Source organism: Zosterops lateralis, assembly GCF_965231275.1.
Source record: "Zosterops lateralis genome assembly, chromosome: 35".
Classification (NCBI taxonomy): Eukaryota; Metazoa; Chordata; class Aves; order Passeriformes; family Zosteropidae; genus Zosterops; species Zosterops lateralis.
Window position 1 is genome coordinate 126,845 of NC_139795.1, and position 69,198 is coordinate 196,042.

Consider the following 69,198-nt stretch of genomic DNA (forward strand, 5'->3'; position numbering starts at 1 on the left):
CCTGCCACCGTGTCCCCACTGTCACCACCGTGGTGTCCCAGCTGAATGTCACCACCCACCAGGGTGGGACAGGGAACTTGTTCAGCTGGTAGACAAGTGGCCCAGAAGTGAATGACAGCCACCACACTCAAGGAATCCAACTGCCTCTGGGGACAGGACAAGGGGCAGTGTCACCCGGGGAGTCACATAGCCTGGTGGTAGAGTCCCCCGACATATCCTGGTGGCTTCATGCACTAATATGTCATGGTGGCAGCGTCCCCACAGGTGTGGTGACATTGTCTCTGATGTGTGTCCTGATGGCATTGTGTCCCCTCCTCCTCATGTGTTCCCGTCCCCTCTGTGTCCATGACCCCTTCCCTGTGTCCCTGTCCCTCCCCCGTGTATCCCTGTCCCCCGCCCCCAGCGGGGCCAAAGTCCCCGAGGTCCTGGGGCTGTGTCCTGCAGGGTGTCCCCGTGTCCCTCAAGGTGTCGCCGTGTCCCGAAGGATGTTCGCGTGGCTGCTCCTGGCGGTGAGCGTCTGTGCCCGCCTCAGCACAGGTAGGGACATGCTACAACATCCCACAAAAGCCTGTGACACCCCACGGCATCCCATGACACCCCAGGACACCCTCTGTCCTCTGATTTTGGGTCTCCTTCTCCTCCCGTTTGGGTCTGTTCCCCCTAATTTTGGGTCTTTTCCCTCCTGGTTTGTATTCTTTCTCTCTATTTTGGGTCCTTTCTCCTTATTTTGGATCCCTTCCCCCTATTTTGGGTACCCTCCCTTTGCTTTTGGCATATTTTTGGGTGCCTCCCCCTCCTCCAACCCTCTCCCCAGCCCTTAACCTCCCTCATTTCACCCCACCCCCTGTCCCTCCAGGCGTGTCCCCAGCTGTGTCCCCAACTGTCCCCCCACGTCACATGGACTCGGTGCTTGACATCCTGGACACCCTCGAGTCTCCGTCCTGGGGCGGCTCCCCCGGCACCGCTGCGGCCTTGGGGAGGGGTCTAGGGATCTGCAGCACCCCAGGGTGCCGGGCGGTGCTGGGCGAGCCCCCTGGGACCCCCGAACGCCCCCCGGCTCTCACCCCGGGCCAGTGGCAGCTCCTGACCGAGCTCCTCCGCCACGACCCGGCGACACCAGAGCTGGGGGCGGTGCTGGCCCCCGACGGCTCCACGGTGGCTCTCGGTCCCCTCCTGGCCGGCATCGAGGCAGGGCTGAGATCCGGCGGGTTTGGGCGACCCCTCCCCACCCTTAACCCGCCCGCCGATCCCCTCTTGGCTGTCACCATCACCGAGGCTTTGGGGACATCCTTCCTGCTGGCGCAGGGGAGTGACAACAACGTCACTGCGCTGGGACCCGGCGGCTGCTGGGATGACGTGGAGAATCCCCAAAACTACACCTTGAGGGGTCCCCCGTCCCCTGTCCCCGACCCTGTGGCCATCGGGGCCATGGATGGGGTGGTCCTGGGGGCGCGGCTGGCCCGGAGACCCCTTCCGCTGGCCGAGCTGCTCCGAAACTACTACGGCACCGGAAATGGGTCGGAAGCGGGGAGACCCCCCAGCAGTTACCGGCGCCGGGATTTTGGGGCACTGGCTGGACAGGGGCGGCTGGAGAAAGAGGTGGCGGCGGTCTTGGGGGTGCTGAGGACGCTGTCGCCCCCCCCGGAGTTCCTGAGAGACGTGGGGACACAGGAGGTGGCGACCGTGGCTCATAGGGCGGCGCGGGAGTTCAGTGAGCGCTATGTGGGTACGGCCGGGGTGGCACCTCCTAAATGGGGGTGGCACCTCCCAAACTGGGGTTGCCACTTCCCAGACAGGGGTTGTCACCCCCTAAACAGGGACTGCCACCGCACAAATGGATATATGGATTATGGATTGTCACGGCTCAAATGGGTGTTGTCACCCCCAAACGGAGTTGTCACTCCCTAAATAGTGGTTGTCACCTCCCAGACAGAGATCGTCACCCCTTAAACAGGAGTGTCACCCCTCAAACAGGGATTGTCACCCCCTAAATGGATGTTGTCACTTCCTAGACAAGGATTATCACCCCTTATGTCTCCGCACGGCCTCTCTCATGTCCCCATCAAGCCCTTTGTCCCCAGATGGCCTCTGCCATATCCCCAAGGAGCACCTTGTCCCCACACAGCCTATGCCATGTCCCCAGTGGCTCAAGGGACACCTCCAGCTCCATGTCCCCATATGGCCTCTGCAATGTCCCCAAAGAGCCCCTTGTCTCCACATGGCCTCTGCCATGTCCCCAGTGGCTAAGAGGACATCTGCAGCCCCTTGTCCTCACATGGACATCACTTTAACCCCAAGGAGCCCCTTGTCCCCTGGTGGACTCTACTGTGTCCCCATCAAGCCCCATGTCCCCACATGGTCTCTGCCATGTCCCCAAAGACCTGTCAAGTCCCTTGTCCCCTGGTGCATTCTACCATGTCCCCAAGGAGCTCCTTGTCCCCAAATGGCCTCTGCTATGTTACCAGGGGCCAGTAGAGCCCCTTGTCCACCTGTGGAGTCTACCATGTCCCCATCAAGCCCCACATTCCCCCATGGCCTCTGCCATGTCCCCAAGATCTCAGGTGACACCTGCATCTCCCCATCCCCACAGAGTGCCCGGCCATCGTGCCCCGCTGTCTGTGGGATGCCCGTCCCTATAGAGGCACCCCGGCCCTGCTGAAGCCCCCGCTGGGCTCGGTGTTCCTGCACCACACCCTGGAGCCTGCACAGCCCTGCCGGACCTTCGGCGCCTGCGCCCGCGCCATGAGGGACATGCAGCACTTCCACCAGGACACCCGCGGCTGGGACGACATCGGCTACAGGTCACTGTCACCTCTCCAGGGCAATGGCACCTCCCACGAGCCCTGCCACCCCCTATGGAGGCAGTCATTGTACCTGTGAGGACTGTCACCTCCATTGGTTCCTGTCACCTCCCATGGGCCGTGTCATCCCCTGTGGTGTCTCCCTGTTACCCACCACAGTCCCTGTCATCCACCATGTTCTCTGTCACTCCTTGGGGAGCTGTCACCCCTCCAGTCCCTGTCACCCTCCCTGGTTCCTGTCATTGTACCCCAGTGGACACTGACACCTCCACTGGTTCCTGTCACCCAGAATGGGGATGGTCACTGTCTCCCTATGGTCCCTGTCAACCCCTATGGTCACTGTCATTCCCCTGTGGTTCCTATCACTGTCCTACCATGGTTCCTGTCACACTCCATGGTCCCCATCACTGTCTCCTTGCAGTACCTGTTATTGTTCCCTCACAGGCCCCACCACTGTCCCCTCATGGTCCCCATAACTGCCCCTCCATGGTCCTCACCACTGTCCTCTTACAGTCTCCATCATTCATTGTCCCCCTACAGTCCCCATCATTATCCCCCTGCCGTCCCCATCATTGTCCCCCTGCCGTCCCCACCACTGTCCCTTCATGGTTTCCATAACTGCCCCTCCATGGTCCTCACCACTGTCCTCTTACAGTCCCCATCACTGTCCCCTCACAGTCCCCATCATTGTCCCCCTGCAGTCCCCACCACTGTCCCTGCACCATCCCCATCACTGTCTCCATAACCCCCCACAGTCCCCATCCCTGTCCCTTTCCAGTCCCCACCATTGTGCCTGCATCATCCCCATCCCTGTCCCTTTGCTGTCCTCATCATTGTCCCCCACTGTCCACATCGTGTCCTCACAGCTTCGTGGTGGGCTCAGACGGATACCTGTACGAGGGCCGGGGATGGCACTGGGTGGGTGCCCACACCAAGGGCTACAACACCCAAGGGTTCGGCATTGGCATCATCGGGGACTTCACAGCCACCCTACCAGACCCTGACACGCTGGCCCTGGTGCGGGACGAGCTCCTGCCCTGCGCCGTCCGCTCCGGCCACATCCGGCCGGACTTCACCCTGCGCGGCCATCGCCAGCTCGGCCACACCGACTGCCCTGGCAATGCCCTCTTCCAGGAGATCCAGAGCTGGCCCAGCTTCAAGGGGACAGGAGCACTGAGGCTCAGGGTGGGTGGCCTGTTGGTGTTCGTGGGAGGGGATTTGTGGTCATCCTGGTACTGACCATGGGTCTTGTCCACGCTGCAGTGAGGAGTGGCCCCAGCTGGGGAACCTGGGATGGATGAGAGCAGGAGAAGCAGGACACTGGTTCAGATGGACGCCAGAGCCACAGGTCCCTCTTTGGATGGACACTGGTCCAGACAGACACCACCCCAGTCTGGATGGACACTGGTCCAGCAGATATTGGTCTGATGGATCCCAGCTGGACATTGGTCTGCAGCCCCCCAGTCTGGACAGCCCCCAGCCCAACTGACCACCAGCCCAGCCACAGCCTGGCCCATCCCACTGGCCCACCAACCCATCCCAGTAGCCCCAACCCCAAAATAAATCCAGTTCTAGGACATCAGCTCCGGGTGGTCCCTGCAGAGCAAGGGGGAAACTGAGGCACGGTCTGGGGTGACTCTGGGGTGATGGGAAGGGACTTCGGGAGCCACCCTGGAGACCCCAACGCCCCCTCCCCCCGCCAAACGAGCTCCCATCCCCCGAATTGGTACATCCGGGGCCCTCTAGTCATTTCGGAGGGACTCCAGGAGCCACCACAACCCCGCAATCCCTTCGAGGGGTTGACCCGCGGTGTCCCCCCGATGTCGCTAGCACGTCCCCGGCGGCATCATCTTCCGGGGCAGAGGAGGAAGAGAAGGAGGAGGTGAGGGTGTGTCAGGGTCCGCAAACATATGCAGGGAACCTGATGGCTCGTTTTGGAGATCTCAAAGCGCAAAAGACACAACAGGGGACAAACCAGTTTGCTTAAACAAAAAATGCACTTTTATTTAGTGCCCACTGTTCTCCGGCTGGAGAAGATCTAGCACCATGCTTTGTTAACAAAGCAAAAAGAATATCCTTATCTTTTGTACTAGAATCTTCACTCATTTTTTTGTGAAGGGACAAAAACCACTCTCAGGGAGGTATTCTTAAAGTTACACAAAAAATGGCACAGCTAATACTGTGTTTCCCTTCGCTTCCCTGGAATGGGAGAGGAGACCTAGCTGCTTGGGAGGCACTTCTTCACAAAAAAACCTGTTGTCTCCTCAACTACACCAAGCCGCTCAAAACATATAAAAACACACACAGAGTCCCATCTTTTGCACAGTGAGATCGTTTCTGAAAAATCCTGATGACAGGGAGTGCTTATTCGCCTGGATGTATACAGTTTGCGGGAATTTTCCCTCGCCCCCCTTGCTTTCTAACAGCGCTCACCGAAGTGGCGTGCTAGGTGCGGCTGAGACAAGGGTCCTTCCCCTTCTACAAACTATATAAAACCCGCAACTCCACAGTCTATCAAGATCCTGTCCGTGACGCCAATTTAATGTCAGGGTCCGCAAACATATGCGGGGAACCTGATGGTTCGTTTTGGAGATCTCAAAGCGCAAAAGACACAACAGGGGACAAACCAGTTTGCTTAAACAAAAAATGCACTTTTATTTAGTGCCCACAATGCGATAGTAGGGAAAGAAAATAGAGAATAGTGAGAAAGATAGAGAAAGAGGGGAAGGGGGATTATAGCTACCACGTGGAGAGTCGGAGGTCCTCAAGACGTAGAGATGCCCATAGACGCGATCTTCTCCAGTGGGTGATCACAAAGGGTGCACGGGATCTGCAGAGTCTTTATAGGTTGGTCGGGAAGAAGACCAAGGCGAGTGGAACCGAGCCAAAGAGGGCACTGGGCCAGTGCAGGCACCTGCGTCAAAGTTGGGTGCTCAGGAACAAGCGGCAAGCTGTACCCTTCTAGCACGGTCAGCACAGTCAGCTCAGTCCACTGTAACGAGCTCTATTGTTCTTGCTTTCCGTTCTCATGGAGATGCATATCAGTCCTCGGCAGGCGCCCCACCTCAGCCAGGCCAGGGGCTCTCCCCAGTCTCTTCGGGGGTCTTGGTCTTCAACCATCGGAGACAGTTGTGAGGCATAACACACCCTTGGATAGACTCTGACAGGGTGTGACTGAAACTCCTGCCCGGTCACATGGGGAAGCCGCGACCGGAACCGGGGCCGAGCGCGGGCGCAGCAGCGGAGGTACCGCGGGGACGAGGGGCGGGGACGCGGGGACTGTCTCCAAAGTCCCCAAGGTCCCCTCGAGGGACGCTGCCGCCGGGACACCGCGGGGGGCATGGGGTCGCGCAGCTTCCTCGGGGCAATGCGGGGAATGGAAGTGGCGGGGGAGACCCCAAAAAATGCTGTCACTCCCCCTTGTGGGATGTGGGCCACCCCCCGCTTTGGGGCGCTGGTTACGAATTGGCGGGTGGTGGTAACAAAAAGCTCAGGTGCCATCTCGGAGATGTCACAGAAAGGGAGTCCTGCGGTGCCACCGCACCCCCTGCACTGAGCGAGGGACAAAGGGGAGATCAGGGGGTCCCCAGGTTGCGGGGGAAGGGCAGGGGAAGCGGGGCCGGGGCGCGACGAGAAACGCCTCTGGTCCCGCCTGCGCCCAGGGCACGGGGATGGCGGGACACCTGGCACCGGCCGAAGTGGGGTTTCGAGGGGCTGGCGTGGGACCCTCTGGGTGGGAAGGAGCACGCAAAAATTGGGGATCCCTGAGTGGGCATGGATATTGCAGGGAAGTGAGACCTCACAAATTGGGGACCTCTCGCTGGGCAAGAGAACCCAAAAAATTAGGACACCTGGGTGGGCAGGGACACCTCGGAGATGTGGGACCCCACAAAATTGGGGCCCCTGGAGTGGACACCCAAATAATTGGGACCTTCGATGGGCAGGAGTACCCCCGGGATTTGGAACCCCAAGAATTGGAGACCCCTTAAGGTGGGGATGCCCCACTTAGGTTGGGGATGCTCACCCCACTACGCCCAAGTCCAGACCCTGGACACCCCAGAGTGACTCCCCTGGTCACTCTTCCAGAGGGTTTCTTCTGCCCCCTCCAAGGTGTCCAAGGGTACAGGGGACATGAGGGGACACGAGGCGATGAGGCCATCTGAGGCAGCAGTACCTGCACTGCATGGCAGGAGGAGGGGAAACGGCAACAGCAGCACCAGGGCGGAGCTGGGGGCGCAGGGTAGGGTAGGTGAGGGGGGTAGGGGGTGGGAGAGTGGGAGTGATGAGTGAGGGGTGATGGGGATGGTTTGGGTGTCATGGGAGGTGCTGGCCTGGCACAGCCCGCCAGGGTGCCCGGTTCCCCCATCCCCAGGAGTTGTTCTCACCCCACGTGTCCCCATCCCCACATGTCCCCATGCCAGGGCTGGCACTCATGGTGGCACTGGGCCAGGCCCTGTGGCACCGGTGCCAGGACCTGGCCAAACTGATGGCACTGCCCACGGGGTGGGCACAGAGCCACCCTGGCCTGGCCTCATACATGGCCTGTCACTGTCACACTGCCATGCCCACTGGCATTGCCACCCCATGGCCACCTGTCCCCTGGTGGCATCTCCATGAGCACCTGGCACACATGCCTTGGTGTCACCATACCCACAGTGGCACCTCCATGGCCACCTGTGCCCTGATGTCACCACACCCATGGTGCACCTCCATGGTCACTTGTCCATGTGTCCATGTGTCATCATGGCACCCCTGGTGGCATGGCCAGGCCACATGTCCACCATCACTGCCATACCCCTCATGAGTGACAGGGGCACGGAAGGCACTCACATCCAATTCTGTCCCCTCCCATGACTGGGGCAAGCCACGGCCCCTGCCGAGCTGCCCTGTAAATGGCCCCCCTTACAAGCAGCCATTAAGGAAGGGCATGGAATAGTTACAAGGACACTTAAATGCAGTTTATTTCTTTCTTTCATTCAAAAAAGTTATGGAATATTTTAGATGCTGTACTTAGGAGGAGTGGAATGTCTGTGTTCACCAGGCTGGAACGGGTTTATTCTTGAGCGAAAGCTAAGTGCTGGATGCTGAAGTAATTTCATAGAAGCACAGAATGTGCTGAGTTGGAAAGGACCCATCAGTCCAACTCCTGCCTTGCACAGAACACCACGACAATTCCACTGTGGGCCTGAGAGCATTGTCCAAATGCTTCTTGTCCTAAGACAGGCTTGGGACTGAGACCACTTCTCTGAGGACCCTGTTCCAGTGCTCCACCACCCTCTAGGCAAAAAACCTTTTCCTGATATCCAACCTAACCCTCTCCTGACTCAGCTCCAGCCATTTCCTCAAGTACTGTCCCTGCTCATGAGAATGAAGAGATTGGTACTGGCCCCTGCACTGCCTCTCGGGAAGAAGTTGTAGAGGTCAATGAATCTCCTCTTCTCCAGCTGAACAAACCAAATGTCCTCAGCTGTTCCTCACAGACTCCCTCTAGACCCTTCCCCATCTTTGTGACCTCCTTTGGACACTCTTCAATGGCTTTATGTCTTTTTTTATATTGTGATGTCACTCAAGGTGAGGCCACCCCCAGTGCAGAGCAGAGCAGAGCAGAGCATGACAATCCCCTCTCTGGCTTGGCTGCTGATGCTGGGCCCACTGCCCCCAGGACACAGTGGCACTTTGGACTTCCAGGGCACTGCTGACTCATGTTCAACTCGCCCTTGGCCAGAATCCCCAGTTCCCTCCCTGCAGCTACTCTCCAGCCTCTCCTTTCCCAGTCCATACACCAAGCCAGGGGTGCCCCATCCCAGGGGTAGAATCTGACACTTCCCTTGTTAAACTCCTCACAGTTGGTGATTGCCCATCTCTATTTGTGAGGTCTCTCTGCAGAGCCTCTCTGCCCTCCAGGCAAGTGAGAGCTTCTCCCAGTTTAGTATCATCAGTAAATTTACTGATTATCCCTTCAAGTCCTGTGTTCAGGTCATTAATGAAGATGTTGAGGAGCCGGGGCTGATAATGGAGCCCTGCAGAACCCACTGGTGGTGTCACTCCAGTCACTGCCATCCTTGGTGCCTGACAAGTGAGCCAATTGTTCACTCATTGCATAAATGTGTTTATCCAGCTGTGTGCTGGATACTTTGTCCAGAAGCATTCTGGGAAACACAGTATGAAAAGCTTTTCTGAAATCCAGAAAGATTCCATCTACTGGCTTTCCTGGATCAACCAAGTGGGTTACCCTATCGTAGAAGGAAATCAGATTTCACAAGCAGGACCTTCCCCTCATGAAGCCATGCTGACTCCGACTGATGCCTGTATTGTCCTCCAGGTGTTTTTTAATACTTCCCAGAATAAATTTTTCTCCGATTTTATCAGTTATCAAAGTGAGACTGACAGGCCTGTAGTATCTGGGGTCCTCCTTCTTGCCCTTCTTGAAAATTGGGACAACATTTCCCAGCTTCCAGCCAGCTGGGACCCCTTAAATCACAAGTCTGAACTCTCTGTTTGCTCTGATTTCTCCAGGGGAAGCAGTCTGCTCAGACCTGTATGTTTGAGCTTCTATTCTTCTCAGCCCAACCCACTTCAAGGGCAGTAATGGTTAAAAGAACAATTAAAAATACTTTCTGATTACAGGCACGAAGTCATTGCAAATAAAACAATCTCTTTGAAAGCTTTTTAAGGTGGGACTCACAGGGCACAAGGGAACTGCCATGAAAGTCAGATTTGAAAAAGAGTCTTAATCATGTGGATTTGTCATGGTTTACAGAAAGGAAACCATAGAAGCCTTGCTTAAATGAGAGCTTATCTATAGCATGGTTTAAGGCACTCTCCTTTTCCTTTGAAGGAAATTTCTTTGTGGGCATGGTAAGTGATACATTTAATGAAATTACTTAGTTGCATAGAATTAGCAATAAAAGTTGGCATGACAATTGATTGCATTTCCTTTCAATAATGCAGAAAGTCAGTAAATGTCAATTTGTTGCTACTCCCCACCCAATTTCCCTGTCATTCACAGGATAAGCACTCAATAGAAATATGATGAGGAGATGTTTGGTTTGGCAGATGGAAGTGCAGTGATCTGTAATCCCAGTGCAGCTGGGTTGGCCCATCCATGTCAGGTGAGGTTCTGCAGGGACCAGAGTTCCCTGTTACCAGCCGTGCTCCTTCAACCCTCATTTCACTTTACAGTGCATGGTGCAGCTCCTGTCCACACACCGAGACATTTTCTAACATCAGAGACAGCTTGTCAGGGCTCCCTAACCTGCCTGAATTAGTACAAATTCCCAGCTTCAGAGGAACTTGAGGAATGTATTATTCCAGAAGGAATTGTCTAAAGTGGACACAGTGTACTTGTTCTTTGCAAAGCAAAGATAAGGAGCCTGTCACATTCTGATGTTTAAATTAAATTGTCTGATTTCATTTCATGGATTTTAGTGGCTTGGAAACAGTTTAGTGATGTTTTGTGAGCATTTTCTTTCTTGTGCATTTCAGTTCTATGTTTGAGGAACTATCTTGTGTTTTTCTGTAGAAAGCAGGTGTTCTTTATTTGGCTGGATGTGTGGGGCTTAACTCCACCAAACTCACACACTGATTATAGAAAATGCTTCTGTTTCTATACTCTCTTTCATATACATATTCATTGATTTTCCTGAAATAAACATACATATGATAACCATTTTCTCCAAATTCATTAACGTATTTTCTCTTCCCTTTGCATTCTTCTGTCCTGGGGGTCTCTTTGGTGGTTGGCAACCCCAAAGTCATGCCTTTACTGGTACAAGTTGGCACAGCTGGGCTGGTTGCTTTCCAGTTTTTCTTCCTAGAGAATAAGCATCGTGCAGTTCCATAGGCCAATGGGTTTTTAAAAATCGGCATTATATCAACCAGATGCCTTTCTGGGACTACCTAAAAACAGAGGCCAGACAAAATTAAGAGAATAAAAAGCAGTTATATTTATTGAAGGGTCTTCAGGTACATTTCGGGCAGATGAAGCCACCCCAGGGACTACACCCAAAAATGGACGGTGGGTCACAGGCTTTCATACTTTTATAAGTTTGGTCCATTTGCATATTGGGGGTATATCTTTCAATTCCAACTTCGGGTAATGAAGTAATTTACCCAAAGTTTGCTCCTCCCACAACTCACTTTTGTTTACATTTCTCATGGCCTGAGATAATGAGGTGTCCTTGATTCGCGGGCCTAGAGAGGAACTGTTTTGTCTGACCAAAATGGGAAAGCAGTAGTCAACACTCTAAATGGAGTGTAGAGTTATACACTAAAGAATTGCCACAAATACATGAAAAATAGAAAAGCTAAAATCCTGAGGCATCAAACCCACCATAATGCCTTGGGAAGACTGACCTGGAACAAAGATTGGACGAAGCTAGAGAATAAAGTAGGTATTTATTAAAAGGCCTTAAAGGATACACCTTGAGCAGCAGAAGAGCCTGACCAGGGCTACACTCAAGGTGGACCCAATATGGTCACAAAATAGATGACCAGTCACAAGGTCTTACACTTTTTTAAGTTTTCATCTATTTACAAATTGGGATTTAATTGTCCAATTACAGCTTCAGATTATGAAGTCCCATCCTTCTTGTTTTCTCTCTTCAGCCCACTGTTGTTTATGCTTTTGGGCCTGAAAACTTGTAACAGTTGTCCTTCATCTTCAGCAGGACAAGGATTTGTTTTGTCTACCTACTCTGTGAAGAGAGCTTACTAGTACTTAATACAAGGCTCATAACTACACCCCTAGGCAGCACAGAATCTGAAAAACATGAAAGCGAAAGCTTAAGACATCAACCAGCTGGTAATGATTCTTCATCTGGCAACCATGCCATGACCTTCTGGGTGTTACTGGGAACACTGGTGTGAAGTCCAAGGGTTCTGATAAGAACTTTCTCCTCAGCCTGAACTTGCTGCTGCTTCGGCCCAAGAATGACCCCGGCTGCAATGTTTAACAGAGCAAGAGGTGCTGCCTTGGGGAGGCTGAGTGTCCCCTTGCCCCTGACAAAAATCATGGGCATGGATACTTGAGCCTTGCAGCAGGTGCTGGGACTTTGCCCTCTCTGACAGGGTGGGGAAAAGAGATTTTGTTGTGAATCCTGGGACAATACAGGCCTGTGGGTTAGCAGCTGAGTCTGTGGCCATCGTGACCCGCCACAAGCCACCACAGCACTGGGCTGTCCAGAATGGGAGCCTGGCAGTCTCACTGCCAGCTGAGCTGTGGTCACCTGCTGTGAGTACAGGGGCTCTGGGTGCTGTCCTAAAGCTCTGTTGACAACAGTGAGGGAATGACTGGGGACACATCTGGGAGCTTGTATTGAGTTCCTCTTGCAGGGATCTTTTGTGTCCTGAAATCAATGGGTTTGCTCCTTTTTGAAGGCTGTCATGGAGGCACAGGAAAGAACCATCCATCTGAATTGCTAAAGTTTTAAACATCCATCAGGCTGCTGCTTCTGCTCCTGAGGAAATGTGGCTCCTCAGGTATCTCAGGCTGCAGTCCCAGGGCTGCTCTTGGAACAGTGGAAGTCACCACTTCAGTACCACTGGCACAGCCTTGGCTGGGCACTTTGTCCCTTCCTTGGGACACATCTGGGGATTTAGGTGATTCTGGTGACCTGCTTCAGGGCTAAGCCAGCTGAAAATTAAAGCCGAAAACTTCCTGTTAGTTTTGAGCCTCATGAAATGGATTGCAGGCACTTCAGTCCATCAGGGTGGGACTGGCAGTGCTGAATGAGAACAGCCTAAACTGGGGTGGGACTGGGAGCTTCAGGCAGAGGGCAAGAATTGATCTGGGATTAGTGGAGCAGGGTGAATTTGGCCTCTTGGTGTGCTGTGGATATGAAGTTTTTTACATCTTCAGATGATAAATGCAATTCAGTGAATAAAAGAGTGTCTAAACATCCAGATATCAACAGCTTTTTAGACAAAGTATAGAACACACAGGCTGGAATATACTTGCTGTCTCCAGAACTCCAAACTTTTGCCGTGTTGAGCTTTCTAATTTAAAGCTGCAGCCATTGGAAACCAAGATTTTCTGACACTGGCTGATACTGAATAGTGTAGGACACTGGAGAAATGGTTAAATGGGCCAAAATTACTAAAGTGTGTTTTTGGGATGGGCAGAGCAAGTTCTTTGAAGGTGAGAGGATCTCTGCTACACACCTGAGCCTCTGCTCCACCCCAAAGTGGCTGCAGAACCCCCGGCACAGACACCAAAATCCCCCCTATGGGGATGGACCAGAGCAGGTAAAAGGTGGCATCTTTTTCCTATTTGAAAGAAGTGGGGGTCATTTGTAACATATCTGGATGAATTCATAAGTCACACAGGGATGGGAGAAAGGTGGGTTATTAATTGTCCTGGAGAAACCTTTCCTGGAAACAAAGGAAAACTAGGAAAAGCCCAGTCAATAAACACTGGTCAAGAAAATTCAGAGAGAGCCATGTGGGGGCTTGAACTCAGGGAGATCCCAGCAGGGTTGAGGAGCCACTGCAGACACCTTTTCAAACACCTTCAGGCCTGGGTGGTCTTGGTGTCCATACCTCCCACCTCCCCCTAGGGAGTATGAGGGTCTTGGGGTGTCCTCATGCCCCATCTCTGTACTCCAGGTGATTTCAGGGTGTTTTCCAGGTTGGGAATGGCCAAAGCAGCCACAGAATTTGTGGCTTGGGCTCTGCAGGAAGTTGTGTGTCTCTGCTTTGGTGCCATGTCCAGGATTTTTGGTCCTTCCACGCATAATTTCTAGAGTCGGTGGTGGGAAAAGCTGGGTTTAGGTGGGAAAAGCCAGGTTTAGGTGAGAAAAGCTGGGTTTAGGTGTTGCCTTGGGATAGTGGGTGAAACATTGGGAATTTCAGGGCTGATAGGGGTTCTGCAGCTTCCATAGAAAAATTGCCCTTTGCTCTGGCCTCGATGAATCCAAAAGAGCTAGAGTCAGTTTGGTGTGAGCCAGAGACACAAGAGAAATTGAAAAGATATGGAGGGAGACAGGGGGTGACCCTGGGAGCACTGGGAGTGAACTGGGAGAACTGAGGAGAGTCTGGGAGTGACACTGGAAGCACTGGGGTGAGACAAGGAGTGAGACTGCGATGGCACTATAGGGAGCAACACTGAGTCCACCAGGATTGAACTGAGAGTCAGCTGGTTGGAACTCCCTGGTTCCCCTCCCTGTGGAGGGGAACCAGGGAGTCCTACTGGAAGCTCTGAAGAGAACTGGGAGCACTGAGGTGAGGCACTGGGAGCATTGAACACCCCATCACGTGTCCCAGTTGCTTGAGTCCAGCTCCCCCCTGTGTAGTGTAAAGGCTGCAAAAAGCTCGTGGCTGCTACTTTGTTGCCTGCCCAAATTCATGTTAGCAGTCTTAAGCAAGAAGCATAAGGACAGCTCTTCTTGCTGGTACCAGTTTTTCTTCCAGCCCTCTGTGGAAGCAACTGCTTTCATCTAGGCTCTGAGATCCAGACAACACAATGGTAGTTGCGGCAGAGAAGGGAAGGATGCAGTGTACCGGTGAGTTTAATGTGACTTACACGTGGCAAGCGGATGGTGCTGCCCTACACTTGTTTTTACTTCTAGAGCTTTCTTCCATGAGATCAGTTGTTGAAAGTTGGCAACAAAGCTGCAGGATTGGAAAATATCTATCTGAGAAGAAAAGTACAGAGACTCAGTGTGTCGTGTGCCATTTCAGGATTACTTGGAGAATGGGTATGTAAAGAATGCCTTCTGTTTTGACATATGCTTCTGATCTATGGATTCAATTATCATGGACTCTGTAACACTGAGAGTGTAAAAAAAAGCTAAACTCCACATTTTGTGATAAAGTCTAATGGCTTTGCATTACATTTCAAGCAGCAAGAGCATTTTCAGCTTACTCTGATTGAGAATGAGCTTTTGCTGGACATTTGCAATTCGGTACACTGTGCATACAAGCCCGGTGCTCTGCCGCTTCATTCTTTACCTTATATGATCCAGACAGAACTGAAGCCCAGCCATGACATTCAAGCTTTGCTGCTTTTCCCTGTGTGTACTGTACACATCCAGTGTGCTGCACACTGTTTCTCCTCATCTTAAGGTACACTCATATCCTTCCTGTTTTGCTGAGTCCAAACTGTCTGTGAAGCTCTCGCTCAGCAAAATGTGCCAGGAGAGAAGCACTTGTGGGATTAGTCATTCTATATCCAAGATATTTGATGCAGCACCACAATCTGGGAGGGGAGAAGGTGGCATGAGGAACATGGTTTTGTCCCGGCACATTTTTCCATGTGAGATGTCTCTCCAGAGCTTTAGTCCTTGTGAGGCTGTAATGTGCATGATGGTACTTCAAGCTGAGAAGGCCTGTGCAGAGAGCATGGCAATGTGGCGGCACTTTGCAGGTTGTAAAAGAAAGAGGACTGCACCTTGATTGTGGTGCAAATAAAAGTTTCAGGGGCAAGCCCTGGGGAAGATTGTTGTCCTGGCACAGTTCTCTGTGGGAGACGTAGCCGAGAAGCTTTCTCTTTAGATTCAGATGTCAAGGGAGGCTGAATGTGGTGGTACATAGCACTTAGAAGGAAATTGCATGGCCCAGGCATGTTTGGGAAGAAGCAATGCTTAGGAGTGCTTCGCTGTTGGCAGAGTGTTCTGTGCATGAAGTAGCTGATGATTCACCTCCGGGAGAATGAAAGCGCGACAGGTTAAGAAGGCAAAGAATGAAGCCACAGAGCACTGGGCTGGTGTGCACAGCACACAGGCTGCTAGAAGAGTGTGGCTGCCAAATTCACATTGACAGTCATCAAGCGGGAAGTTAAGCAAAATCAACTTGTGCTGCTACCTCTTCCTCTTCCAGCCCTATCAGACAACTACTGCCTTTAGGTTGAGGCCCTGAGATCTAGAGAAAATGATGGTAGATGCAGCGGAGAACAGATACACAGAGTGCACTGGTGAGTTTGATGTGGCTTATGTGAGGTAAGGGGAAGGTGCAGCCCAGCAGTGGTTTTGTCTTCTATAGTCTATTTGACGAGGGCGGATGCTCAAATTTGGCAACAGAACTGCAAGAGTGAAAAATGTGGCAGTCCATATATGTTAAAAGGAGATACATAGTCCCAAGTGCGTTATGCATAATTTAAATGCTGCTAGGAGAAACAGCTACTTTAGTCTGCCCTGATGATAGTATAGGGTTAAAATGATTTCTGAGGTAGCAGGACTTGAGAACAGGATGTTGGCTTCACTGCCAACAGGATGTTATTTTCAGGCTGTTGTTTTAACCAAATCAAGTATAACTTTGCCTAGGTAATGGGGGGGGGGGGGGGGGGCAGGAGGGGGAATGATTGTGATTCTTAGTAAAAACATGTAGGCCCTGGGAATAAAGTTAGATAGGTCAGGTGGATCTGTACCTGTATAATCATCAATATGATAAATAACATTATTGTTAATTGTAACATTAGTTTGATAACTGAATATGATCATGATCTTAAACAAGAATCTTAACCAAGAATCATGAGAACCAATTGTTGCAATTTATACTTGGGTAGAATCAATGGAACAATGGGGTTTAATGATTAACATGTATCCTTATGTAACAAGAAAAGTATAAAACTGTGTCTATTTTGAACCTCTGATTGAGTCGGATTTGTGTACATCCAGGACCCCTGATTCTCAGAGCTCTCAATAAAGCACCACATACAATCATTCTGTTATTGTGTGTTTTTCCTACGCTAATACTGACCCTTCCTTCCTTCTCTGTGAGTTCTGGGTGACTGAACTCAGCAACACTGAAGGTGCGTGAAAGTGATTGTGCTATGTATATGAGGTTATCCAGAGAAGACGGAAGTGCAGCAAATGCTTTCTGTCCAGGAACATTTCCCAGTCTAAACTGCAGCAGTAAACATTTTACTGACAATGGACTCTGCCACTTTGAGAGAATGTGCTGATGCTATATATTATATTTTTGAGAAGGAAAGTGTGAATCACTAGTATTTCACCTAGTTTACAGACTGCAAAGGGAAGATGAAGACCAGTAATGGCTTTTTGTTGTAGCACTTTTTCTTTGGACATTTTGAAGGGGTTTGAGATCTGCGCAAGTGAGAGAATAGGATGGTACGTGGGGCTTGAGAGAAAGTGCGTATCTCCAGGGAGTACAATGCAGTTCAATGGGTGTGAGTTGCATGTTGAGTAGCTGATTGCACAGAAAAAGTCCCAAAAGAAAGAGGGTGTGCTGCAACTGACTTTTATTTTTCAGCCTATAAATTGCAGTGCTCACAAAAGTGCCTGTTGAAAAAGCTCTCGCTGCCTACAACTTCAACTGCACCCATCAAACTACCAGCACACATCCTGCTATGGACACCTTCTTTCTCAGCTCTAAGTAACATCCTAAGCCCTCAGTCTCACAGAGTCAGGATCCAAATGAAATGGCACCAGTGACTGCTCACATACTAAAGCTATGAGGACAAAAAGCTCAACAGCTTGGTGTCTGTATTCCAACTGACAGTTCAACAGCCCTAACCCAGAGAACTGCCTTTTGGGAAAAGCCTTTAAACTCACCAAGACAACCCAAAGTGTGCATCCAAACTTGTCTTCTTTGCCAAAGAGAGGAACTAGAAGCCCATCTCAAAAGAAATGGCAACCCTTCCTCCAAAATACAAAGTGTTCAGGGACTGTTCCCATACAAAGGTGCCAGAACATTGTTCTTGAGCATTTCCTGTCCAGGGCACTAGATCTGCACACCAAGACTCAGCATAGCTTCTTACCTTCTCCAAAATATGTGTGCTTCCAGAATTTCAAGAAGGCCACCTCTGAGAATGGAAAGCACCTGCCAAATTGAATCTTTCAGGAGACCACCTTCCTAAGATGTGTACCGACTCCATAATTGTACATATTGAGGCAGTGCTTCCAAACCAAATGTTATGCCACAACAGAAAGTTGCTGCTGCCCTTGACCTCCACAAAGGCAGCTTCTTATCTGCACCTCCAACACTGAGGCTACATGCTTTCCTTTCTTTTGCTAGGCATTGCCATTCTTCAGGATCTTACCAAGTGAAAGGATTGAATACATCCAATACTTGCTCCTATGCAGAAGGGTCCAGAACAGAAACATCTTGCTGGACTTTACCTCCCCACAGTACCTTAACATCTGCTCCACCAACATTGGCACGATGTCTTTTGATTCATGAGGAAAGGCACTCCAAGTCACTTGCCTTGCCTTGCCTTCAGTACCTTGCCTAGTTTTTCCTAGCCTACCCTTGCTTTGCTTGCCTTTTCCTATGTCTGCCTTGCCTGGCCATACCTAAAACTTCTTGTTTTGCATTGCCTTGCCTACCACTCTTTGCCTTGCCCTCCATGCAGGCAAGGCAACGCAAACCAAGGCACTTCAAGGGAAAGGTAGTTGGGGCCAGAGCAGTGACAGGAAAGCAAATGGAGTGTTAGGCGAAAGAACACCTAGAAGTTCTAGGCAAGGCTGGGCATAGGAAGGTAAGCCCAGTGATGGGTAGGCCAGGCGGAAACAGGAAGGGCTAGGCAAGACAAGGCCTTGAAGGAAAGCAGTAGGCAGGTCAAGACTGGGGTATGGGCATGACAGGGAATGCAAAGCTAAGGGAAGGTTGGCAGGGCAAGGCACAGAAACTGTTGGGTTGCCAAGGCAAGGCAAGTGACAGGTACATTCAAGGACTGCTGGTACACAGAAGTGGCTAGGTGTCACTAGACGGACAGAAAAGGAAGGACACGCACGCAGTCAGTCATCAGGGCAAAGGAGCTTATTTTTTCGACCTCGATTTATATAGATTTTGGACAATGACCACAGATTGGACAAAGAAGGTTGACACTTCTCCAAGCACACTGGTCAAAGTAAAAGTCTATCAATTGTCCCTCCTCCAGAGAGGAATGTAAACAGGAAGAACAGTTTACAAAACATTATTTTTATTTACATAAAATCTGTGAGAAACTCCATTACAAAAATGCAAACATCAGAAGGCTGAAAAAGATCAGGGCAACAGCTAGGACAGCCTGCTCTATCCAGCCTTGATCTCGCATGGGCCATCTCTAATCTGCACCTAAAACACTTGGGCTGCCTGCTTTCCTTCATATGCAAAAGACCTGTCATTCTGGTCCCAGAACCCAAGGGTGAAAAGTGAATTTTGTGTCCAAAATTCAAGACATGCAAGGATAGGTGCTAGAACAAAACTGCCAGGACAGATGGGTGTGCTTGCACGTGACCTCCTCTGGACTTTCTCTCATGCTCCTGAAACACTAGAGGTATGTGAAGGCCTGGAGAATCATAGGGGAATCAGGCAGGGCAGGGCAAGTTGAAGAAATTCCACGAAAAGAGAGGTGTTGAAACCAGGTGGGGGAGGGGTGAGCAAGATAATGCAAGGCAAGGGAGAGGTTCAAGAGCAAGACAAGAGAAGCAGTGGCTTTGCAAGACAATACAAAGGAGAAGCAGGCAAAGGAATGAGAGTCCTAGAAGGAGAAGGAGAATAAAGGTTGGACCTGGACAAATGGGAAGAGAATGGAGGATGGGTGAGCAAGTCCGTGCAAGGCACTGGATTGGTAGGAAGGGCAAGGGAAGGACATGGATGGGTCAGAAAGTAAGAAGAAACTAATGATCAGCAATGACAAGTTAATGCAAGGTTGGGTAGGAAATGCAAGGCATTCAAATAGAGGGGTAGGCAACACAATGGATGTCTTAAGTGGAAAAGTCCCTGCATGGCAAGGCCAAGAGAAAAACGGTAGAGAAGTCAAGGTGGGGGACGGGTGAGTGCAGCTGAGAAAGAAGGAAAGTGCATGGCTCCAGTGTGTGTGTGTGTGTGTGCGCGCGTGCGCGTGTGTGTGTGTGTGCATGTGTGTGAAGTTTGCAGGATGTAAAGCAAAGAAAGCTGTCACTTAATTGTGGAGTGAACAGACTTTTTTGAACATATGCGGCAAGGTCCAAGCAACCTTTTCCTTCTGGCACATCTGTGTGTCTCAGATGTAGCCAAAACTTCTCCGTTTAGATTCAGACTGCAAGCAGGACACAGAACATGGTGGTGTGAATAGCTGAGCAGGAAAGTGTGTAACATTGGCATGTTTCAACAGAAGCAGTTTGTCTGTGTAAGACCAAGATAGATGTATAGGACTCCAGCAATATGACACTACACTCAGCTGAGAAGCAAAGTGCACAGCTTCAGTGTGTGCTCTGAAAATGAAAAGATGGAAGAAAAAGGCAAGGGGGCAGGTCAGCGAAAGCTTTTTGTGCTGGCACATTGAGCTGCTTGAAGCAGAACTGCTGCTTAGCAGAACTTGCTAAGGACTCTGCGACACTGAGAGGATGTGCTCTTCCATGCAGCTAAGAAGGAAAGTGAGAATCACCTGTATGTCTGTCAGAGTTTGTAGGCTGCAAGGGAAAGGTGAAGGCCAAGCCTGGCTTTTAGCTGAGGGATTTGTTACAAGGAAGCAGCTGCTGGATGTTCTAAGCTTTTCAGGATCTGTAAGAGTGAAAGACTACACTGGTATCTAGAGCTTGAGGGGAGGCACACATTTCCAGCATGTGTGACACAGTCCACTAGGTGTGAACTAGACTCTGAGCAAGGAAGATCATTCTTTACTGACACCACTGGTCCTAGAATAGACTGGTGCTATACACTTAACTTCCCAGCTCTAGGTACTGTGGCCGTCAGGCACTCCTGCAGTCTGAATCTAAACTGGAATGCTCCCAGCCACTGCTCTGTAGTGAACAAGTAAAAAGTGAAAAATCTTTCCCCATTGTCTGTTCAAAGATGAAGATATGAAAATTAGAGTTTTAAATTGCCTCTAAAAAAACTTTTTAAAGTGCTTTATTTTACAAAATGAGGCACCCTGTTGAAAGTTATTAGTAGAGCTTGTAGTTGACACACTAAGTTTGCTAATATCAGACTGTAGATGGAGCAGGCAGGAGAGCAGTAAACAGTTAATACATCAAGCAAGGTAGCAGCAGACTCTTGATACATGATGCTGGCTAAAGCTTTTTCTGGAATTTGTTGAACACCCCAGGTCCAGCTGATGCTTAAATATTTAACTTCTTGAGGTGGACCCTGAATTTTCTTAGAATTGACTACCCATCCATAGTGCCACGGTAATTCAGTAATGGCATCCAGTTCTTGTTGCACCTGTTCATATACAGTACCTATATGAGAACATCATTAATGTGTTGTACAGTCTGTACTTCAGCTGGTGCAGTATGTTGTGCTAAAGTGCGGTGTATTGCTTGGTGATAAAAATAGGAGTATTTTTATAGCCCTGGGGAAAGACATGTAAAGGTGTATCTGTTTCCTCCCCAAGTAAATGCAAACTGATCTTGAGCGATACAGGGAACAGGAATCGTGAAAAACACATTAGCTACATCAAGTACAGCATACCATGTTCCTGGATGTGCCTGAATTCGGTGTATTAGTGTAACATTCAGGAACAGCAGCAGTTATGGGGGGTGTTTTTTTGTTCACTGCCCTGTAACCTACAGACATTTGCCAGTTGCCATCTGGCTTTTTTATAAGTCAGACAGGACTATTAAAAGAAGAATGTATGTAACAAAAAACACCTGCTTGTAGCAAATCATTAACAACTGCTTGAATTTCTGCATCTGGTCATGAAAATTATAGTGCTTCATATTTACAGTTTCTGTGGCTCTGGGGATTTCTGCTTCTTGTTGTAGTGATAACCCTGGCATGTAGGCCCTGTGTGGTGACAAAAGCCCTATATGTACCATTAATTTCTAATGTATCACCCCACAAAATATCCATTCCTAAAATGTATTGACCAGTTGAAGAAACCACAACAGAATATATAGGAAGACCCCAATCTCCAATTTGCAATTCCAATTTAGTAACCCTCCCCACTACAGTCTGCTCACTTTATCCTCATATGGGAACAGTAGTTCCCTGTATTTTTTCTGGGTTGCCTTGAATGATAGTGACCTGTAGCAGGATTTTGCAGAGAGCGAGGGCATGATTTATATTTGGTTTGAGATTTGAGCTACCCCAGCCTGGGCCCCAGATTCAGGCCTGTGAAGCTTGTGGCACAGTTAGAAATTATGTTAAGGTGTTAATGAGGGACAGTGGTTTTTCTAGATGTTAATAAGTATAGTTAGTAGTGGGAACACTTTAGCCACCTAAAGCATAAGTTAAACAATGTCTGTTTGCATTTTTCCCTGTGCTTTATGCCAATAAGAATGTAACTGTAATTGTAAACTATATTGAAGTGTATATAACCTGCCACTTTAGATGGAAGAGGAGAAGAATGTATGATTAACCATATTGGCTGGATCTGCATTGCTCTGTCCAGCTTCCCATGTTTTTAAGGGGTTCTCTGCTTTCAGTGACCTCCGCCCCCATATCAACTATAACACAGACTCTTTGTTTATTTGTATTTGACCACCAAATAATCCCACACTGGGTAAAGGGACAAGGGTCCTGTCACAACACACAGCATTCCAGAATGAGGGTTTGATCTATTCCCTATTCCTTTGTCACTTGTCCCTCTGCCTCAGCTACAGCTTCCTTCATGTCTGTCCATGGATAAACCAGTGCAGATGGATTGAATGATGATCCTCTGTCTTCCCCAACCCGAGGTACTCCACCTTCTGTACTTTCTTGCTCTGGGAATTCTATGCCATAAACATAAGGCTTGTAGTGGTTGTCCAGCTGTATCTTTTTTGTTTACGCTTGGTTGAGAAGTAAACAAAAGAAGGGGATCTATTCGTTCAGCTCTCCCTATTACTATTCCCCTGTTGATTCTCCTGCTTTTCTGCTTTCCCCTCATTCTGGGCTGATTTCTCTGATTCTAATCCTGGTAAATCCCCTAACTGACTTAATTTTTCAATCACCTGTTCAATCAGGTTCCCTTGCCCTGATAAGATTAAGGGGATATGGTATGCTTTCCGTCCCTTTAGGCAGCTCTCTAGGAGAGTGTTCCATATCCTGGGCTTACGGGCTAGGCCATATAAAACTCAGGAACCCCCATCATGACTAATTTTAATTCCTTCTGCTTTAAGAAGATAGCAAACTTGTCTTAAAGTTGTCTATTCTGTGGCCACAGAAGGCCAAGCAGCATCAGTGGTATACTGACCTGAAAAGCCTTCCGCAACAACTGCAATGTAGTAATGTATCTGTATAACCGGCCGTTCTGATGCACCAGCCAAAGTGGTTGTGAGTAATATTATCAAACCTCCTGCAGATTTGTTGTTAGAGCTCTCAGGAATTCATCAAGGTTACTGAGAAAACAACAGGATCAAAAATAAGAGGAGAGCCTAAGAAAATGTCTGCAAAAAATGTAAACCCTAGACAGGGAAAGCATAACGTGAGGATGGATGCTTGACCAATTGGATGTCCTGAAGGATGTGTGCCTGCCTCATGAAGAAGCAGCTTAGTCAACCCACGTGCGTGCCCACATGGACAGTAGACCTAGAATCTATATCTGGCATGTAACATAAACAATAAATGGCTTCTGTTGGAATCATATTGATTTGTTTATTCAGTGGCCCATTTCCCCCCCTGCACTGCAACCATAGTAACATTATTTGCCCAAATACCACATAACACTGACTGCACATACATGTCAGAGGTAAGTCCCATAAACTTTTTAGCATCTGCATCATCTAGTAACGCAAGTGTCAGCACCTTTCTCCTAGCAGCATTTCAATTGCACACAACAAACTGTGGCTATGTCCCCCTCCTTCTCACACATACGGACCATCATATTTTTCATTCTTGCAGCTCTGTTGGAAACATCCAGCAGCTGCTCCTGTCATATAGGGGCCAGAAGAAAAAGCCATTGTTGGGCTGCAGCTTCCCCTTGCTGCAAGTAAGCCACATCAAACTCCCCAGTGCACTCTGTCCTTCCCTTCTCTGCTGCATGTACCATTGTATTCTCTGCATCTCCACATCGAAAGCCAAGCACAATTTTTTCCACAGGGGGCTGGAAGAGGACTAGGTAGCAGCACAAGTAGTCTTTGAACTTCCCCCTTACAACTGCTAATGTGAATTTGGCAGGCAAGCAAGTGGCAGCCATGCTCCTCTGGCAGCCAGTACGCTGTGCACACCAGCCCAGTGCTCTGTGGCTTTGTTTTTCATCTTTTGTACCCTGTCGCACTTTCATTCTCCTGGAGGTGAATTGTTGTCTACTTCTCACATACACTTCCAGCAGCGAAGCGCTCCAAAGCATTGCTTCTGCCAAGACGCACTGAGCACTTTCCTTCTAAGCACTATATACCACCACATTTGGCCTCTCTTGTAGTCTGAATCTAAATGGAAAGCTTCTTGGCTACATCTCACACAGAGAACTGTGTTTTGCTATAATAGGCAAAATTCATGAAAATTTTTAAGTCATAAATTATATTTCAGTCTCTGACAGGGGGTCTGTGGAAATGGGATGGGATCCATGTGGCTATGATGAGGATCCATGAGGCAGGAATGAAATCTGTGGGGCTTTAACAAGGATAGAAAACATAAAGTGGGATCAGCACCTACAGTGTGTGTCCTCAGAATGCTGCCAGGCAGATCCGTACTGCCTTCCTAACCCGACTTGGGGTGTTACCGGGATGGCAAATCCAATGACAATGATGATGCTGGCAGTGATGACAGACACAGAGACCAACACCACCTTGAGATTTCAGCCAGATTCTGGCTCTGGGAAGCATGGGATGGTGAGGAGGGCAAGGAGAAACACTGTCCTGGTGCTCCACAGTTTCGAATTCCTCTCCCAAATTCCCACATGCCACATTCCCAGCCTCACCCCAGGAAATGCAGGGAGTGGAGAACCAGAGGAACACAGGGACTTAGGAGATCTGGGGGTCCCAGAGCCAATATAAGGAGAGGCTGGAGATGGGGAGAGGTTGAATGGTTTGGAAAGAGGGTGCAGGGGGTGACTGGTGCAGGATAAGGGGATGCAAGGTATACACGTTGCTGGGGAAGACGGTTTCAAAGGGTACAAAGTTTTGCAGAGGTGATTCCAGGGGCATCCTGTGCCCAGGAAAGGGTGTCCATTGCTCCTCAGTTTCAAGGAAAGGGGAGTCACAGAGGGGAGACCTGGGAATGGATGACCTGGCATTCCTCAGTGTGAAAGAACAGGGGGTCTGGAGGCTGGGAAAGGAGGGAATGAGGATCCAGGCCCCAGAGTCAAGGAATATATGAAGGCTGGGGGCTGGTGACTATGGAATGGCCAAAAAAGGGAGTGCAGGGGTATTAGTGGAGGACAAGGGGTGTAGGGTAAGAGGTCCCAGGGCCATAGGAGGGGATTCAGGGGGTCCTGGTTTGGAGAAGTTGGTTCAAGGGGTGTCAGTACCAGGGTTTGGGTGCAGGGGGGTGGGTCCCAATGCACAGGAATGAGGATTCAGAGCAGTCCCAAGGTCAAAGAAATAGGGTGCACGGGGATTGAGAGAGGTAGGATGGGAGGTTCAAAGGGTCCCCAGTGTTGAGCACAGTGAGTCATGGGTTAGCGAGAGCCAGGACAGCTGGGGAGGGGGGCTAAAGGGGTACCCAGTGTTAAGGAAAGGGGAAAGGCAGCAATGGGGATGCAGGGGGTCCCAGGACAAATGAAAAGGAGGATCTGGAGGCTGGAGAGGCGGGGTGGCTGGGAAAGAGGGTTCAGGGTCATTCTGTGCTGGGAATGGTGGATCAGGCAGTCCTGGTCCTCTTGAATTGCAGTTCAGGGTTGCTGGTGCTGGGGTTCAGGCAGGGGTCCCAGGGTAAGGAAAGGCAGGGATAAGAGTGGGGAGAGGCAAGACCTCTGGGACAGAGGATTCAGGGCTTCGCCAGTGTTGAGAAAGAGAGGATATGGGGACTGGAAGAAGCAGGAATGGGTTTGGGGACTGGGAAAGGCAGGAATGGGCAGCAAGTGCCATGTTAAAGGGAAGGGGAGAGCTGGGGTCTGAGAAAGGCAGTATGGCTGGGAAAGAGGATGGAGGGTTGTGCCAGGGCCAGGGAATGGGATACAGGAGAGTCTCGGTGCACAGGAATGTGGGGTTCAGGTTTCGGACAATGGCAGTTCTGAGGTTCTGGTTCCCGGGAATGGCAGTTCAGGGGTGTCCCAGTGCTGGGGGTCCCACTCACCCCTCACCACCCCCCCGGACCACCCCCAGCCCCAGCGCTAGAGCCATCAGTGGTGCTGCTCTGCTGCAGCCCTGGCCCCAGAGGCACCTCTGGCCCACCATTGGCGCCACTGTTTCCTGCCAGCCAATGGCAGCTGAGAATGCTCGTGATGGAGGAGACCCTGGGCAGGGGCACGTGAAGCTCCTGGCCAGTGGTGAATGACCCTCCTTTGGCTCAGGCCACCCCCAGGACTATCGCTTGGGTAATGCCCTCACAGCCATCCCCAGGGCCATCACTTGGGTAATGTCCTCACAGCCACCCCCAGGGCCATTGCTTGGGTAATGTCCCCATGGCCACTCCCAGGGCTATTGCTTGGGTAATGCCCTCACAGCCATCCCCAGGGCCATCGCTTGGGTAATGTCCTCACAGCCACCCCCAGGGCCATTGCTTGAGTAATGTCCCCATGGCCACCCCCAGGGCCATTGCTTGGGTAATGTCCTCACAGCCACCCCCAGGGCCATCGCTTGGGTAATGTCCTCACAGCCACCCCCAGGGCCATTGCTTGAGTAATGTCCCCATGGCCACCCCCAGGGCCATTGCTTGGGTAATGTCCTCACAGCCACCCCCAGGGCCATAGCTTGAGTAATGTCCCCAGGGTCATCACTTGGGTAATGTCGCCATGGCCACTCCCAGGACCACAGCTTGGGTTATGTCCTCACAGCCACCCCCAGGGCCACCACATGGGTAATGTCCCCATGCCCACACCCCCAGGGCCATCGCTTGGGTAATGTCCCCATGGCCACATCAGTTGAGATCAGATGTACTGGATGATGGCCAGTAGCGGTGATCTGATAACACCTCCCTGAGGAGGAAGGACCCATCACCCGCTCCACAACGGCCACAGGGGTTGCGACACCCAAATCACTCAAAACAGCAGGTTTGCACCCCACAGCCCCTCACTCTTCTCTAACGGCATCTCCAGGACATCACTGCAGCTTGTCATGGCTGTCTACAAGGTGACAGTAGCAACCGGTGACATGCTGGAAGCTGGGACCAACAACTCCATCTCCATCACCTTGGTGGGGAGCTATGGCGAGAGCCGCCAGACCACAGTCTCCTTCTTGTTCCTGCCAGGGAAGGTGAGAATGGGGATAGGGGCACAAGGGGTGGTAGAGCTGTCCTAGGGACTTGAGGGGTGGCACAGGCTGCCCCAGGGATGAGAGGGGCTGCATGGACTGTCTTGGAGATACAAGAGAATGGTGGGAAGGGATTTGAGAGAGATGGAGGAAATGGATTCCAGGGTCTGGAGGAAAAAAATTTGGGGAGGATGGTGGGTAGTGGTCGTGGGTGGATTGGAGGAATGGTGTTCTCGGAGGATGGAGGAAAAGGACTTTGAGGGGATGGTGGAGGATAAGAATCCTGGATGCAATGGAAGCAAGTGGGGATGCTTTGAGCCCCCTCTCTGCTGGTGTCCCCAGTGCCACCACAGGGCATCTGCCCATCCCCCCAGAAGCCATTTCCTCCTCTCCAGGAGAGGAGCCTTTCTGTGCACTGTGGGCAGGACTTGGGCCCCATTGTCCTCATCCGCCTGCATAAGTGGCGGCTCTTCCTGGAGGATGCCTGGTTCTGCAAGGACGTCCGGGTGACAGCTCCCAACGGCACCCTGTATCGCTTCCCCTGCTACCAGTGGCTGGAGGGGGTCACCACGGTGGAGGTGCGGGAGGGCTCAGGTAGGACCCACCCTGCTCCCATCCTCCTCTGATGGCCAGAGGTCCAACTTTTGACACCCTCCTTCTTTCTAGGGAAGAAGCTGGTGGACGACAAGCTGCAGATCCTCAAGGAACATCGTCGACGGGAGCTGGCAACACGGCAGGAGGCTTACCGGTGACAGCAGAGACATGGGAACAAGGCCTACTTTGGCCAGGTGGGCTAGTCAGCAGTGATGCTGATGTCTACTCCCATTTTCCCCCCTGCTCAGGTGGAAGAACTATGCCCAGGGCTGGCCCCGTTGCCTCAACGTGGACTCCATCTTCGAGCTGGACTCCAACATCCAGTTCTCCCGCATCAGGGCCAACAACTTCACTGGTTTCCTCATCTTCCAGTAAGCAGTGCCCTAAGACCATGGAGGACCTGGGTGATGGCAGGGAAAGGGGCCAGAGAAGGCAAGGGGTGTGCTGAGGTCCCCCCTCTGCCCTGTAGAGGGGCCTCCCACTTTCTGTCAGGGTTTCTATTGAGACGCACCTCCTGGAACAGCCTGGATGAGATGCGCACCATATTCTCCCGGACACAGGGCCGGGACATTGGTGGGTACCTTGTGTGTTGTCCCCTGTCCTTTCCCCTGCATCACTCAGGGCTTCACAAGATGTGTCTGGAGGGTGGTTAACTGTGTGCTGATGTCTGCCCATCTTGCTGATGTCTGTCCCCTTAGTCCCTGAGTATGTGGCCAAGCACTGGCAAGATGATGACTTCTTCGGCTTCCAGTTCCTCAATGGCAACAACCCCATCGTCATCCATCGCTGCACCACACTGCCACTTAAATTCCCAGTGACACCAGAGATGGTTGCTGGCTCACTGGGAGGTGGCACTGACCTGGGCAAGGAGCTGCAAGAAGGTCGGATTTTCATTGTGGATTACAAGGTGCTGGAGGACATCCCAACTGACACCATTTATGGGCGCCAGCAGTACATAGCGGCCCCGCTCTGCTTGCTTCACCAGGGCACCGATGGGCTCCTGCGCCCCATTGCTATTCAGGTAGGGATGTCCCACCCCAAATGCTGCCATCAGGAGGGTGGCAATGGTCCTAGATCACAGGGTGGTGTCCCACAGCTCAGCCAAACGCCAGGACCCTGCAGCCCCATCTTCCTGCCGAGTGATGATGAATGGGATTGGCTGTTGGCCAAGACCTGGGTGCGCAACGCTGACTTCTACAGTCATCAGCTCCTCACCCACCTGCTGAGGACCCACCTGTTTGGGGAGGTCTTCGCTGTCGCCACCCTGCGCCACCTGCCCACTTGTCACCCCCTCTTCAAGGTAAGGTCCCCCTTCAGGGCCAGCTGCTGGTCCCCACCTCTGGATCTGAGGGCAGTTATACTCCACCTGATAGCCCCCCCAGCTCCATGAAGGGGTCCCTGGTCACCTTCCAGGTGTTTGTTCCCTCCTCAGCTCCTCATGCCCCACTTCCACTTCACGCTGCATATCAACACCTTGGCTCGCAGTGTCCTCATCAACCCAGGTGGCCTCATTGACAAGGTAAGCCCTGGGGACTAAGAGCACTGGGCTCTGCTGAGGCACTGGGCTCTGCTGAGGCATTGGGGCCTGTTGGGACCACTGAGGGGGACTGAATGCTCTGCGGTATTGGGAGGCATGGGGGTGTACATTGGGAGTCTACTGAAGTCCACTGGGACACTGGAGTCTTGGAGGTGCTGGGGTCTGCTGGGGGCACTGGAGGTATTGGATTCTGCTGGGGACAATGGCATCTCCTGGGAGCTTTGAGGTCTACCGGAAACACTGGAGTGCTGGAGTGCTACTGGAACCAATGTGGAGTACTGGCATGTACTGGGAACACTGGGTGTACTGGAATTGCTGGGGAGCACTGTAGTGTACTCGGGTCACTAGGGGGCACTGGTGAGAGACCTGGGAGACACCAGAGAACATGGTGGGGAGGACACTGGAGAGGACTGGGGTATATGGGAGCACCGAGTGTGTAGGTGGAGGACTTGTACCCTGGGAGCAGTGCAGGGTATTGAGGTATACTAGGAGCACTGGAGGACACTGAAGTCTGGCACCTCCTGCCCTCCCTAACCGTGGGTGGCCCTCCTCCCAGGGCTCAGGGGTGACCTATGAGGGGCTGTTGCTGGTGGTGCAGCGAGGCCTGGAGCAGGTGACCTACACCTCCCTGTGCCTCCCTGATGACATCCGCCACCGTGGTATGTCCCATGTCCCCAACTACCACTACCGAGATGATGGGATGAGCCTCTGGGAAGCCATTGAGAGGTGAGACTGGTTTCGGGGTGTGGATGGTGGTCCTGGCATGCCCCAGGATCCCACAATCACTTTGTCCCTATGGCAGCTTTGTCACCGGCATTGTGACATTCTACTATGGTGGGGATGCAGCAGTGAGTGGGGACACCGAGCTGCAGGCCTGGGTGATGGACATCTTCACCAATGGCTTCCTGGGCAGGACCTCCTCAGGTAGCACACCTGTGACTGTCACAGAATGTCCTCAGTAGAGGCAGGGGACAGGCAGGTCCCTGAGGCTCTTGGCTGTCTCCATCCCCACCCAGGTGTTCCCTCCTCGCTGCAGACAGTAGCAGAGCTCATCAAGTTCCTCACCATGGTGATGTTCACCTGCTCAGCACAGCATGCAGCAGTCAACAATGGGCAGGTGGGACATGGGCCAGGGACGTAAAGGACATCCCCAGCTGTCCTCCAGCCATGCTGGGGACATGTCCTCCTCCCACTCCTCTGTGCATAGGAAGGATGCCCCTATGCTGAACCAATGTCTATGTCACACCTCTCTACATGCCAGAAGGATGTTCCCATTCATCCTATCTCCATGTTGGAAGGATGTCCTCACCCTACATCCCCATCCAATGGTCCCCATGCCAGAAGGATGTCCCCCTCCATCCTCTCCTCATACTGGAGAGATATCCCCATCCATCTCCCATGCCATGCTGAAATGTTCCCATCTGCCCCCTCTCTGTTCCAAAGAATGTCCCCACCTGTCTCCTCACTGTTTTCGGGGGATGTCCCCACCCATCCCATCACTGTTTTGGGAGGATGTTCTCTGCAGTGACCTATCCCCCTGCAGTATGATCTGGGGGCCTTCGTCCCCAACGCCCCGTCCTCCATGCGCCATCCACCACCCTGCGAGAAGGGCCGGGCCTTCCTGCAGCACTTCCTTGACACCATCCCTGAGGTAGCCACCACTGCCAACATCCTGGTGGCTCTAATTCTCCTCAGCTCCCAACTCAAGGACAGGGTGAGTCTGGCCCCACAGCCCCCATGTGCCCCGCTGCAACAGCTCTGTGGGGCTAGGAAACTGCAAGAGGTGTCCACAAGGGTGGATGTCACCACCTTTGGTGTCACCAAGCTTGGGGGACAGCCACCATTGCTCCACACCTACCAGGGTGCCAGAGAACCCCTGAATGGCACCAAGGGGTTGAAGCTGGAGGTTTCATGTCCCTGTCGTCCCCTCCCCCCCCCTCCAGAGGCTCCTGGGACAGTACCCAGAGGAGTGGTTCACGGAGGCAGAACCCCGGCGGCTCATCCGGGCCTTCCAAGGACAGCTGGAGGAGATCCGGGACCGAATTGAGGAGAGGAACCACCTGGCTGAGCTGAGATACAACTACCTGAACCCGCTGGAGACAGAGAACAGCATTTCCATCTGAGCACAGGAGCTGCACCTGCTCAGCACCCCCAGCACTCCCAGCACACTCTGCTTCTGGGCATCCCCAGCACCCAGCACACTCAGAACCCCACATATGGTCACCCCCCAGCACCCAACAACCCCAGTATCTGGACACCCAGTGGACCCAGCACCTCCAGAACACCCAGCATCCTGCATCTGGGCACCCTTAACACACAACCACCAGCATCTGGATATCCAATACACCCAGCACTCCCAGAACCCCTTACACGGCTATCCCCAACACCCTTTCACCCAGCATCCCACACTTGGACAACTCCAGCAACCTCACGACCCTACACCTGGAGATCATCAGCATCTACCCCCCAGCGCCCTAAGCACCCCCCGCTCCATTTTCCTCTCCCCAATAAATGCCAGCTTGTCAATCAGACCCTTGCTGCTTGTAACCATACCCTAAAACCACAGAGATCCACACAACCCTCACTCAAAACGGGAAGCTGGACTGAAGCAACTGGGTGACATGATGGAGTTCTCAGTGCTCCCAGTGTTCATCACTGGTCCCCAGTGACCCCAGTGCCCCCCTGCAGCGCTGCCCTTGTTGTGGGCAGAGTGGGAGCTTCAAACAAATTTTATTAGAGAAGCTCCTTTTGAGATATAAGGTACAAAAAGGACCCCCAACACCCCCAAGACCTACCCACGACCCCCTGGCTTTCTAAACTTCTCAGAAAGGAATGTGGGAGCAGCTGGATCTAATCCAAGTCCAGCTTCCTTGGCCTCCTCACGGGCAAGGTGCATCAGCCCTACCTTGGAGGCCCTTCACTAAACCTGCTCAGGCTTCCAGACATCTTTCCTGTGTTGAGGAACCAAAATTGAGGCACAGTAATCTGGATAATCCACATCCTTAATCTTTTAGTCACACAGCCCAGGGTGCTCCTGGCCTTCTTTGGTGCCAGGGCACATGGCTGCCTCCTGCTCAGCTCCCTGTCCACCAAGACCTTTCCCACAGGGATACTCCCAGCCAGGCAGCTCCAGCGGGTGCCACTGCAGGGACCGACACCGGCATTTGTCCTTCTGGGATTTCATAAGTGTGTGAACTGAAAAGACACAGGTCACCAAGACAGCCAAAATCCACAGCTGAAGTGTAAAGAGCAAATTTATTCTATCACCACACTAGCAAAATGGGGACACATACAATCCTAAACTTATTCCATCTCAACAGGGGCAAAAAGCATGCATGCCAAGGCCGTTCCCCTGCCATAACATACCACGGGGCCTATCACAGGCACATTCCTTCACAATGATGTGTTTTTGCAATCTCCAAGCTTCTTATCTCTCTTCCTTCTCATCAGGAGACTTGGGCTTGTGAAAAATGCTTTTTAGGACTTTTTTTCAACATCCTGTTATCTTCTGCAGAAGTTCCATTTCTCAAAGCAGGCAGAAAACAACCCAAAGCAACCACAATATTTGAAATTTCCCCATCGAATATTAGCATCTTTCAGCTGCAAGGTCATCTTTGAGAGAAAATATTACTTTTTCTTTTTTTTCTTCCTTGCCAAATCTTCTGCTTTTAACCCCTTCCTCCCCTCAGTGATGTTCCTGCCAATACATGCTTTCTTCCTCCTTGCAGCCCTTCACTGAATGCAGAGACCTGAGGGACCTTTCCAGTAAAGACTCCAGCAAAGAAGCCATTGCATCCCTCAACATCAATATTAGTGTCTGCCAGTATTAAATCCCCCTCCCTGTTCTGAAGCAGCCCTGCACAGCACAAAAAAATGCACTGAAATTCCCTGTCTGTTGCTGGCCTTGTTGTTATCTCCTGTCAGTGTCTTCAAGGCTCCTGTTTGTAACCTGTCCTGTGATGTCTCATTCCTGATCCTTTCACGTCCCCACAGCCCCCGTGCAGGCCCAGGGCAGGACAGAAGCCCTGCGGGTGGGAACGGCCCCTGTGCTGTGGTGTCCACGGCAGCCTTGGGGCTCTGTGCCCCATGGCATCCCTGCTGGGCAGCCTCTGCCAGCTCCTGCACAGCCCGTGGCCCCTGTGGGCCTGCACAGACAGCCCTGCCCCGGGCTCTGCCGGGCTCTGAGCCAGCAGAGAGGCTAGGCAGGGCTGGCCATGGCCGGCAACAGGCCCTGAGCCCCGCAGGAGGATGGAGCTGGGCCACAGCCAAAGTGCCCCTCAAACCTGGGCTGAGCAGCCAGGGCTGGCAACGGCTGGAGAGAGAGGCTAGCAGTGGCAAATGTCCTGGGCCCCCTCCCTGCTCTGGTCATGCTATCAAGGGCACAGAGCAGCCTACCCTCTCTGGAACTTTCAGATCTTCAATCCCTTCCACAAACCTTGGCTCTGCATCACAAACCCTTGGGCCGAGTCCTGCCCCTGCACACTCACACAGGCTGAGATGTTCTCTGCCAGGATCTCTCAGCCCAACCCAGCTCCCTGCAAGCTCTGCCAGCTGCCCTGAGCTCTGTGCAGCACCAAGGGCCTCTCCCCAGCACAGCCCAGCTGGCTCTGGCCATACAGCTCTGCTCAGGGCAGGCTACTCTGGGAAGAGGCCTCATGGCCTCAGCCATGAAGGGCACAGCAGCAGCTGGAGCTCAGACAGGACTCAGCCTCTGCCAAGGGGAAGGTGCTGCGCCAAGGGAAAAGGATGCTCCCTGTGTGCCCCGCTATCCTCTCCAGGAGATCGTGAGAGCTCTGCAGCTCCTCCTGCCATCCCATCTCAGGCCAGCACAACAGCCCTGGCCCTTGTGGTCGTAAAGAGCTCCTCCTGTTCCAGGCACAGGGCCCATACCAAGGCTGGTGCGGCCAGAAAGTTGATCTCATTTTCCATTCACTCCTGCTCTGCTGAGAATGAATCTCGAGACCAAAAAAAAACAAACAAAACAAAACAAAAACAAAAACAAAAACAAAAAAAACAAACAAACAAACAAAAAAACAAACCTGCAGGTTAATTTATTTAATTTAAATACAATGTGAGTCTCCCTATTCACACAAAGTCTCCAGGTCACACAAGCTTGGTGGATGCTGAAGGAGGAGAGGATGAGTAATGACATTTCTTCTTAAAGACATCAATATCAGAAGTGGAGAAGAAAAAATATGTAAATAAGGAAAGACAGACTTGATCTGTCGTGACATGCACTGGGAGTCACTGACAGAGGACAACAGTAGGCTACAGCTGCTCAAATGCATCCAGTCCTATGTTTCTTCAGGGCATCCTTGAGCCCCTGGTTCCACAGGCTGTAGATGAGGGAGTTCAGTGCTGGAGGCACCACTGAGTACAGAATTGATACCACCAGATGTAACAATGGGGAGGAGGTGAAGAGGGGCTTCTGGTAAACAAACATGGAAGTGCTGATAACAAGGAGACCAGACAGGTGAGGGAAGCACATGGCTTTCTGCTGTCTCTGCTCAGAGGGGATCCTCAGCATGGCCCTGAACATCCACACAGCCTAGGAAAAAATTACTACAAAACATCCAAATCCTAAACAGACACTAAACACAAGAGTCCCAACTTTGACCAGTTACTTTCAGAGACGCTCCAGTCTCCAGATTCTCAGAGACGTGAACCTCTGTTGCCACAGAGACTCAGAACCCTGCAAGGTCAAGGAAGGGCCTGTTGAAGATGAAGGCTGGAAGAGAATCATTGCAGGTACCAGGAGAGAGTGTCCTCCTGAGAACCTGACAAGTAGGACAGGTACCTTCTACAACAAGTAAGAGGCCCTGCAACAAGGTGGCCAGACAACTGATGAGGTTGGGTGAAGGTCTTTCTGGGATAGAGGAGCCTCCTAAAGCAATACCACCTGCATACCTCATCATGATCTCCTCTGTTAAGAGGAAAAGAAGGGCAGTTTAGTAGGAGACTTCCTTCTGAGGAGAATGGACGACCCGATTTGAAGACAGGACCCAACTCACAGTGAAGTCTTCAGTCTTCCAGGGGCTTGGGTAAGGGACATGACTGGAAAACTCTCCAATCTAGTAAGGCCCTCTAATTACTATCTGCTATTGGTTTTTCAGGATCGAAGTGACAAAATAATAAAGAGAAGTCCGAGGGCAATCAAAAGAGATTTCAAAGCCTTGGGACAATTGGTGGCAGGATCAGGAGCACAGGTAGTAATTTTCTTGATCCTTCTGGTAACAAGGAATAATATTGACAGGAATAGCAAGATCCATCACATCAATATGTGGGTCCAAGGCAAATGCAACTGGAAAAAATTGGGTTATTTGACCATAGGATGATCTATTCAACACCTGATCTGCTGACACCTGATGGGATTCACCTTTAAGAGAGAAAGGAACAAAGACAGGCTCATCAGTGATGACGTGCCAAAACTTGAGGAAAGGAGCACTAATAGCATCCCTCAATCCTGCTACAATGTACCACACATGAAACCTTTCTACACCAATGCATGCAGCATGAGTAACTAACAAGATGAGCTGGAAGCTCTGGCCCACTGCAAGAGATTTGACATCACTGACATAAGTGAAACCTGGTGGGATGAGACAACTCTGTGATAGGAGTGCTCCGTTGGACAGTTAAACGCTCTTTCAGAAGGGTAAGCACGGCAGGAGAGGTGCAAGGTGGCACTGGATGTAATGGAAGACCTGGAGCCCACAGCTGGCAATGGCACAGTTGAGAGTGTCTGGGTGAGAATCAAGGGGCAAACAAATAACACAGATGTCACCATGGGAGCCCACCATTAACCACCCAGTCAGGCCCAGGATAGTGAAGAGTTATTCTCTGAGAAACAAAGGGACACTTCCAAGGAAAGATGCTCTCCTGGATCTGCTGCTTGTCAGCAGAGAGGATCTTGTGAGCAAAATGGAGACTGGTGGTCATCTTAGCCACAGAGACCACAGAGCAATCAAGCTTAAAAACTCTGTTAACAGGAGCAAAAGTGCCAGCAAAACTTCAACTTTGGCCACAAGAGCATACCTCAGGCCATTCAGGAAACAAATGGGTACCCTAGGAAAATATTTCTGCAGGTGCTGGGGTCCATCACTGCGTCACCTTCTAAGGGCACAGGAGCAGTAACTCCTAAATGCTGGAAGTCAAGCAGGCAAGGTAGAAGGCTGGCGTGGCTGAACAGAGATTTCCCCTTGGATATAAGGAAAAAAGGAAGGAGTGTGCCCAGTGGAAGAAAGGCCAGGTAATGGAAGAAGAATAAAGAGACACTGCTCAATGCTGTAGGGAGAAAATTTGTGTGGCCAAAGCTCAATTGGAATTGAAGCTGCCAGAATTGCGGGGAACAAATGAAGTTTTTTCAAATATATAACGGCAAAACAAAGGGTAGAAATAACATTGTCCCATTGCAGGACGAGGATGGTCCCCTCAGAAACAGGAACATGCAAAGGCAGATGTGTTTAACACAATACACTCTTTGCCACTGTATTCAACACAGATGACAGATCAAGGGAATCTCAGTGCAGAAGATCAAGAATGATCAACTCCCAGCTGACTGTGAACTTGTGTGGGATTTCCTGATTCAGCTGGATCCCTACAAATCTATAGGGTCAGCTGGGGTTCATACAAGAGTACTCAAAGAGTTGCTGATGTCATTGCAAAGCCTCTCTTGATGATTTTTGAGCACTCTTGGGAAACTGGAGAGGTCCCAAATGGGACCTGGAAGCTGGCAAATATTGTCCCAATTTTCAAGACGGGCAAGAAGGAGGACTCTGGAAACTACAGCCCTGTCAGTGTCACTTCAGTGTCCAATGACATAACAGAAAAGATTACTCTGGGTGGTAATATGTAGCACCACATGGCTACAGTGATCATCGTGTCTAGGAAGGTACAGCTGCCGGCAGGGAAACAGATGAAACAAGTCTCTCTTTTGTTAAGCACAAGAGTCCATTTTATTTCCTACCCCCGCCCCCACTAAGCCGGGGAGGGAGGAGAAGGCAAAGAGGCCACAGGGACAGGGTGGTGGGGTTTTATCGGGTATTGCAGGGGAGGAGTCTAGGGTTTGAGTCAAGGGAGGAGATAACCTAAGGAGTGCGAAATCAGATTTCAGCTTCCTCAAAACTGGACAATTCCATAGTAATGAAAAATACCTGGAGGACACTGCAGTTATTGGTCACAGCCAACACAGCTTCATGAAGGGCAAGTCCTGCTTGTTGAACCTGATTTCCTTCTAAGACAGGGTAACCCATGTGGTTGATCCAGGAAAGCCAGGAGATGGAATTTTTTCTGGACTTCAGCAAAGATTTTGATACTCTCTCTCCCAGGACCCTTCTGGACAAACTGTCCAGCCCACAGCTGAATAACTGTGTTACGGGTTGCACCCAAAGGGTGACAGTGACAGGTGAAATCAGGCTGGCACTAGTCACTAACCGGGTTCCACAGGGACCCATCCTCAGCCCAGTTCTCTTCAACATGCTCATAAATGGCTTGAAGGCTCGAATATTAAGAAAGTTTGCCAACAACACTAAATTGGGAGGAGCTATTGACTCCTGCCAAGGCAGAAGCTTTGCAAAAAGCCTCCACAAATCAGAGATGTGGACAATCACCAACTATGTGAAGTTTAACAAGGACAAGTGCAGGATTCCACATCTGAGACAGGGTGCCCTGGTTGTGTGGACTGGGGAATGAGATGCTGGACAGCAGCTGTGGGACGGGACTTGGAGGTCCTGGTCAATGTCAAGTTGGATCTAAATCAGCAGTGCTCTGGCAGCCAGGAGGGCCATCCATGTTCTAGGGTCATCAGCATCACTGGCCTGGCCAGGGAGGGGACTGTCCTCTGCTTTGCTCTGGGGCAGCTTTCACCTCAAGTCCTGGGGGCAGTTTTAGGCACCAAAATATAAAAAAGACATTTATCCATTGGAGAGCATCCAAAAGGAGGCCACAAGGATGGGAAGGGTCTGGAGGGTCTACTTTACATGGAGCAGCAGAGGTCACTTTACCTGTTCAGCTGGAGAAGAGGAGACTGAGGGGAGACTTCACTGAGCTCTTCAACATTCTCCCAAGGGGCAGTACAGGAGCAGGTACCTACCTCTTCACTCTTGTGACCAGTGGCAGCACTCAAGGAAACAGCTGGAGCTGAGTCAGGGTGGTTTAGGTGAGATATCAGGAAAAGGTTAGTCAGAGGTTAGTCAGGCACTGGAACAGGCTGCCCAGGGAAGTGGTCACAGCTCCAAACCTGTCTGAGCTCAAGGAGCATTTGGACAATGCTTTCAGCCCAGGATGGGATTGTTGGAGTGTCCTGTGCAAGGCCTAGAATTGGACTTGATGATCTTGATGGGCCCCTTCCAACTCAGCACATTCTGTGCTTCTATGAACTCTCTTCTGCCCCGAGACTTGTGCTCAACCCCCCTGTCTCACCCACTGGAGAAGGACAGCTGTGCCCACATGAACAAAACCCATCAAAGTCTGCTTTACACAAGAGGCTGTACCAGGTGATCTGGAAAAGAGAGCAGATCAGGCCCCCTCACTCTTTTTTCTCTCTGTTTTCCCTGCCTTTCTTTATTCTCCTTCTCTTTCTGATTTTTCTCTGCCCAGCTCTGGCCCATCCACACAGCAGCACCAACACATGATTGAAGCACTGGAAATATTCTTTGTTTCCTTCCCTGGCTGTGCCTGGGTGCCCTGGGTTGCAGTGTAGGATGTACACAAAGTATTTATTCTATCACCATCTTCATGAACTGTTCAAACCAGGTGGGCTAGTGTTTTCCCAAGCCCCCTGCTTTTTCTGCTAATGGCCCATTAACGCCTTTGGGGTGTTTTCTGCTAATGACTTTTGGGGTGTCTCCTGCTAATGACCCATGAGTCACAGGTAACTCCCTCCAGGGATTATCTCTGTTAATGGGCCATCAAGGACCCATTTCACACTTCTCATGCTATTGTGAGATGCTCTGCCCAGGGGGAGGAGCCAAGCATTCTCACCTGGATATAAGCTGGTATGTGGGACAGTGCAAGTAGCACTTATCCACTGGATTCCCAGAGGAGCAGAGCTACCAGACCTTTCTACAGGATTACTGCTTCAGGAAGAGCACCTCACCTGGACTGCTTCCATCATCCTGCTCAGGTTGTATTCTGACTCTGTCAGTGATCCTTTGTGTTATTGTATTTATTTTATTTTACTTTTACCTTTTTACCTTTCTTCTTATTAAATTATATCTCTGACTTGGAGCCTCTCATTCATTTTGCTTTCAAACCACAACACTGGGTAAAGCACACCTCTCCTGTTCTATCCCATTCTCCACACCAACTGTGTGGTGGGGCTGGAGACATTGCAGAGTTGTGCTGCACCTTGTAAGCCAGTGCCTTGGAGGAGTTTGTGGTTGCAGCAGAGAACTCATGGAAGTGTTCTGTACAACAAAATGTAAGAGTTCCTCAGATGTGTCCAAGTCTTTGTCCAGCTTGATGGGAATTTATAACAAACATCACTCCCCTACTGGTGGGTCATGACAGGGGTCTTGGGGCTCCCTGCTTTCCATACTCCGCCTCCCCCCGCCACTCTCCAGGATGCTGGGGGTCTCCCCCCTCTACAGGCCTGCTGTTTCAGAATCCCAGGGCTCCCTGCTCTCTGGGCAGCTGGGGATCCTGGGGTTCCCCCTCTCCGAAGTTTCCCCTCTCTGAGCTATTAGTGGTTCTGAGGGGTCTCCTTGTGAGAGACTGGGATGTTCTGGGTTAATGACTCAAACGGTTGACCATTTGTAAAAGTGGGGGGACTTTGCTGATTATGTGCAAAAGAACAGCCCAAGTGCAAGGGTGTGAGCTCCAGAGGATGATCATGACAAATCAGCTTTTGCTTAGCAAAAAACTGGGCTTTGAGCCAATTAAGGGAAGAGGCCTATAAGCAGCTGATCCAGCGAGGTGGGACAGTGCTTTTGATCAGAGCAATTTCATCCTTTACACAACTGGATCAGTTGTAAAAACTACCCCCTCCTTGAGGGATATACTGGGACAGTCAAACACTGTCTGAAGGTTTGCATCCCTTCTGATGGGGCATAATTAGCCCAAGTACTGTGACTAAGAGACAGACGTCATGTCTTAGCAGATGTCATAAACCATCAAAGATCCTTCAAGTGCTCCAAACTAATTTCTGGGGTCTTCCACCAGAGGACTGCATATGATCCACAGTGTTACAATAAATCCACAGTGTTGTAACAGACAGTGCAAACTCCCCTTCCAGAGGAAGTACATGGACCTTCTTACCTAAACCCAAGTGTATATTAACCCATTGAAGTTTGTGTTTCATGGCCTTCATCCACCCCAAACAAATCAAGACTGTGACCATCACTTTGACCAAATGACATCAAAATTGCAGCAATCAAGTCCCATGTCTGGATCCACAGATGGTTATACCTTTCTACTCTTATCCTTTCTTTCTCTTTTTTTCTTTTCCTTATAAGTTTTCTTATGTATTATTTTAATGCTTTTATATTGTTGCATTTCTATAGATAATAATAACCAAAATGGTTGCCTACCTCCTTTCCATTGCATCCAAACTGGGGGGTTCTTAAAAAAACCCTGCATAAAGATAGGTAGATAGGTAGGTGGGTAGAGATAGATAGATGGATAGATGATAGATAGATAGATAGATAGATAGATAGATAGATAGATAGATAGATAGATAGACACCAGTATAATCTTCAGAGGTTGGTCATAGGCTACCCACTCTCTAGGACCCTGGAGATCCCCTGTCTTCAGGGTTTCCTTTTCAGCATCCCGGGGATCCAACGGCTCCCGGCCTCTCCAGGCTATTTCCTTCTCCAGGGTCCCCTCTCTCAGGGCTACAAGACGATCCCACTCTCCAGTCTCCTGGGGGTCCCCCCTCTCTATGCTTCCCCCTTTCAGGCTCTTCCTCCCCTCCAGGCTTTCAGGGGTCCTTCCTCTCCAGGTTCTCTACTTCAGGGTGAAGCGGGGGTCCCAAGATTCCCCCCTTTTCTGGATCCCTCCTCTCCGGGCCCCCTCCTCTCCATTGTTCCTCCGCCTCCAGGCTGCTACGGGTCCTCAAGTTTCCATGGCCCCTCTCCACTGGCCCCATTCTAGGGGATCCAGAACTCCCATACCCCATCCGGCTCTCCCGGGAGGGTCCCCAAAACCGGAGTCATACCTCCCCCACGCCACCCCGCCATCGGCAGCGACGACCGCCATGCAGTTCTGGGCTGGCAGTGGAGGCGGCGGTGCCTGACGCGGGAAGGTGCAGCCCCACCACGCGGGTGATCCCCCGCCCAGCGTCGCGCTTCTGCCGGCAGGCGCCACTGGGACCATCCTCCCGAAGAAATACCTCTTGGGACTCCCGCAGTATCCCGCCAGGAGGCATCTGCGGTTCAGCTTTGGAATCCTGCAAGGACGAAACATTCCCCGAACCCCCCCCCCCAAAAGAAAACAAAACAGAGACCCACCCCAAGATATCTGGGGTGAGCTCCGCATCCCTGGTCACCTGCGGGGGGCTGCGGATATACCGAGCGGTGGCACAGTAAGCTTCTTCCTTTTCCACTTCCTGCTCCTCGTCCTACCCCCGCTTCTCCTCCTCGTTCTCCGTAATTCCACCTCCTTCTTCTCTTACCTCCATCCCTTCTCTCGCTCCTCCATTTCTTCTCCTCCTTCGCCCACAACTAGCGCTCACCCTTCCCCCAAATCCCCTTCTATCCCGTAGGAGGAGCAGGAATGGAGCTGGGGCAGGTCAGGATGGGCAGCGCTGGGCTCTTGGCTGCTCCCAACCGCTGTGGTGCAACATGGGAAGGGGAAAAGTAGAGGAAACGAGAAAATTGGTGAATGGAGATAAAATTTTGGGGGTCGTGGCCTCCCTAGTTGGAGACTTCCACTCCTTTGGGCTTATCTCAGGAGTTTGGAGATCTTGGAAGGGGGGATGCAGAGATGGATGGGGCATCTCAAGCGATTTTGGAGGTAGGATGAGGGGCTGTGTGAGCCCCTTCCTGGGGCTCAGCAGAGTCTAGCTGGAAACCCCCAGGTGCTCCTGGAGCCCTGGGCTTAAGACTTGTCACCACCTTCAACTTCAGGTGGTAGTTCTGGCAGGACCTTGACTCATTGTGGCTCTTCTGCAGCCAGAGAGCTTGCAGGGATCTCCTCCAGATGAGTCCTAGAGATGCTCCAGGAGCCTGGGGCTCACAGTGAAGCCCTTCCCATAGTTTTGGCATCCAGAGGGTCTCCCCAGCATGGATCATCTGGTGCTTGATGAGATTGGAGCTTCTTCCAAAGCTTTTACTGCAGTCCTAGACCATGTAGGATCTGGTGGTGAATTGATCCTGGCTGGATGCTGGATGCCACCAAAACCATTCTGTCTTTGCTCTCTGCACCTGAACACGGGAGAGAAAATATAAGGAAAGGCCCAGAAGTTGAGATATGGACCAGAAGAGATCCCTCACTGACCACAGTCATGGTCCAAACAGACTCAGCCTGGAACTAAGAATTGAATTTATTACCAACCAAATGAGCAGGATAATGAGAAATAAAATAAATCCTAAAAACTCCTTCTCCCTATTCCACCCTCCTTCCTGGGCTGTCCCTCCTCCCTCCTGCAGTGCACAGAGATGGGAATGGTAGCCATAGTCGGTTCATCACACCTTGTTCCTGCCACTGTTTAGGGAAAGGAGTCAGAGTCCTTCCCCTGTCTCAGCATGGGTCCCCCACAGGGCCTCAAGTCCTTCCAGCAAAGCTGCCCCAGCATGGTCTCCCCTCTGCAGGTTTGCAGGTCCTTGCAGAGTGTCTGGTCCAGCACAGTCTTGCCAGGTCATCACATCCTTTTTAAGCATTCACCTGCTCCAGTATGGACTTCCCATGGCTTCACGGCCCTCTTTTGGGCATCCAATCTCAAGGGAATCTCTGTTCCAGCAGCTGGAGCACCTCCTGACCCTACTTCTCCACTGACCTTGGTGTCTGCAGAGCTGTTTCTCTCATATACTCTCATTCTGCTCTTCTTGGCACCCAATTCCATCTGTACAAGAAGGGTTTTTTCCTTCTTAAATGTATTTATCACCACCATCTCTGATGGGCTCAGCCTTGGCCAGCAGCAGGTCCATCCTGGAGCTGGCTGACATTGGCTCTATTGGACATGGGAGAAGATTCTGGCAGCTTCTCACATTAGCCACCCCTGTAGCCCCCTGCTCCCACTACCAAAAGCTGGCCATGAAAACCCAATACAGTCCCCTTGTTTCCATGAGGCTCTGCAGTGTCACAATGTCCCCTGGGCACCAGGAGACCCTGGTGCAGGTGGCTCGGGGACAGCTGCAGTGGAGCTGCAGGTTGAACTCTTGGGGGAGTCTAGAGAGACAAGAGGCCATGAACTGTCAACCCTTTGCACAATAAAGGGCTCAGGGGCCTGTGGTGCAGCCCAGGGAGGGACATTGAGAGACTGCAGCAGCCGAGGATTCTGGAGCAATAGCTGAGACTTGAGACTGGGGCACGCTTATACTGTGAGGGAATAAAGCCAAAGCGTTCCTTTGTTGGGAGTCCCTCTTGGGAGGCACCAGTTGGGGCTGTTCTGTGTTACTGCACTGTGAATCAACTGCTTTATGGAATGAGACATCTGAGATTGCCATGGGAAACCTGGGGTGGAACCAAGTGAGGAAACCTGGTCTGACTGAGAGAGTGGGGGTTATGGGGGTCCTACAGGGTCTGTCAGAGCACTTCAGCTACCACTGTGAAGGGGCTCTGGTCCCAGGAGTGAAAGTCTCTGGAGGTGGGAGTATGATGTCCACAGAGTCTCAGAATTAGGAAGACCCATTTCCTAGACCTTGAAGTTTCCTTAATACACAAATGATGCAAAGGAAATTGTAAAGTCATCCAGTGTTAAGGCCTACACTCCTTGACACCAAAACTGTCCTTTCTCATGTATCTTTTGTGAAGACAAAAGTGTAGAGAGCAGTTTCCCCAGGAAAAAAAGAGAACCCTGGAAAAATGTCTTGGGAATTCTTAGTGCCATAAGCAGAAGGCTGATTGACATGCTCTCTATGCTAACTGTTAGCAGAAAGTTCTCAGTACTCTGTGTTATCACAGGTTGATTTTTGGTGCAAGAATTTTAATATTCTTACTTGCTTCCCCCATTGGGCCCTTCCCTCAGACCACACCTTCCCTCCCACAGCAAGGTGCATAAGTACCCTTGTCTGCCCCTAAACTCTGCCTTTGGCCTCGTGCCTTTTGCCCCTTGTACTGCTTTGTACGGTTCGGTCCAATACAGTGGACGCCTTGTTTGTTATTTTTCTTTTATTAAAAGTACTTTTTGGAGAACTGGATCGAAGCTGTCTCTTTCCATTCAAGCTGCTGAGGGGCTGAGTCTCAAGGAAACTCAAAGGGGTCTGATAGTCTGGGCCAGGCCCCAGGAAGTTTCACAAAAGGGTTTGTTTTCTAAGTTAATAATTAGTAACTTTAAATGACCTGTTTATTCATTGATAGCAAAATCACATAGAAGCAACTTCTGGTTGGTGTGGTACTACAGAAACCTGAATCCCATCCTTACATTTGAGCTGGCCAGGATGAATGGCCTGGCTGGAGAATGGCCAAGCCAGTTTAATACAAGTTTTTTAAAGGAAAAAGAAAAGCCCTCTAAACACAGAACTGAAGCCAAGCTCATTCCTCTATTTGATAACATAGGGTTAAATTGATTTCTAAAATAGCAAGGGCCCAAAAACAGGGATCGGTTCCACTTATAACCAGGATGTTATTCCGTGCTATTGTTTTAATTAAATGAAGTATAAAGCATAACTTTGCACAGGTGGTAGGGGGAGAGAAAGGGGGAACTTTGGTAGAACGCACAGGCCCTAAAAGAATAAAGTTAGGTCAGGAGGATCTGTACCGATATAATCATCCGCAAGATGCATGCCAGAATTGTCAATTGTAATATCAGTTTGGTAATTAAATATGATTATTTTCTCTAACCAGAATCTTAAGCAAGAATCACACAGACTATTGTTCCTCGGGATGGAATCAATGGAACAATGGGATTTAATGATTAACACGAATCCTTATGTAACAAGAAAGGTATAAAATTGTAACCATAAAGCATGTTGGACAAGCCGAGATCTGGGTCTGGACCCCCGGCTTCCGAGCTCTGAAATAAAGCACCGCATACAATTTCGCGATTGTGTGTTCTTTCCTCAGCTAACATAGTGAGTGAGCTTTCCCCCATTAATACACAATGATGTCTCTTCCTGCAGTTGTAACTGGGTTCTCTTACAAGACAGGCCACTTCTAGAGAAACTTAATCTTTGGTATGTGTTGTAGATGTGCCTTCATTAGATGTCACACTGTACAAATCTTGTCCCTTGTTTTTTCTGACTGGAAATGATGGGGCTGTTTATTGGGAAGGAGTTTTTTGATGCTGATCATGGCACAGCAGGAGGTTTCAGCTCCCTTGGGCTACTCAAATTCTTCTCAGATGATCATTAAAATACTGGTTATCACCTGAGCACTGCTGGAACATTTAATGTCTGAGTAATCACCTTTTTCTTGTCCACCCTGACATGCTGGCTGCATTTTCAGTTTACCATCCATTGTATACAATAATAAATACCTTATAAATTCTCCAGTCTTTTTAATAAATTTAATAGTATTAAATTCCTATTTAATATTAATATATTAAATATATTAATATATATTTTTACATATTATTATATTATATATAATATTTACATATTATATATTATATATTATATATTTATATAATATTATTATATTATATATTATAAAAATATAATATAAATATATATTTATATTATATTTAATATTATATATTAATATATATTTAATATAAATATATTAATATTAATTTAATATTAATATTTTAATTCCTATTCTATGTCCCAATTAGTCCATAGGATGGAGAAAAACAAAGGAATACAGGATCACCGTATCTACTGATTAGTCATTCACAGGCACTAACATGAACAAACAGGAGAGCTTCATGAATTTCACAGGCCACTCTGTTTCTGCTATTCATGTCACCCTGTTATTTTTAAATCTTTTCTGATGACAAGCTGTCAGCTATATCATGGTGCTCACTGGTGGGACACAACCCCCAACAGGAATCTATAGGGCGGCTTCTGAGAGAAGTTGCCAGAAGCTTCCCTGTGCCCAGCAGAGCCAACACCAGTTGGCTCCAGGATGGACACACCTTTGCCAAGGGTGGGTCAAACAGAGGTGGCAGTGACACCTTAGGAATAATGGATTCAAGAATGGAAATTTTTTTTGGCAGATGGAATTGTGTCCAGAGAAGAGCAGAGTGAGAATGTGTGAGAGGAACAGCTCTGCAGACATCTAGGGCAGTGTAGAAGGAGGGGCAGGTGCTGCTTCAGGTGCTGGAGCTGAGATTCCCCAGCCTCTAGAGGAGCCCATGCTGGAGCAGGAGAACGCCTGAAAAGAAGGATGTGAGCCCGTGAGAAGCCTGTGCTGGGATCCCTGGGGAGAGGAGCCCACGCTGGGAGCAGCTTTGCTGGAAGGACTTGAGGCCCTGTGGGGATCCACGCTGAGGCAGGGGAAGGACTCCCAACTTCTCTCCCTGAGCAGCAGCAGGAACAAAGTGCGATGAACTGACCGTGACCCCATTCCTATCTCCCTGTGCCACTGGATGGAGGAGGGAGAGCCTGGAAAGGAAGGAGGGGGTTGGGGAAGGTGTTTATAGAATCTATTTTACTTTTCATTATCCTGCTGTTATTTTGATAGGTAATTAAATCAATTCCTATCCCCAACATTATGTTTTGTCTGTGAATGCCATTCCTGGCCCGGCTGGCAATGCTGGGCCTAATACACTCAGCACATGGATGGCCCTCCTGGCTTCGAGGGCACTCCTAACTCAGATCCACGTGGGCATCGATCAGGATCCCCAGGTCCCTTCCCGCAGCTGCTCTCCAGACTCTCCTTTCCCAGTCTACACACACAGCCAGGGTGTCTGGAAGAGGAGGAGGAAGAGGAGAAGAAGGGATGAAGAAGGAGAAGCAGGGTGAGGACGGATGAAGGACGAGGAGGAGTAGTAAGGATTAAGCAGAAAAAAACTAGCCAGACGCGGAGGAGGGGAAGAGAGAGAGAAGCAGGACCAGGAGCAGGGGCAGGAAAAGGAGGAGCCACAAGTCCACAGCTCATTGTAACTGCAGCAGCCCCGCCCTGGGAGCATCCCAGGTCTCCCCTCAGCATCCCGCAGGTGACGGGGGAGGCGGAGCTCGCCGCAAATATCATGGGGGGTTCCTGGTAGAGTTTTTCTGGGAGGAGGATCTTTGGATCTTCCGGGACTCCAAAGCTGAGCCGGAAATGCCCCTTGGGGGGATACCGGAGGATCCTCGAGAGGTGGGTTTTTTTTGGGGTGGTCCTGGTGGCTGCTGGCTGGCAGAGCCCCGGCGATGGGCGGGGGAATGGCGAGTTCCTGGAGCCGCGGTGGGGGTTGGCCTTCCTGCTGCCTCCATTGTTAGCGTGCTCTCGTGGCGATCGCCCGGTACTGGCAGGGGGATGGAACCCCGGCTTTGGGGGCCCTTCGGAATAGCCGAGCTGTGGTGATGGGGAGCCCCGGAGAGGGGACACCGGAGAGAGGCGATACCGGGGCTGGGGAATCCCCAGCAGCCTGGAGCGGTGTCGAGCGCTGAGAGAGAGAAGCCTGGAGAGGGGGTACCCTCGGAGCCCAGAAACGGAGGACCCAGAGAGGAGGGACCGCCGGCAGCCAGGGGTTGGAGAGGGCTCGCCCAGGATCGCCAAAGTGGGAAACCCAGGGGGGACGGGAGCGGGGGGACTCTGGGACGCCCAGCATCTTGAAGCAGAGAGTCTAGGGAGAAAAACACCCACGGGATTTCCTTCCAAATCTCTAAGCAGGGGGACGACGGACGAGGAGGGGGACGACACGACACTGGAACCCCAGCAACCCGGAGAAGAGTGACCACCAGAACCTCATAGTGGGGAGACCTCTGGCATTCTCGGAACCCCTGGCATTCCAGAGAGTAAGGATTCCCAATACACAGAGGAACCCCAGCAGCCTGGACAAGGAGGACTACTGAAACACCTAAGTGGACAGACCAGAGAGGGGGACCTCCTGGGAAATTTTTCTTTGGCAGAATCTTGATATTTTGAAGTTTTTGGGGGGGTGAATCTTGGTATTTGTATTGGTTTGGGGGCTTAATCTTGGCTGTTTGTAGTTTTTGGGACTGAATTTCCTATTATAGAGGGAGTTTTGGCTGAATCTTGGGGTTTGGGGGTTGTGTCTTAGTGCTTTGGAGGCTTTTATAGAGACAAGATGCCCAGTGGCTTCTAGAGGTGGACCTGCAGGAGGCATCTCCAATCCAGCATACTCACATCTTGTTTTTTCCACAAAAAACAGGATTTCCCATTCCCAAACTTTGGCTGGATGGAGGAGGAGACTGCGAGAGAGATAAAGATGCCCTGGGACACCCAGACAAGTGAGGAGGAAATCATTGCCCCTTTCTCCCTCTTTTCTGCCTCATCTCCCAGCCCAGCATCGCCCCTGGCTGCAGGATAACCCTGCTGCCAGTGCTGTCCTGTTGAGTATGAATTTGGGGAAGATGTCCTTCCCCTTCCCTCTGGCACAGAGGCAAATCTCTTTCCTCTCCTTTCTTCCTCCTTCCTTCTCCTCCTCCTTGTTTCTCCCTTCCTTTTCTTCTGCTTTTTCCTTCCTCTCCTTGTTCCTTCTTCCTTCTCCTTGTTTGTTCTCTTTCCTGTCTCCTCTTCCTCCTTTTTCTTCATGATCCTTCCTCTTACTTCCTTTCCCTCATTCCTTCCTCTCCTTTCTCCTTCTTTCCCTTCTTCTTTCTTTATTCCTTCTTCTCCTTCCTCCTCCTTTTTCATTCCTCCCCTTCTTCTTTCTGCCTTCCTCACTTCCTTCTTCTCCCTGTTCCTGCTCCTTCTTCCTTCCTCCCTCTCCTCAATCCCTCCTCTCCTTCCTTTGACTCACTCATTCTTTCCTCTTCTGTCTCCTTCTTCCTTCCTCTCCTTTACCTTCCTCTCCTCCCTCCCTCCTTCCCCAGGGAATAAGCTGCACACAGAGACTAGGGAAAACAAATCCCCGTGTCAGAACCTCATGGAAGAGGCCATTTTAAGCAGCTCCAAGGCACGGGAAGTCAACAAGGAGGAAAAGCCTCGTAGATCCTCCATGAGGCATGGCTGCAAACCCAGCCCAGGGAGCTCTGAGGAGGAAAGACCCTCCCTGTGCTGGGAAGACAGCCAAAGCTTCAGCCAGAGCTCTGACCTGGTGATCCATGAGCAGCTTCGTGACAGGGAGAAGCCCTACAAATGCTCAGAATGTGGGAAAAGCTTCAGCTGGAGCTCCCACCTGATCCGGCACGAGAAGGTCCACACTGGGGAACGGCCCTATGCATGTGGGGAATGTGGGAAGAGCTTCAGCCAGAGCTCCGACCTGGTGGTCCACCAGCGCCTTCACACAGGGGAACGTCCCTTCAACTGCTTGGAATGTGGAAAGAGCTTCAGCAAGAGGTCCAGCCTCACATACCACCAGCGCTTCCACACTGGGGAACGGCCGCACATTTGCTTGGAATGTGGGAAGGGCTTTATCCAGAGCTCTCACCTCATCAGCCACCGCCGGCTGCACACAGGGGAACGGCCATACAACTGCTTGGAATGTGGTAAGAGCTTCAACCGAAGCTTCAGCCTTGTCATTCACCAGCGTGTCCACACTGGGGAACGGCCCTATGAGTGTCATGAGTGTGGGAAGAGGTTTCAGACCAGCTCTGATCTCCTCATACATCAGCGGATGCACATGGAGCAGAAGCCTTTCCAGTGCACTGATTGTGGGAAGGGCTTCATCCGTAGCTCTGACCTAGTCAAACACTGGCGTGTCCACACTGGGGAGAGGCCCTACAGTTGCTTGAAGTGTGGGAAGAGCTTCAACCAGAGTTCTGCCTTGATCTCACACCAACGGACCCACTGATAAGGGAAGTCCTACAAGTGCCCCAAGTGCAGGAAGAGCATTGGAGGAGCCATGTTGGGCAGAGGCCTGGTGACCTGTGTTCCATGTGATCACCATGTTCCTGGTGATCCACATTGGAAGACACCTGGCTCGTCTCCACATCCTCCTGGTTGTGCCCATAGGCACCTGGATGAACACAGGAACATCCATTGGGACACAGACTGATGTTGGAAATTCATTGAGAAGAGCAGATTTGTTGACTTCAGATCCCAAAAAATCTCACCTGCTCCATCTAATCATTTCTTCCTCTGGCATGAAGCAACACTGTATGATCTTTAGGGTCTTTTCCAACCTAAATAATTCCACAATTCTAATTCTCCCTGGCCCACAGGTGTCTTGCACAGCCAAATGGTGATGGACTGGGGCAAAGACCAAAATTTTGAAAATTTTGAAAATTTTGAACATTACACTGGGGTAGAGAACCAATAAAAGTTGTTGTTATTATTATTAATAAAAGGTGGAGAACCAATAAAAAAGGCTCTTCCACCCACCCAAACCAACCCCATGGATTACTCACATGATGCTGACATGTAAATCATATTATTTTTGCCTTGATTTTCTTTTGATTCCTGTTTATCCCTTAAAAACACCCAAGGCTGAGGTAAAGAAATTAAATAAAACCTCTAAACCCCCACCATTTTACTGGGATTTTGGGTTTCAGCGTGATATTTGGAGAAATGTGGGAGAGTTTTCTCCATTGCTTTGCAGCCCAAATCCAAGAGGAATCAATCCGTTACACCAAAATGACTCAATTCCACTGAAGATGGCTCAATCTCAACCTAAAATAGCTCAATCCCACCCCAAAAGGGCATGATTCCACCTCAAAATGGCTCAATTCCACCTCAAAAATTATGTGATCCCACAGCACCCTCAAGAGCCCCAGGAAGGGAGTGATGGGATGTGATGCAAATTGGGAAAGGTGGGATGTGAAGAGGGAGGGTTGGGATGGGGTTTGGGGTGGGGTGGGATGTGGATTGGGAGGAGTGAGATGGAGTTTGGAAGAGAGGAATGGGGTTTGGGAGGGGTGGGATGGGGTGGAGGAAATAGGGCTCGGAAAGGGGATCTTCATATCCAAGAGGGGTGGGATTGGGAGTGGTGGGGTGTGGGTTAGGGGTTGGAATGAATTTTGGGAGGGGTGGGAAAGGATCTGGAATAGGAGAGCAAAAGATAGGGTATGTTAAGGATGGGGGGGACCATGTCCCTGAGGTGTTTCAGGGTATCCCCCAAAACTCTGGAGGTTTGGGGGTATCTGCCATTCCTGAAGAGATTTTGGGATATTCCCCATTCCTGAGGGGATTTTTGGATGCCCCCCATCCTGGGCGATTTTTTGGGGTACCCAGAATCCTAAGTGGGGGGTAGTGGGAGAAGGGGGAGACATGTGGCTCTGGGACTTGGAAGGAGGACTCCATAGCGAGCAATACAGGGAGTCCATTTTGGGGAGGACTCTGCTGCTTTCTACTAGTTTTGGGGCGCGTGTTTGTTTACACAGATGGTGAAGAGCAATTGGTGATTTCTTTTGAACTGACAACCAAAATAGCCAATTGCATGCAGGGATACCCCTCTGGGTCACACAGCTTTAAAAGCCAGAAAGAAGTTTGAGATCTTCTTTCCGCCTTCACAGGAGGTAAGGCAGTTCTAGCTTTTTTTTTTTTTTTTTTGGAGGGGGCCGAGACGGCCCGGCCTGCCCGGGCCCAGTCCTTCACGGGAGGCCTGCCTTGCCTGGAGACTCCCAGGCCAGGAAGGGGATGATGTGCCACTGTCCCATTCCGGCCCGGATCGGTTTTTAGCAGCTGTAAAATACCCTGTCGATCCCCTATGGGGGGAAGGTGGCCCGAGGCCTGCCCGTGGGCTGGGCCGTTTCCCCAGCAGGGCGAGGGGACCGTACAGCCTGCGGCCGCTCCGAGCTGGGCCCACCCTGAATGAGACCGAGGGGTGGGGGCAAGGAGCCTTTCATCAGCCGGGCTGCTCCGAGATCTGTCCTGCCTGAGTTGTTGTGGGGTTTTTGTTGTTGTTGTGTTTGGTTGGTGGTTTGGTTTTTTTTTTGGTTTTTTTTTGGGTTTTTTTGTTTCTTTTTTTTTTTTTTTTAATTATTATTATTATTATTATTGTTTGGTTTTTTGTTTTGTTTTTTGTTTTTTGAGTTTTTTGGTTTTTGTGGTTTTTTTTCCTCAGGGCTTTTGAAGATCTTGGCTGCTGCCCGGCAGAGATCACATGACCACCACAGGCCTGGGCAAGCTTTAACTCTTTCCTGCCAGCAGATGGAATTTCCAGAGCACTGGTTCTTCCCAGAGTGAGAACAGACAAAGTGATTGAGCATAGAAAAGACTTAGCATAACAGTCAGAGAGAGAGAGAGTAATAATTCATTAGAAGAAAGATGAAGGAGTTGCTTGCTGGCTGGACTTTCTTGTTTGAGCTATAGAAATAAACTCTATAAGTATATTGTCCTTTAAATCATAGAAGAATATGCATTTAGAAAGATGATTTATAAATTTTTGAGCAAAGGTATTTGTAATATATTACTATACTACACTACTATACTATACTACTGTACTATATTACATTAAAATCTGTGATTCTTGTAGTCCCATAAGATGCCTGAACAGACAGAAAAAAATGAAAAGCTCCTGCACCAGTTAAAAAAACAAAACCAAAACAAAACAAAACCCCAAAAAAACCCACAACTTTGTTCCTTAAAATAAAGAGTCCTTTGCCTTGAAGTTGCTTGCCTTTAAAAAGTAACACCCTAAATGCCTAAATTCCATGACCCATAAGCAGCTTAAAAAACTGCTAATAAGAAAAAAACATAAAAAGTTTCCCCGGGTAGCTGTTTCTGTAAGAGTTCTGACCCACAAAAAAACTTTTATAAGTGAAAAAAATCCATAGTAACCAAAAGACTCCTCTCCTAAAAAATTAGTAAAAGCCTATATATAAATAGTAAAGCTGTCTTAATATCACAAGTTTTGTCTCTATGTTGTTTGTAAAAAAGTAATCACTTGTAAGTGGAGAAGGGTTTTGAAAGTTTCTTTTCTTTTTTCCCCCTTACTGTGTGTTAATAAACTGTTTACTTTTAAGTTAAGCCTATTTCACCTTTTTCTCCCAGAATCCTATCTCATAGTTAGCAAACAAAATTCAGTGAATGTAAAACCACCACAATAATAGTTGGCCGAAAATCCCGAAATTCAAACCAAAACCACAACGGGGTGAGGCATTCATTTAGAAGAATTAAAGACTGTAGTCAAAATAGATAGTGCTGAGATAATGTAGCTAGGACTTCCCTTTTGCTAACAGAAGCCAGACTGAAGGAACTGATAAATCTTAGAAGGAACTGATAAATCAGGGAAGCTGTCAAACTAGGCTTTTGCATCCTGAATAATCAATAGACCCTATGAATACAATACAATCATAAATCAAACAGTCCTGGAAAAAACAGGATTTAGCTGTCACTAACACAAAAGGTTAAAAAGTCAAGGGAGGAAGACCCATCTTACTTCATCATTTTGAGACCTCACCCTATAAAAAAGACCACCGACCCATTTTAAAGAACAAACTATGCATGCTTAATGGCTTTTTGGGGTAATTACCATACAAAGCGGGGAATGGGAGGTACCAGAGTTATGAATATGCATTTGTAGTTTGTGTATTCAATACTCCTGTACATAAAAGACCCTGTGACCATCTGTAAATTGCGCGTGTGTATTTGGGAGCGATCCCGCACGCTGCCCGGCGTCGTAACAAACATACACTTTCTAACTTTAAACTGTTAAGAGAGTCTTTGTCCGTCATAGTTGGATATTTGTATTAGATCAATATCCATAGTTTCTTAATAAATCAGGGGCATTATAAACGGCTTTTGGGAATATATTGCTCATTTGGGGGGGTTGAGGTGACTCCCCCCCTATTCTCAGGGGCTGTGGGGATGCCCCCTCATTATGGGAGGATGAGATGACCCCATTTTGGAGAGGATCCTGCTGCTTTCCGCCAATTTTCAGAGTGATAAATAGCTTGTGGAGGCCCCGTGGCCTCATTTTGGGGGGTTGGGATGACCCCATGGTTCCTCCGATGGCTGAGGGGTTATAACCGGTTTGTGGGGGGTCCCCTGACTGTGGGACCCTGGAGCAGGGTGTGTCCGCTTCCTGCCGCCCCAGCCTTGAGGCAACGCTCAGCCAAGCAGGGTGCGCAGCACTGATAACTCACCAGTGTCTAGGCAGACCCGCAGTGCCCAGTGCTCCCCCCTTGCCCCCAGCATCCCCCACCAGGGGAATCTGGTGAGGAAGGAGGTGGGGGGCGCCCAGGCTGGGCCTGCCGGCGCTGTCCCCGCGAGGTCCGGCCCTGCCTGAGCATGGTGGGCTGGGGATCTGGGGACGATGAGAAAGAGGTGGAAAATTTGGTCTGGGACCCATAAACGGAGTGGGAGGGATATGGAATCCACAAAACTCAGTGAAGGGGGCACAGACCTCCAAATTTAGTGGGAGGTGGGTGCCAGTCCCAAACCAAGTTCTGGGTAAACCTGGAGATTAGAGGTATGATGGGAAGGGGGTATGAGAGGGTGGAGAAGAGGGTCTTTTGACTTCCAAACTGAGTGTGAAGGGGCTGAGTTCCCAATACCGAGCAGGGGGCGTTGGGAACACCCTGAAACTAAGCTGTAGGGGGAGCTGGAGATTGTAGGCACAACGGGAAATAAATGAGAGAATGAGGAAAATTTGGGTTGGGACAGTGGTCAGGGACATCCCGTGAGAGTCCTGTACCCGGATGCTCTGCTTGGAATGGGGTCAAACAACACAAACAATGCCCTGTTTGCAAGCGTGCCAGCGATAAATGAAGAAGGGGGTTCCCACTGCTTTTGTCGTTGAATGACAGTGATATATGATACAGGAGATCTGTTAAAATACCAGGATAAAGAAACAACTAAGTGATTCCACTGGTAACTTATCCAGTGCTGTTGAGCTGGGACAGCTGCCTGGACACATCTGACTGACACTGCAGGCCTTCAGACTATTGATGCCTTGGGAAGACTGACTTGGAACAGAGACTGGACTAAGCTAGAGAATAAAGGAGGTATTTATTAAAAGCCTTTTCTTGAGCAGCACAAGAGCCTGACCAGAGCTACACCCAAGGTGGACTTAAAATGGTCAAAAAATGGACAACTGCTCATGAGGTCATACACCTTTATAAATTTTGGTCCATTTGCATACTGGGGTTTAATTGTCCAATTACAGCTTCAGATTATGAAGTCCCATCCTTCTTGTTTTCTCTCTTCAGTCTGCTGTTGTTTATGCTTTTGGGCCTGAAACTTGTACTCATTGTCCTTGGTCTTTAGCGGGAAAAGGATTTGTTTTGTCTACCTGCTCTGTAAAGAGAGCTTATTAACACTTAATATGAGGCTCAGAACTACACCCCTAGGCAACACAGAATCTGAAAAACATGAAAGCTAACAGTTAAGGCATCACTATAGCAGCCTCATCCCAAACTTTAACTGCAGGGTTTCCGGATATATCCATTCTTAGGGAGGGAGGGAGGGAGGGAGGGATGTGGAGATTGTTCCCTGCAACAAGGAGAACTGGAGCTCCCACTGCTGTGCCAGGTGGGGACACAGGGACCCCCCCTCCGACCTCGCACAGCCCGGCTGCTTTTGGAGTGTCAGCACCTGTTTAGTGCTGGGGACTGTGTGAGGGTGGGACTGAGTAACAGGAAAATATCACTGAAAACAGGAGCTAAAATCCTTAACCCTGTATTTTCACTATTAGAAGGCAGCTTTATTTTGGTGCCGGGTGTGTGCAGGGTGTCTTCCCTGATCACACACATTTAGCTATCTCTCATATTTGTATGTATTTATATAACTAATCTATTTCTATAACTAATACATATTAATACATTACCCCTTGCCCGCAGCCGAAGGGATGGAGCAGAAGCGGGGGGAGCTGAAGGCAGTGGACGAATAGAGGAAGAGGAGGAGCAGGAACCGGAAAAGAGGGAGAGGAGAGAAGAGGACGAGGAAGGTGAGTCTGTTTTTGTTCTTGCGTTGAGTTTATCTCTCGTAGGGCTTCCACTGTACCAGGGCCAGGAGGTGTGCGGCGCTACCCCAGCTCAGTTTCTGTAGCTGTCTGATCTTCCTCAGAGGAGGAGAAGAAGAAGAAGAAGGAGGAGGAAGAAGAAGAGGAAATTCGCGGGTCCACCGCGCCCTGTGTGCGCAGCCCTCCCGGCCCGTGCAGCATCTGTCCCGCCGCATCCCAAAGGTGACTGGGGAGGAGGAACTTCCCCAAATATCTTGGGCGTCCCCGGGAGGCGTTTTTTTTCGGGGCGTCCTGGCCGTACCTATCGACAGACCCCAGGCTACGGCGGGGAGGATGCGGGGTGCCGGATGCCAGGTGGAGATCGCCCGGCGGGGGTAGGGGAAACTGGTTCTGGCTATCCCTGACGTGGGAGACCGGAGAATGGCGATACCGGTTTGAAATATCCCCGGCAGACTGGAAAGGGGGAAGCACAGAGCTAACGGGGAGGGCAGGATCCCCTCGACCCTGAAGCGGGGGACTCGGAAGGCGGGCATCCCTGGCATCCTGGAGTGGGACGAGCCTGAAGAGGCGGAACCCTGGACCCCCAGCAGCCGAAACAGAGACTCAGTGGAGAAGGGACCCCTAGAACCTCTAAAACGTCCAGCAACCCTCAGCGGGACCGAGGAGACAAAAGACCTCCAGGACCCCAAAATGGAGAGACGGGAGAGGGGGGAATTTTGGAGGGCTCCTTTGCTGACTCTTAATATTTTGGAGGAATTTCTTTTCTGCATTGTGGTGTTTTGGAGGTTTTCACGGACACAAGATGCCTGGTGACTTCTAGAAATAGACTGGGGCAGGAGAAACCTCCAACCCAGCATGCTCACACGTTGTTTTCCCCCAAGTCCAGGATTTGTCATTCCTAAACCTTGGCTGAATGGAGGAGGAGGCTGCAAAGAAAAGAAAGATGCCCTGGGACGCCCAGGCAGGTGAGGAGGAAGTCCTTTCCCCCTCTCTCCTGCTTCATCTCCCAGCCCACCATTGCCCCTGGTTGCAGGACAACCTCACTGCCGATGCTGTCCTGCTGGGGACATATTGGGGGGGATCTCCTTTCCTCTGGCACAGAGGCAAATCCCATCCTCTCCTTGTCTTTCCTCCCCCAGGCAATGAGCTGCAGACAGAGATCAGGGAGGACAAGTCCCCCTGGCAGAACATTGTGGAAGAGGCCTTTTTGGGCAGTTCCACAGCACAGGAATCCAATGGGGAAGAGAAGCCCCAGAGATCCCGCACAAGAAGGAGCTGCAAATCCAGCCCAGGGAGCTGTGAGGAGGAAAGACCCTCCATATCCTGGGAAGGTGGCCGGAGCTTCAGCCAGAGCTCAGAGCTGGTGGAGAAGCCTCACACGGAGAAGCCCCACAAGTGCCTGGAATGTGGGAAGAGCTTCAGCCGGAGCTTCCACCTCCTCCGCCACCAGATGATCCACACAGGGGAACGGCCCTATGAGTGTGGGGAATGTGGGAAGAGCTTCGGCCGGAGCTCCTGTCTGATCCGCCATCAGGTAATTCACACGGGGGAACGGCCCTACAACTGCAAGGAATGTGGGAAAAGGTTCAGTGACCGCTCCAACCTCCTCACCCACCAGCGCCTGCACTCCAGGGAACGGCCCTACCAGTGTGGGGAGTGTGGGAGGAGCTTCAGCATCAGCTCTGACCTGACCCAGCACCAGAAGATCCACAGTGGAGAACGGCCCTACGAGTGTCTGGAGTGTGCAAAGAGATTTCGGACCAGCTCCCATCTCCTCCTGCATCAGCGGATTCACACAGATGAGAGGCCCTTCCGCTGCCCCGACTGTGGGAAGGGCTTCAAACGCAACTCCCACCTTGTCAACCATCGGCGTGTCCACACTGGGTAGAGGCCCTATAAGTGTCCTGAGTGTGGGAAGAGCTTCTCCTACAGCTCTAACTTAATTTCACACCAACAGACCCATGAGTAAGGGAAGCCCTACAAGTGCCCTGAACTTAGGAGGAGTTTTGTTTCCTGCTGCAACTTCTTCACCCACTAGAGGACCCATGTTGCATTATCCACAGTGACCCATATTGTGCAAAACCATGGTGATCCACATACCTGGTGATCCATGTTGAGTGAAGACCTGGTGACCTATGTTCCACATGATCCGAATTGGGAAGACACCTGGCTGGTGGTCTTCACCTCCTCCTTGTTCCCTGGATGCACCTGGATGAACGCAGAGGAAAGAACATGTATCAGGAAGCAGGCTGATGTCAGAAATTGAAGTACTAAGGCTTGAACAACAGGCCAAGTGCCAAAGTCGATCTCTAGATGAACCTTCCAACCAAACATTATATGATACTTGTATCTGCTAATTAGTGAAATATCAGTGATCATTAGTGAAGTATGTAATGTGATACAAATGTATTTCTCTTTCCGTGTTTAAGGGACGGTCAAGGCAATGAAATCAGATATCTGGCCTTGTTTGGAGGTACATCACCAAAGCAAATTCCCTTGGTTCCTTCTTGAGCCCTGACCACGCTTTGGGTGGAACCCAGATGTTGTGGATTGATGCTGGCTGGATGCCACACACCCACAAAAGCCACTTAGTCACCCCCCTCCACAGCTGGACAGGGGAGAGAAAATGTGTAAAAAAGGGTTCATGGGTTGAGATAAGGACCACAGGAGAGACATCCCTCACCAAACACCATCACAGGCAAAAGAGAGCTTTGAGCTATGAAATGAACTAACAAAATCAGAGCAGGATAATAAATAAAATAAGCCCTTAAAACTACTTTCTCTCAACCCTCCCTCCTTCCCAGCTCTATCTCAGCAGCACAAGGAGACAGGGAATGGGGGTTATGGTCAGTTCATCATCTTTAGCTTCTCCCACTGCTGAGGAAGAGGAGTTGTTCCTTTGCTGCTCTGTCGGGCTCCTACCACAGGAGACAGTTCTCCACAAATTTCTGCACATTGAGTCCATCCCATAGGCAGCAGCTGTCTGCAAACTGCTACAACATGACCATCCCAGGGGCAACAGTCTTCCCCAAACTGCTGCAATGTGAGTCACCTTTTCACAGGGTCAGTCCTTCAAAGATCTTTATTAATCACTATAGGCAGTCTTTTGTAGTAATGATTTGATGCATTACTTAATCCTTTTTTAATTCTTTGCTCTTTTGAACTATGGAAAATTACACTTCTTTCTTAAAGTAGTATCTTTTGTGATGACCCCATCAACTAGCAAAACAGAAATTCATTAGGAAGAGTGCCTTTGTTAGTCTGCAAGCTGAGTTTATTTTTTTTTTGGAGTGGATGATTTCTGGGATTAGAGGCTGTGTGTCAGTGGTCACTGTCACCCCTGCCAGAATTCCCTTTGACCCAGTCAGAGCTGATTTCACACAGTAGCTGGGTTGGCTTTCCTTGTGACCCGTAAGTTCTGCATTCTTTGTGTCCATTCTCAGCAATCCATTCTCTTCCCACAGCTTTGTTAACCTCACTCAGGCCTAACACCTGGATAATTGTCCCACCTTGATCTTATGTACAGTCCAAGTGCCAGGTATCCACTGAGGAATATCAGAATATCAGGGGACAGAGAGGGCAGAAGGGGAGGGAGGATTCAGTGGTCATTGATGGTGGCAGCTGCAAGTGTGTCCATGACTTGGGGTGAGCTTTGTTTAACCACTGTTGTACATATGAGCAGTTCCTTCTTTACACACTTTGTCACAGTGGGAATTTTTGTGGGCATGCATTTCCCAGCATGCGCCACCCAGATCTCACTTCTGCCAGGCCCAGAGTCAGCACCTTCCTGCTACTTCCTTCTGTGCTTATGGCAAAGTCCTTCCGTGGACTTGACAGTGTTTGAGATGGGCAGCTCTGCTCCTAAAGTCCTTACACAGCCTGACCCATCACCCACCCACGAGTGACCTCACACCTGCCCTGAGTTTTCAAGGAGCTTCAATGACACCTCCAATCTAAGCTCCCACCTGAGGATTCATCATGGCAGGAGACTGATCTCAGGTGGGAAGAGCTTTGGGCAGAGCATGGACTTGATCTCCCACTGTAGGAGCCACATGGGGGAGAAACCCTGTGTCTGCCCAAGCTTTGCCCAGAGGCCCCATTCAAAACAAGACATTTTGCAAATGTAATTAAGCCATTTGAGGTTTGTATCAAGATATTTTTGGGTGGGATTTTCAGTGTCTTAAAATAGTCATAGTCTTAAAACAACAGACTATGTTGTTTTAAGATAATTGGTCAATACCTCTTGGCTTTTGCTGTGCACATAGATGGAGAAGACTCCCCTGCATCCCCACGGAATCCCAAAATCCTCCAGAATATCCCCCTGAACTCTAAATTCTCCCCCAAATAGCAGTAAACTTGGAGGGTTTTGCATGTCTTTTTTCAATCTTTTTTTTTCCCCCGCAATTTCAGTTGTTTCAAAGGGATGAAGATGAATCAAAAGAAAATTAGGGCAAAATAAAAGGATTTACATGTTGGTGTTGTGTGACTATCCATGGAGTTGGGTTGGGTGAGTGGAAGAGTCTTCTTTTGAGGAGTTTCCACCCCATTGTCTCTGAAATCTTGGTTTTTCCTCCAATCCATCACTGTGAAAGACACTCATGGGCCATGGAAAAGTAGAATTGTATTATTGAGTTGTAATTGTACTAATTGAAATAGGTGGAAAAGGAGATGGGATTAGGCAGGAGGAGGAAGGGAGGACGAATAACAGGAAGCTCAGGGATCCGCTGCTCCCTGTTATCTGCAGCCCTCCCTAGCCTGGGAGCATCATCCCCCCTCACATCCCTCAGGTGACTGGGAAGGGAGACCTTGCCTCAGATATCCAGGGGGGGATGTCTCTCAGTATCTGATCTTTATGAAGTGATAGCTGGATTTTGCAGGACTCCAAAGCTGATCTGCAAATGCCTCTGTGGAAGATACTGGGGGCATTCCAGAGATGATATTTCTTTGGGGACTCCTGGTGGCTACTGCCAGCCGAGCCCTGGTGGTTAGCAGGGGATGTGGAATCCCTAGAGCCACCTGACGATCCACCAGTACCAGGGTGGGCAGGCCAGGCCAGGAACACCCTCCCTCCCTCCCTCCCTCCCTCCCTCCCTCCCTCCCTCCCTCCCTCCCTCCCTCCCTCCCTCCCTCCCTCCCTCCCTCCCTCCCTCCCTCCCTCCCTCCCTCCCTCCCTCCCTCCCTTCCTTCCTTCCTTCCTTCCTTCCTTCCTTCCTTCCTTCCTTCCTTCCTTCCTTCCTTCCTTCCTTCCTTCCTTCCTTCCTTCCTTCCTTCCTTCCTTCCTTCCTTCCTTCCTTCCTTCCTTCCTTCCTTCCTTCCTTCCTTCCTTCCTTCCTTCCTTCCTTCCTTCCTTCCTTCCTTCCTTCCTTCCTTCCTCCCTCCCTCCCTCCCTCCCTCCCTCCCTTCCTTCCTCCCTCCCACCCTCCCTCCCTCCCTTCCTTCCTTCCTTCCTTCCTTCCTTCCTCCTTCCTTCCCTCCCTCCCTCCCTCCCTCCCTCCCTGACAGAGACTAGAGAGGTTCTTCTGCATCAGAACCTCGTGAAAGAGACCTTTTTAGTGACTCCATGGCACAGGAATCCAGTGGAGAGGAAAAGCCTCAGAGATATCCCATGAGGAAGGGCTCCAACTGCAGCCCAGGGAGCTGCGAGGAGGAAAAACCAACCTTTTGTCAGGATGGTGGCCAAAGCTTCATCTGGAGCTCTGATCTGGTGGTCCTTGAGTGGTTTCACACTGGGGAGATGTGCTACAGGTGCTTGGAATGTGGGAAGAGCTTCAGATGGAGCTGCTACCTGATCCAGCCCCATATCCACACAGGAGAACAGCCCTAGAAGTGCTTGAATGTGGGAAGAGCTTCAGCCAGAGCTCCTGTCTGATCTGCCATCAGATAATTCACACAGGAGAATGGCCCTACAGGTGTAGGGAAGGTGTGAAGAGCTTCAGTGACCACTCTAACCTCCTCAGCCACCAGCATCTGCATTCCAGGAAATGGCCCTACCAGCATGAGGATTGCCATAAGAACTTCAGCCAGAGCTCCCACCTGATTGCCACCAGAATATCCACACTGGGAAATGGCCCTTAGAGTGTCCTGACTGTGGGAAAAGCTTCACCTAGAGCTCTGCCTTGACCTTACACCAACAGATTAACCAGGAAGGGAACCCCTGTGAGTGCCCCGAGTGTGGGAAGATCTTCATCCACTGCTCCAACTCCATTAACCACTGGAGGACCAGTGCTGGATCATCCAGAGTGAGCCCTGTAGGGCAGAAACCTGGTGATCCATGATCCTGGTGATCCCTGTGGGGCAGTGTATTGGGTTTGTATGGTCAGATTTTGGAAATGGGGATGCTCCAGAGGTGGCTTCTGTGAGCAGCTTCCAGAAGCTTTCCCATGTCCAGCTCCTGTTCTGATCCACTCCTGAAGGTGAGGGTAAGCCAGGTTCTGGTTTATGGATCCCCCGGGACAGATTATAGTGAAACAACAGTGATTGATCTGTGTTTATATCTCTGTAGGGTATATTTTAGAACCATTTGTTTGCCATGTAAAGCAGGTTTGGAACCCTTTTGGTTACCATCTCTAGCAATAGAGAAGCACCTATGAAAACTTATAAGGGAAAAGAAAGAAAATATAAGAGTATAAAGATTCACACTCACCAGCCCTGGATCCAGCAACAAAACTCTTGGGTTTGATTGCTACAATGTCCCTGTTCTTGATCTAAGTGATGCTCCCAGGCTGGATCCTTAAGAGGTGGGGGAAGCCCTGGAAACTCCCAAGTTCTGTGGGTCAATACAGGTTCAGGTTTGGGTGAACACCCAGATACCTCCCCTGGAGGAAGTTTTACACTTTCTGATGTCACACTGTGGCTCCAGGGGCAATTTGGGGGACTCTGATGGTTGATGGCCTCTTGTAAGAGAGGCCCTTCCTCTCCCAGCAGTGCAGTTGAGACAGGTATGGCCCATGTGAAGGGGTGAAAACCTCCAGCCCTCTGTGTTAGTGTCCTGGGCCTTCCGCAGGAGAGTTTCCACAGCTGAGGCAGTTGTAAGGGAGGGCATTGCTCTGGTCCAAAGCTGTTTCCCACCTGGCAGCATCTGCTTCTGATCAGCCTCTTCCCGTCCCTGGCTCCCTGCCTGGCTCATCCCCTTCAGGGCTGGGTGTTCACCCCTCTGCCCCTGGGCACCTCCTGTGCCCACGGCCAGCAAAGCCTCCACTGCTTTTGTCAATGGCTAATGGTTTGAGCCATTTCAGTCCCTCACAGCTCTGCACCCAAAAGCCAAGAGGGATCAATGGTGCCTCAAAACTACTCCATCCCACTGAACATGGCTCAATTTGATCTCAAAACAACTCAATCCCTCCTCAAAATTTTGAGGTATGCCCTGTGCCCAAATTGCTCCTAGTTGTGGATCGGGGCTCAAGGGACCACCTCAGATCCCCCATACCCACTCCCCTCTGCCCCATGGCCACCACAGCAGTGGCTGCTGGGGGGTACCCCCACTGTGAGCCCTCCAAGGAGGAACAGCAGAGGTCGGGGACCCCCCAGCAAGGTTCTGCCTACCCCCCCTTCCCCCCACAGAGCCCCAGGGAACAGCTTAAGAGATCAAATTATGAGGACACGAAGGGACTCCCAGGGGAACCCCTTTGCCTCTGTCCCCCTTCCCCCCTCTCAATCACCTTAACCATCTTCCCTCCACTGCAGCCGGGGGGCTTCCAGCACCCAGAGCAGGGGTGACAGGGCAGGGGGGGCACATGGGGGTCCCCATTCCTGATCCACGCCAGGGCTGGTTCTGCCCCCTCACATCACAGTATCCCCGTGGGGTCCCCCCAAATCTCTCCCCCCCCCCGCCAATAAATGGGACCGGGGCAAACTGGGAAGCTTTATTGGGAACACTGGGAGCAGCCAGGTGGGGACAGAGTGACAGCAGGGCTCTGGGGACACATGACCCCCCCAAAATCAGCGCGGGGATGGAATGGGGGGTCCCAGCTGGGCCTGAGGCCATGGGAAGGGTCTGTGGCCACTGCTGGCTCAGGAGCTCTGTAGGCAGAGAAAAGGGAGTGACACCAGGCTGGGGGGCCCCAAGGGGAGCACACACATTCCAGGGGAGGTGGGACACGACCCCCAGGACCCCCTCTCACCTTCTTGTGCAGGTAGAAGCTGAGCCCCAGCGCCAGGAAGATGAAGCCCAACACAAAGCCCCCAATCCCCATCAGGATCTTTTTGTGGGCAGCGTCCGGCAGCATCTCTGGAGGGTCCGCATTGGTCAGGACCCCCAAAAACTCACAGATACCCCAAACCCCTCCAAGCACCCTTGCACCCCTCCAGCCCACCCAAGACCCTGTGAGACCTCTTTCTTATCCCCATCCAACCTCCCTAGTACCACCCAAGTTCCCTCCCCATCCCTCCAATACCCCAAACCTCTTCCGAGTTGACATTCATCTCCCAATGATCCCCAAACCTTTTCCCAGACCCTTCCCAGTCTCACCATGCCTCACCAACAACACTGCCAGTAGATCAAAGCACACTCAACTTCTCTCCCACTCGTGCTTTTACACCCCCAGCCTGCTTCCAGCCCCTCCAGCTCCATCAGACTCCCTTCCAGTTACACCCAGCACCCTCAGTTCCCTCCCAGTAGCCACCAGGAAACTCCTAACTACATTCCAGTCTTCCCAGCATCCTCCAAATTTCTTCTTTGCCCTCCAAGGCTGACCAAACCCTTCTCATAGTTACCCCTGGCTCCCTCAGACTCCCTCCCCCCAATCAATCCTAGCTACAACCAACTCCTCTCCCAGCCTCATGCCCCAGTGCTGTTGGGGCCAAGCCATACCCCACTGCTGGCTCAGGGGCTGCTCCAGGCTGACATGCTCCACCTGGCAGGTGTAGCTGACTCCACGCTGCGGGGGAGATTCCAGCAGCACCAGGAGCTGGTGGGTCCAGTCCCCATTGGGGACCACATCGGTGGCCACCACGTGGCCCGAGAGCTCCTGCTGGCTCTGGAACCACCTCACCTGGATCTGGGCAGGGTAGAAATCCATCACGGAGCAGAGCAGGTGGCTGGCTCCAGACTGGGAACTCGAGGGCACCAGGGAGATGGAAATGCTGGGGGCCACTGGGAGAGAGCAGGGAGACACTGGGATGAGATACGGGTAAAATGGGAGACACGGGGGAGGGCTTGAGTAACATTGAGAAGGATTGGGGAGGAACTGGGAGGGTACTGAAAGAGATGGGACTGGATTGAGCACCACTGGGAGAGCACTGGGAGAGAGGAGGTCTGGAACTGGACTGAGAAGGACTGGGAATGGAATGAGAGTGAACTGAGAGGGCTTGGGAACGAAGCGTGCATCACTGGGAGGCCGAGTCCAGCGCGGGTCACTTGGCGCTGTGGATCTGCCTGGATGTGTCATCAGAGTGATGCGCTCTGATTGGCTGATGGGCTTCAGCTCCATGCACGGCCGAGAGGGGCACACACAGGGGCACTGGGAGAGAATGGGATGGACTGAGAGAGCCATGGGAGTCACTGGAAGGCAGAAAGAGGCCACAAGGACATGGGCACAAGGAGAGCTGAGAGGTCTGCGGTGATTTCCAGGGAGGTTTTGAGGGGCTCCAGGGTCATTCCCAGGGCAGGACCCGAGGGGACACGTTCTGCCCCATGCTCACCTCTGCGCCCCATAAGGAATGGGGTGGACAACTTGTAGTTGTGCCGGCAGTGCCTGTCCACTGCATCCCGTCTATATTCCATCCATTCTGGGTCGCTATTCCAGTACCTGGCAACCTTCTCCCCATATGAGGTGTCCCCCACATACAGCCCCACATCGTTGTCGAAGTGCACATACTGCTCTCGGTTGTAGATGAACCTCTTCACAAACTTCACCCGGTCGGTGCCGTTAATGAAGTGACACTCGGACTTAACCATCTCCTGGAACACACCTGTGTGTGCATAAGATAGGTCACAGGGTACCCCACCAGCAACCCCCAACACCCCCTAGCAAGCCAAGAGCTCAGAGGGCCACCCCAGATCTGCACTCTGCACCCCTTGTGCCCCACATGCCCCTTGTAGGACCCTTCTTCCCGCGGTCCCACTTCTTCTTTCCCACCCTTCTCCATACTTTCCTCCCTCTTTCCCATAACTCTTCAGTTGCCAGTACTGCTCCCCACATTAATTTGAGGGTCCCACTTCCCCCTTTTCCCTCCACACCCCACCGTTCCCACCCTCCCACCATTTCCCTTCCCTTCCCTCCTGCTCACCCGAGAGCTCCGCGTCCACAGCCGAGGAGGTTCCTACCACCAGCAGCCCCACCAGTAGAGCCCCAGCTGCCGCCAAACGCTCCATGGCCAGCGCCGGGCAGGTTCTGACACCTCCCCTCTCCAAATTCCCCTGGCGGTGGTCACTAGGGGCGAGGAAGAGCTCAGCTGGATTCCAGGTGGGAGCGTTGCGGGCTGCGGGTCTGTCTAGCAACTGTGGTTACCGCAGGCTCTGATTGGCTCAATATTGTTTGTACTTCTCTGATTGGCTGAGGAGAGGCACAGGGATTGAAAGAAGGATCGGGAGAGATCCCGCCCCGAGCACTAGCACGGGCACAACAGACACGGCCTGGGCACAGGGAGTGAGTTTATTACCAACCAAATCACAGCAGCGCAAGGAGAAGAAATCTCTCCAACACCTTTCCCATACCCAACGAGAATCACCTGTAATGGGGGTCACCAGGGCTCTGGGGGTCACTGGGGGTAATCCAACACCGACCATAGGGGATAGAGTCGGAGCAGGACACGAAACCTTCCCACCCACGGGGAACTGGCAGGGCTTCCCTTACCAGTGACTCTGTTGAATCAAGTCAGAGCTCTGGGTGAATCTCTTCCCATACTTGGGACATTCATAGGGCCTCTCCTTGGTGTGGATGCACTGGTGGGTTATGAGCTGGGAGCTCTGGCTGAAGCTCTTCCAACACTCCCCACACTTGTAGGGCCTCTCCCCAGTGTGGATCTTGTGGTCCTTGATGAGGTGGGAGTTCTTGCTGTAGCTCTGCCTGAACTCCAAGAACTTGTAGGGCTGTTTCCCGGAGAGGATCCTATGATGGGTGACCAGGTCACATTTCCATATGAAACTCTTCTGACATTCCAAACACCAGCAGGGATGTTCCTTAGTTTGGATCTCCCTGTGCCGGATCAGGTGGCAACTCTGGCTAGAGTTCATTCCACCTTCCAAACTCTCAGTTCGAAAGACAATTTAAAGAGGACACTCTGGAGTGAGTGTCATCTCCTCTACAGGGTTCCAATAGTCCCTTTCCACCAATAGGAAATGAATGTTAATAGGTGAAAATGAAAAAAATCCCAACAGTTCATGAACAAACAGTATGCTCACAAGGCAAGGGAAAAAAAAGTAAATAACCGGTAGCTATTAAATTGTCAGACCTTACCCACCCCACACCCTGGAACAAAAGACCCAAAATGCCAGAGAAATCTCCGCTCACCACACGCGACACAGGCGGCGCCAGCTTCTCTCCCAGGGAAAAACCAACCAGGGGCTGTCCTGAAGGAGATGAAAGACCGGGGTTCGCCTGGCGTTGCACACCTCCCCAGATGGGCTTCTCGGGCACGGTCCCGGCAGGTGAAGCCGTGGCTTTGGGCGGCAGCGGCGCCGTTCCGCTCCTGCCAGCACGGAGCCCCCGTGCTCCAACAAAGCAGCTGCTCAGTTCGCCTCCGGGCACTCCAACGCTCCCCACTGCAGCCTCTCCGAACCAAGGAAAGAGGAAAAATCCTTTGTTTGCCTGAGCCAAAAAATCTTACCAGCCAAACAAAAAACCACGCTGCACAGAGAGAGCCGCGGAAAACCCAAGCAGCGAGGCTTCAAAACGCCCGCGCAGCGAACAAGGAGCTCTCTGCCCACCCCAGCCTCACACACCTCCTGTCCCCGGTTCCCGGGGTTTAAAGATGCAATAACCATTCTTTGGGTGCAAAGCAGAGGATCATGGAACGTACCATCACAATAACTCACTCCAAGAGAATTGTATGTACAATAATCACTTGTATCCACCTATCCATCTATAAAAGCATGTACCGAACTCTGGATACAGCAATGTGCACATAGGACAGGAGCGGAGAGGCTGAACGGACACCAAGGGGAGACGTGGAATGTACTGACAGAGCAAACCCTCCAAGGGCTTCAACCCAATTCGCAGCTTTTCCATGTTTCAAAGGCTTTTGATTTATTAAAAAACTATGGACATTGATCTAATACCAATATCCAACTACGACGGACAAAGACTCTCTAACAGTTTAAAGTTAGAAAGTGTATGTTTATTACGAGGCCGGGCGGGATCGCTCCCAAAAACACACGCGCAATTTACAGATCATCACAGAGTCTTTTATGTACAGGAGTATTGAATACACAAACTACAAATGCATATTCATAGCTCTGATACCTCCCATTCCCCGCTTCGTATGGTAATTAGCCCAAAAAGCCATCAAGCATGCGTAGTTTGTTCTTTGAAATGGGTCGGTGGTCTTTTTTATAGGGTGGGGTCCCAAAATGATGAAGTAAGATGGGTCTTCCTCCCTTGACTTTTTAACCTTTTGTGTTAGTGACAGCTAAATCCTGTTTTTTCCAGGACTATTTGATTTATGATTGTATTGTATTCATGGGGCCTATTGATTATTCAGGATGCAAAAGCCTAGTTTGACAGCTTCCCTGATTTATTAGTTCCTTCTAAGATTTATCAGTTCCTTCAGTTTGGCTTCTGTTAGCAAAAGGGAAGTCCTAGCTACATTATCTCAGCACTATCTATTTTGACTACAGTCTTTAATTCTTCTAAATCAATGCCTCACTTTGACTGCTGGATTTGAAAGATGTGAGATCTCATAGTGAAAAGCAGAGTACTCTGGAACCAGATACTGCTGGTGGAGTTGAAGTCTGGTCTTGTGACATCTCAGATTTGAAAATATATTGAATAGAAGATGACTACAACATTTCCGAGCCCATCCCTCCTCACACATAACAAAAACCGATTTATCTTTTAAAAGGTTAAAAAAAAAGGAAAATGAACATTAAAAATGTTTCCTCACAAAAAGCCAGGTTGAGAAAATACAGAATAATGAAGTGTGTCTAGAAAAACGTGCTATCATTTCTCAGGTATTTGGCTCAGTGTCAGCTCAGAGCCGGGC

At 50.7% G+C, this 69,198-nt stretch overlaps 5 protein-coding genes across 9 annotated transcripts; 4 read left to right on the plus strand and 1 right to left on the minus strand.

Annotated features, from left to right (window-relative positions):
* Positions 1–432: 432 nt before the first annotated feature.
* Positions 433–4,359, plus strand: LOC310921627 (N-acetylmuramoyl-L-alanine amidase-like). The gene is made up of 5 exons (XM_083881810.1): positions 433–537; positions 857–1,726; positions 2,591–2,801; positions 3,668–3,986; positions 4,065–4,359. Exons 1-5 carry the CDS (start codon positions 486–488, stop codon positions 4,065–4,067), a joined length of 1,455 nt encoding a protein of 484 aa, XP_083737936.1. The 5' UTR covers positions 433–485; the 3' UTR covers positions 4,068–4,359.
* Positions 4,360–26,800: 22,441 nt separating this feature from the next.
* LOC310921558 (hydroperoxide isomerase ALOXE3-like) lies at positions 26,801–31,189 on the plus strand (the record flags this gene model as incomplete). Its single annotated transcript, XM_083881723.1, has 13 exons — positions 26,801–26,938; positions 27,331–27,529; positions 27,602–27,683; positions 27,778–27,900; positions 27,999–28,102; positions 28,228–28,550; positions 28,626–28,829; positions 28,962–29,048; positions 29,623–29,792; positions 29,869–29,990; positions 30,083–30,183; positions 30,610–30,780; positions 31,010–31,189. 13 exons carry the CDS (start codon positions 26,801–26,803, stop codon positions 31,187–31,189), a joined length of 2,004 nt encoding a protein of 667 aa, XP_083737849.1.
* A 16,442-nt stretch (positions 31,190–47,631) lies between these two features.
* Positions 47,632–53,085, plus strand: LOC310921618 (uncharacterized protein). The gene is made up of 6 exons (XM_083881800.1): positions 47,632–47,808; positions 47,922–48,046; positions 48,424–48,502; positions 49,088–50,965; positions 51,536–51,670; positions 52,219–53,085. Exons 3-4 carry the CDS (start codon positions 48,451–48,453, stop codon positions 50,005–50,007), a joined length of 972 nt encoding a protein of 323 aa, XP_083737926.1. The 5' UTR covers positions 47,632–47,808; positions 47,922–48,046; positions 48,424–48,450; the 3' UTR covers positions 50,008–50,965; positions 51,536–51,670; positions 52,219–53,085.
* Positions 53,086–55,972: 2,887 nt separating this feature from the next.
* Positions 55,973–60,573, plus strand: LOC310921632 (uncharacterized protein). 5 transcript variants are annotated; one of them, XM_083881821.1, is made up of 3 exons: positions 55,973–56,043; positions 56,940–57,023; positions 57,198–60,573. In XM_083881821.1, exons 2-3 carry the CDS (start codon positions 56,972–56,974, stop codon positions 57,944–57,946), a joined length of 801 nt encoding a protein of 266 aa, XP_083737947.1. In that variant the 5' UTR covers positions 55,973–56,043; positions 56,940–56,971; the 3' UTR covers positions 57,947–60,573. The 5 variants fall into 5 exon arrangements, with proteins under 5 accessions (XP_083737947.1, XP_083737943.1, XP_083737945.1 ...); XM_083881817.1 differs by having other exon boundaries at positions 55,991–56,043; positions 56,163–57,023; XM_083881819.1 differs by having other exon boundaries at positions 56,001–56,043; positions 56,511–57,023.
* A 3,358-nt stretch (positions 60,574–63,931) lies between these two features.
* On the minus strand, positions 63,932–66,482 carry LOC310921613 (class II histocompatibility antigen, B-L beta chain-like). The gene is made up of 5 exons (XM_083881797.1): positions 66,286–66,482; positions 65,698–65,967; positions 64,868–65,149; positions 64,179–64,285; positions 63,932–64,077 (listed from the first exon to the last, which is right to left on the minus strand). The coding sequence occupies exons 1-5, from the start codon at positions 66,368–66,370 to the stop codon at positions 64,069–64,071; spliced, it is 753 nt and encodes a 250-aa protein (XP_083737923.1). The 5' UTR covers positions 66,371–66,482; the 3' UTR covers positions 63,932–64,068.
* Positions 66,483–69,198: the final 2,716 nt, after the last annotated feature.

What these genes read in the sequence shown, in the direction of transcription:
- LOC310921627 (XM_083881810.1), top strand. Translation starts at nt 486, where the DNA reads ATGTTCGCGTGGCTGCTCCTGGCGGTGAGCGTCTGTGCCCGCCTCAGC. An exon ending in GTTCAGTGAGCGCTATGTGG is followed by an intron (nt 1,727 to 2,590) that starts GTACGGCCGGGG and finishes CCATCCCCACAG; the next exon opens with AGTGCCCGGCCATCGTGCCC. An exon ending in TGGGACGACATCGGCTACAG is followed by an intron (nt 2,802 to 3,667) that starts GTCACTGTCACC and finishes GTGTCCTCACAG; the next exon opens with CTTCGTGGTGGGCTCAGACG.
- LOC310921618 (XM_083881800.1), top strand. Translation starts at nt 48,451, where the DNA reads ATGGAGGAGGAGACTGCGAGAGAGATAAAGATGCCCTGGGACACCCAG. An exon ending in GCCCTGGGACACCCAGACAA is followed by an intron (nt 48,503 to 49,087) that starts GTGAGGAGGAAA and finishes CTCCTTCCCCAG; the next exon opens with GGAATAAGCTGCACACAGAG.
- LOC310921632 (XM_083881821.1), top strand. Translation starts at nt 56,972, where the DNA reads ATGGAGGAGGAGGCTGCAAAGAAAAGAAAGATGCCCTGGGACGCCCAG. An exon ending in GCCCTGGGACGCCCAGGCAG is followed by an intron (nt 57,024 to 57,197) that starts GTGAGGAGGAAG and finishes TTCCTCCCCCAG; the next exon opens with GCAATGAGCTGCAGACAGAG.
- LOC310921613 (XM_083881797.1), bottom strand. Translation starts at nt 66,370, where the DNA reads ATGGAGCGTTTGGCGGCAGCTGGGGCTCTACTGGTGGGGCTGCTGGTG. An exon ending in TGTGGACGCGGAGCTCTCGG is followed by an intron (nt 65,968 to 66,285) that starts GTGAGCAGGAGG and finishes ATGCACACACAG; the next exon opens with GTGTGTTCCAGGAGATGGTT. An exon ending in ATTCCTTATGGGGCGCAGAG is followed by an intron (nt 65,150 to 65,697) that starts GTGAGCATGGGG and finishes GCTCTCTCCCAG; the next exon opens with TGGCCCCCAGCATTTCCATC.